We start from the raw sequence: 72089 nt of genomic DNA, 5'->3' as shown, positions 1-72089 counted from the left end.
GCTTCCAAAACCCCAGACTGATGATTTCTCTTGATCAACCTATCACCCCATATCCCTCCTCAACCTAGATATTAAACTGTTGGCTAAAATCCTAGCCACTAGACTTAACCATACCATTGGCTCCATAATACATACAGACCAAGAAGACTTCATCCCAATTCGGCATACAGGGGACAACATCTGCCGCTCTATTCTCTTGAATTTTTTAGCCCGCAAATGCAAAATTCCCTTATACCTCTTATCTTTAGATATTAAAAAGGCTTCTGACACGGTCTCCTGGCCTTACTTATGACTCATACTAAGGCGATGGGGATTTGTCTCTCAGTTTCTTTCCTGGATCTCTGCATTGTTTGCCAACCCCACAGCCTTTGTTTGTTATATTGGCCACAAGTCGGAGTCCTTTACGATCAAAAGAGGTGCACGGCAGGGTTGTCTGCTCTCATAGTAGGTGAGGTTGAAAAAAAGACACAAGTTCATCAAGTTCAACCTATGTGTGTGATTATATGTCAGTATTACATTGCATATCCCTGTATGTTCAGGGTTTTTTGAAACTATCGATGCCCCTGCTGAAACCACCACCTGTGGAAGGGAATTCCACATCCTTGCCACTCTTACAGTAAAGGACTCTCTATGTAGTTTAGGGTTAAACCTCTTTTCTTCTAATTTTAATGAGTGGCCAAGTGTCTTGTTAAACTCCCTTCTGCAAAAAAGTTTTATCCCTATTGTGGGGTCACCAGTATGGTATTTGTAAATTGAAATCATATCCCCTCTCAAGTGTCTCTTCTCCAGAGAGAATAAGTTCAGTGCTCGCAACCTTTCCTCACACAGTAACTAATAGCCTCCAAACCCTTTATTAGCTTTGTTGCCCTTCTTTGTACTCACTCAATTTCAAGTACATCCTTCCTGAGGACTGGTGCCCAGATCTGGATAGCATACGCTAGGTGCGGCCGGACCAGAGTCTTGTAGAGCAGGAGAATTATGATTTTATCTCTGGAGTTAAACCCCTTTTTAATGCATGCCAATATTCTGTTTGTTTTGTTAGCAACAGCTTGGCATTGCATGCCATTGCTGAGCCTATCATCTACTAGGACCCCCGGGTCCTGTTCCATTTTAGAATCCCCCAGGGGTTCTCCCCCCAGTGTATAGATTGCATTCATATTTTTGCCACCCAAATGCATTATTTTAAAATTTTCTACATTAAACCTCATTTGCCATGTAGTTGCCCATCCCATTAATTTGTTCAGATCTTTTTACAAGGTTTCTACATCCTGCAGAGAAGTTATTGCCCTGCTTAGCTTAGTATCGTCCGCAAATACAGAGATTGAACTGTTTACCCCATCGTTTATGAACAAATTAAATAGAATTGGTCCCAGCACAGAACCCTGCAGGACCCCACTACCCACCCCTGACCATTCTGAGTACTCTTCATTTATCAACACCCTCTGAACTCGCCCTTGTAGCCAGTTTTAAATCCATGTACTCATCCTATGGTCCATGCCAATGGACCTTATTTTGTACAGTAAACGTTTATGGGAAACTGTGTCAAATGATTTTGCAAAATCCAGATACACCACGTCGACGGGCCTTCTTTTATCTAGATGGCAACACATCTCCTCATAGAAGATTAATAGATTGGTTTGTCAAGAACGATTCTTCATGAATCCATGCTGATTACTGCTAATGATTCCATTCTCATTACTAAAATCTTGTATATAGTCCCCTATCATCCCCTCCAAGAGTTTACATACTATTGATGTTAGGCTAACTGGTCTGTATTTCCCAGGGATGTATTTTGGGCCCTTTTTAAATATTGGTTTTACATTGGCTTTTCTCCAGTTAGCTGGTACCATTCCAGTCAGTAGACTGTTAGTAAAAATTAGGAACAATGGTCTGGCAATTACTTCACTAAGTACCCTCGGATGCAAGCCATCTGGTCCCGATGATTTATTAATGTTAAGTTTCCCAAGTCTAATTTTAATTATGTCCTCTCTTAAGCATAGAGGTGCTTCCTGTGAGGTGTCATGAGGATAACTAATTCAGTTTTGGTTACTGAAGCCCCCCGATTCCCTTGTGAAGACTGAGGAGAAGAATAAATACCTTCACCATATCCACCATCCTTTGTAATCAGATGTCCTTCCTCATTCTTTATGGGGTCAATATGGTCTGTCCTCCCTTTTTTACATACTTAACCACTTCAGCTCCGGACCAATAAATACCTTAAGGACCAGAGGTGTTTTTGCAATTTCGCACTGCGCTGCTTTAACTGGTAATTGCGCGGTCATGCAATATTGCACCCAAACGAAATTTGCGTCCTTTTCTTCCCACAAATAGAGCTTTCTTTTTATGGTATTTGATTGCCTCTGCGATTTTTATTTTTTGCGATATAAATGGAAAAAGAGCGAAAATTTTGAAAAAAAATGATATTTTCTTCTTTTTGTTATAAGAAAAATCGAATAAACTAAATTTTAGTCATACATTGAGGGCAAAATTTATTCAGCCACATGTCTTTAGTAAAAAAAATGTCAATAAGCGTATATTTTTTGGTTTGCGCAAAAGTTATAGCGTCTACAAACTAGAGTACATTTTCTGGAATTTACACAGCTTTTAATTTATGACTGCCTATCTCATTTCTTGAGGTGCTAAAATGGCAGGGCAGTACAAACCCCCCCCAAATGACCCCATTTTGGAAAGTAGACACCCCAAGGAAACTGCTGATGGGTATGTTGAGCCCATTGAATATTTATTTTTTTTGTCCTAAGGGATTGAATAATGACAAAAAAAAAAAAAAAGTACAAAAAGTTGTCACTAAATGATATATTGCTCACACATGCCATGGTTATATGTGGAATTGCACCCCAAAATATATTCCGCTACTTCTCCCGAGTACGGGGATACCACATGTGTGGGACTTTTTGGGAGTCTAGTCGCGCACGGCATCCCGAAAACCAATCACCACCTTCAGGATTTCTAAGGGTGCAAATTTTTGATTTCACCCCTCACTACCTATCACAGTTTCGAAGGCCATAAAAAGCCAAAATAGCACAAAACCCCCCAAAATGACCCCATTTTGGAAAGTAGACACCCCAAGCTATTTACTGAGAGGCATGTTGAGTCCATGGAATATTTTATATTTTGCCACAAGTTGCGGGAATATTACAAACTTTTTTTTTTTTGCACAAAGTTGTCACTAAATGATATATTGCTCACACATGCTATGGGCATATGTGAAATGACACCCCAAAATAGATTCTGCTGCTTCTCCTGAGTACAGGGATACCACATGTGTGGGACTTTTTGGGAGCCTAGCCGCGTACGGGACCCCGAACTCCAAGCACCGCCTTCAGGATTTCTAAGGGCATAATTTTTTTATTTTACTCCTCACTACCTATCACTACCTATCACAGTTTTGACGGCCATAAAATGCCAAGATGGCACAAAACCCCCCCAAATGACCCCATTTTGGAAAGTAGACACCCCAAGGAAACTGCTGATGGGTATGTTGAGCCCATTGAATATTTATTTTTTTTGTCCTAAGGGATTGAATAATGACTAAAAAAAAAAGAAAAAAAAAATGTACAAAAAGTTGTCACTAAATGATATATTGCTCACACATGCCATGGTTATATGTGGAATTGCACCCCAAAATATATTCAGCTACTTCTCCCGAGTATGGGGATACCACATGTGTGGGACTTTTTGGGAGTCTAGTCGCGTACGGCACCCCGAAAACCAATCACCACCTTCAGGATTTCTAAGGGTGCAAAGGCCATAAAATGCCAAAATAGCACAAAACCCCCCCAAATTACCCCATTTTGGAAAGTAGACACCCCAAGCTATTTACTGAGAGTCATGTTGTCTGAACGAAAAAAAAGAGATTGATCGGTGGGTATGCCCACCATTAGATACCTCCCTTCATCCACCCACTTCTAATGATGGACATACATGCACCATTTATATATGCCGAAGCATGGGGGCATCCTCCCGCAAAAAAGTTATGCCGCGTACATACGTTCAAACTTTTCCATGGGCAAGCCCCCTGTCGGAATTTTGACCGTATGTACGCGGCATTAGGAGCAAAATCACTCCTCCACCCCTTATGCCCCCATGCTTCGGCATATATGCTCTTTTTTAACTGTGGTGGTGAAATCACCGCCTACAGCACTGGAGTCACAGCTTTATGTATCGTGGGAGCAAACGCTGTTGCTGTCAAGATAAATAAATCCGCGCTGCAGCTGAATGGCGTACCTGCTAAGCAAATTATGGTTAACGTTAAAACAAAGTAACATCCCAGTAAAACCTTACCATACCATACCTGCAAAGCAATTGCCAAAAAAAACAGTAAAAAAAAAAACATTTTTTAACACAACCTGTGCCTAAAATATATATATGCCGAAGCATGGGGGCATCCTCCCGCAAAAAGTTATGCTGCGTACATACGTTCAAACTTTTCCACGGGCAAGCCCTCCGTCGGAATTTTGACCGTATGTACGCGGCATTAGGAGCAAAATCGCTCCTCCACCCCTTATGCCCCCATGCTTCGGCATATATGCTCTTTTTTAACTGTGGTGGTGAAATCACCTCCTACAGCACTGGAGTCGCGGCTTTATGTATCGTGGGAGCAAACGCTGTTGCTGTCAAGATAAATAAATCCACGCTGCAGCTGAATGGCCTACCTGAAAACATGAAAAATGGTTAACAATAACACAGTAAACAGTAAAGTATAAAAAATTTGAGAGAAGAGAGAGAGAGAGAGAACAATAAAACGACAACTATTTTTGGTTTTTATATTTTATATTTTTTTTGGTTTTTTTATTTTACTTTTTTTTTTTTTATACACTTTTTTTTGAACTGTAAACTGTAACTGTAACGGTTCGGGTCTCTCAAAATGCGATGGCATCTTGGGAGACCCTGTGTAAGTGTGCCTAGCCTGTGAAATGCTGTACCCTACGCTAATACTTCACTAGTGTGTGGTAGCGTTCAAAACACTCACCCTGACAAAGACCAGGATTGCCAGGACAGCGTGGACAATAAGAACGGGTGTCACGCCTATATCCGCGCTTGCTACAGACACGACGTCTTTTTTGGGGGGCTCGTTGGGTAGGGGTACTCGGGAGGACATAAGAATAATGCCTCTCATGCAGCCGGCTTACTGCATTTGGTTGGGAATGGTGAGGTACAGAACCGTCTGGAAACAGAAGCTCTGTGACAACCTCTCTTTGGAAGAAAAGAAAGGTTAATGTTCCGCCTGAAGTTTTGTATAGCACAAAAGCATTCAGCAAAGCCAATTGAAATAAGTAAGCAGACACTTTTTTGTACCAGCGTCTGGTCTTACGGGAAGTTAGATACGGCGCCAACATCTGGTCATTGAGGTCCACCCCTCCCATATTTTTGTTATATTCGTGGACACAGAGGGGTTTCTCCACAATACCAGTCGCCGTAGAAATTTGGACCGTCGTGTCTGCATGAAGGGAGGTAAGAACGAAAACATTCTTATTATCCCTCCACTTCATAGCGAGCAAATTATTACACCGATAGCAGGCTCTCTCCCCCAGCCTAAGACGGGACTCTACAAGCCGCTGGGGAAAGCCCCAGCGATTAGGTCGCACGGTGCCACATGCTCCAATCTGATTATCAAATAAATGACTAAACAGTGGCACGCTGGTGTAATAGTTGTCCACGTACAAGTGGTACCCCTTTCCGAATAAGGGTGACACCAATTTCCACACTATCTTGCCAGCGCTTCCTATGTAATCAGGGCAGTTCTCCGGCTCTACGTAACTATCTTTACCCTCATAAACCATAAAGCTCCATGCATAGCCTGTGGCCCTGTCACAGCACTTATAGAGCTTGACCCCGTATCTGGTACGCTTGTTGGGAATGTACTGTTTGAATGACAAGCGACCAGTAAACTTAACCAGGGACTCATCAACGCAGACAACTTTTTGGGGAGTAAACAAGTCTGCAAAACGTTGGTTGAAGTGGTTTATGAGGGGCCGAATTTTGTAGAGCCGATCGTATTCAGGGTCTCCACGTGGACGACAAAGTTCATTGTCACTGAAGTGCAAGAACCGCAAGATCTGCTCGTATCGTTTCCTGGACATGGAGTTAGAGAACACGGGCATGTGGTCAGCCGGATGCGTGGACCAATAAGCCCGCATCCGCATAAATTTGTGTGTGCCCATGTTGAGGGAAAGGCCCAAAAACGTCTTAAATTCGGAAACCGTAACTGGTTTCCAATCTCTGGCAAGAGACGGCAACTGGGGATTAGCGGCGATGCGTTGACCAGCATATAAATTGGTTTGGTCCACAATAGATCTATAGAGATCTTCCGTGAGATACAGAGAATAAAAATCGAGTGGCGTAAAATCATCTGTATCCACCTGAATACCGGGTTGGGCAGTGAATGGGGGAAGTACGGGTTCTGCAGAAGTGGTGGGCACCCAATCAGGATTGGCGAATTCTGCAGGAAGGGCACTATGGGTACGACGGGCCTGTCTTTGTCTTCTTCTTGGTGGCAGCGGGACACTACTTGTGCTTGCCACCTCGCCAGCTTGAACTGCACTTATGGGACTCGCCACGTCACCACGTGATACTGCAGTGCTGAATGTACGTCCAGGGTGTACTAGGCCGCTGGTGCTTGCCAGTTCACCAAAAGGATGAGCGGCGCTAGTACTGGCTCTATACTCCATACGAGGGACTTGCGGTTCCTGCACCTCAACAACATCAGAAAATCGGGGTCGGGTACGCCTGACAATAGCAGGGACCTCTTCTTCGTCGTCAGAGCTATCTGACATGGAGGCGCTGTCCTCTACAGGTTCGTATTCTGAGCCTGAATCTGACAGATCAGTGTCTTCCTCTTCACTATCTGTCATGCTCAGAAACGTGTAGGCCTCTTCACTAGTGTACCTTCGCTTTGCCATTTTGGGCTCTAAATTTAGGGGTACAGTAGTGAGACTCACAGGTAAAAAAGCACCTAGCCTGTCAGCGACTGTATAAAACGCTACCAAAAAAAACTGTTAGCGATCGCAGGGATCAGGCCTGACTCTGCGAACGCTGCAGTTATGTGTGTTGTGTTTTGTAAGTGACAGTGATCGATCGATACTGCACTTGGGTGGGCTGGGCTGGGCTGGGCAGAGGGGCAAAACGCAGGTGCTAGCAGGTATCTGGGCTGATCCCGCTAACAATGCGTTTTTTTAGAACCCTAAATTGCTGGGCACGCTAGTATAGATCTGATCAGATCAGATATTGATCTGTTCGGATACTATACCACTAAGGGAGGTGTATGCTTTGCGCGTGTGTGTTAGCGGTGCTGGCACTAACCTAGCACTGCCTGGGGCGACGCAGACCCTTTCTGACCCTAAAACCAAATTTATATCACCCGCCGGGTGATCAGGGGTTAAAACCTTTATTGGGTATTTATATGGGGGTACCTGAAGCTTTATAAAAAGCTGACGGGGAACCTAAATAACTAAATAACTAACTGGCTAACCAGCGTCACCAGTGACACTTATGCAGCGATCGCTGGTGAAAGGGTTAACTCTAGGGGCAATCAAAGGGTTAAAACCTTTATTATGTTATATATCGGGGTACCTAACGGTATAAAAACCTGGCGTTGAACCTAAAAAAAAAACTAGCTTCCTAGCGGGACCAGTGACACTATTGCAGCGATCAGAAAAACGATCGCTTAGTGACACTGGTAAAAGAGGGTGAAAGGGTTAACTGGGAGGGCAATCAAGGGGTTAAACCTTTATTAGGGGGGGTAGGGGGCTACCCTGGACCTAAAGGGGCCTAACACTAGCTGCCCTGACACTTTTTACAGTCACAACTGACACTAAATGTAGTGATCAATAAATAAATGAACACTGCATTAGTGACACTGTGACTGGGGGGGCGGGGGGGCGATCGGGGGGGTGATCGGGGGGTGACTGGGGTGAAATGTGTGCCTGTGTGTACCTATGTGTCAGTGGACTGTTGGTGCACTTACTTGAAGGTCTTCACTCCTCGCTGTCCGGTTCAAAAAGACCGCCACGAGGAGTGTGACATCACTTCCTCCTCCTGTGTTTACATTTTCACAGGGGAGGAAGTTCGTCACTGGCCAGGAGCGATCGAGAGGGGATGGGCGGAAACCAACGGCCATCCCCTCATCGCCGATCGCTCCGGCACCGAAAGGGACCGCCGTATCTAGCGGGAGGGGGTCCGATCGGACCCCCCACCCGCTAGAAGGCAATCACGTACATTTACGTGATTGTGCCTGCCCGTGCCATTGTGTTGACGTACATTGGCAATACGGCGGTCCACAAGTGGTTAAAGAATTTCTTGGGATTTTTTTTTGCTCTCCTCCACTATGTGCCTTTCATGTTCTATCTTAGCTATCCTAATTGCACCCTTACATTTCTTGATGCATTCTTTATAAAGCCTGAATGCTGATGATGATCCCTCAACCTTGTATTTTTTGAAGGCCTTTTCCTTTGCATTTGCTATGCATTTTTAAATTGGAGTTAAGCCATCCTTTTGTTCACTCTTTTAAATGTATTATCCAATGGAATGCCCTTATTTTATATGCTCTTAAAGCAACCCAATCTCTCCTCCGTGTTCTTTGTTACTAAGATTTTATCCCAATTTATGCCTTCCACCAAGATTCATAGTTTAGGGAAGCTGGCTCTTTTGAAATTCAGTGTCTTTGTATTACACTTATGTTTCCTATTTGTGTGATTTATACTGAAGCCAATTGACCTGTGATCGCTGTTTCCTAAATTGCCCTGTATTTCCAAATCTGTGATCAGGTCTGTATTCTTGGTAATCAGTATATCCAGAAATGCTTTATTTCTAGTTGGTGCGTCTACCATATGAACCATGAAATTGTCCTGCAACCGTTGCTCCTTTTCATCCACAATAACCCTAATATCAAAGGGCTGGAAGTCAGTGGCCATCAACATAAATTGTGTCTTTTTGCAGAGGATGGTCTACTCTTTATGTCATCTCAACTAACCTCTGCACCCAACCTCCTAAAACTCCTAGAAGACTTTGGTCAAATTTCTGGCTTAAAAGTCAATCCCACTGAGTCCAGAGATCTAAATATCTCCATTCCTTCTGCTGACCTGACTACAAGCCCCCCTCCCTTTCCCCTGGTCCACTCATGATATCATGTACCTAGGAATTAAGCTCACCGCTAACCCATCAGACCTTTATTTGGCAAATTATCCCCTAATGCTTTCCCATCTCACCAACCTTCTTACCAAATGGTTTCCTCTCCCGCTAGCATGGATGAGTAGAATAACTGCAGTCAAAAAGACAATTCTCCCTAAAATATTATACCTATTCCAAGTTCTACTCATCCTGGTCCCAGGTTACTACTAGGGATGGGCCAAACACCCCCCAGTTCAGTTTGCACCAGAACATACCGAACAGGCAAAAAATACAGCAGAACACACAAACACCGTAAAAGTCTATGGGACATGAACATGAATAATCAAAAGTGCTGGGCCTGCAAACATCTGACCAGTTACTGGAACTCTGTTTTCCGCTCCATCTCAACCATCACGGGCATCCTGACCAAACCTAACCCAGGCCTTGCGATATTGAATCTAGGCATTGAATCCTTCCCTGCTGAATTTAGAACAGTGATTACTCATATACTTCTGGTTGCAAGAACCCTAATCGCCAGCCATTGGAAGGACGATAGAGCCCCAAATGAGGTCCTCACTAAAACCCAAGTTCACTAAGCCTATGAATCTCTATTGGCAGGTAGAAATGGTAATATTAAACAATTTGACAAGCACTGGAAATTTTAGGTACTGTGGCTTCACAGTAATTAATGAAGTAAATGTTTATCTGATATCACTGCTTTCTTTCTGTTCTAAATGACCCTAATCCAGGATGTTAGTCGGACCAAATCCCCACCTACCCCCCTACTCCACCTCCCCCCTTCCCTACTCCCCCCCCCCTTATTATAATGTTAAAATGCTTTCCTCTTTTACTTCTCTCAGAACTATTTAACAGTATTGTGAATTATCTAACACTGATAACATACTGTATACGTATCTTATGTTGTAGTGCAATTTCTTATGCATTCAGTATCTCTGTGTTTATGACTCATTGTACAAATGGAAAAAGGAATGCTGTTTTCTTTCTGTGACCTGTTTAACCCAATAAAAACGATTTAAACAAAAATAATCAAAAGTGCTAATTTTAAAGGCTTATATGCAAGTTATTGTCATAAAAGTGTGTGGGGACTACCCCAAAGCACCCTCCCCATGTTGATAGCATGTGCCCTGGTACAGTTCAGGAGGGGGGTGCTCTCTCAACCCCCCTCTTTTTCTGCGGCCTGCCAGGTTCCTGCTGGGATAAGGGTTTTTACATTTTGGCACGAAGTTCCCCTTAAAATTCATACAAGACTTCGGGTCTGGTATGGATTTTGAGGGGACCCTCATGCCACTTTTTTTAAAAATTTGATGTGGGGTTCCCCTTAATATCCATACCAGACCTGAAGGGCCTGATATGGAATTTGGGGGGACCCCCACACAATTTTTTATTTTAAAATGTTCTTTGGGGTCCCCCTTAATATTCATACCAGACCCAAAGGGCCTGGTAATGGACTGGGGGGATCCCATGCCATTTTTTAAAATTACTTCTTTTATCTGTATTGCTGGGACCGACAACAGATTTTCTGCTTATTTTTGTCTTCAAATTTACCAAAACCATGTAGTGCAAGGGCTTGCCTGATTGCATACACATTGAAACTCCTAAGGTTTGACCTCATATTATATGGTTTTGGTAAATCTGAAGGAAAAAATCTGCAGCAAATCTGATAGTGTGTATGGGGCTTTAAATTACTTTTTTTTTCTTTAGAAATGTCATTTTGTGCAGGGACTGTTCTAAACATGAGAAAAATGCACCACTTTACAGGCATACTATAGACACCCCCCAGGTACAAAATTTTAAGGAATATTTCACTTTTATTGTTTCACTTTAAGCATTATTAAAATCAATGCTCCCAAAAAACTTCAGTTTTTAAAACTGTTTTTGCACTGATACATGTCTCCTGAAGCAGGACCTGGGTTCCCAAACATTTTGGCTGACAGCTGATCATGTGGAAAGGGGCCGGAATCAGCCCCTTATTCCGATCTGTAATCACCCGAATTTCATTGACTCAGTGATCACAGAGCATGCTGAGCGTGCCCTGCAGGGGGTGTGCAGGGAGCGTGCAAAAGGGAGGATGTCTATTGACAGCACCCCAGCAATGTAGGTCCACACTGTAGCCATCATTCGGCTATATCGCGAGCGGGAAGAGGTTAAAATCTGGTGATCCAGCCATCATGGTCTTTTTTCTGGTACTTCCTGTTATAGGATGACAACACTCTGTCTCTCACTTGCTTTCCTGTGTTTCACCCTGCTACATGCGCTTTCAGTGGAGATTATGGTCTCATTGTGCAGCCATTGCCCATCATTGTCACCATGTAAAAGACGATAAAATTGAAAACAGTATTTACCAAAGAGAAAATGCAAATATTTATGATACGCAATCCTTTAACAAAATTGAATATCATGAAGTTAAGTTTACATTTATACAGTCTTATAAGGTGACCATTATCTAATATACCTTATATAAAATATGTAATTTGATTTTGTTTTATGTAACTTTTTTGAACCCTTAGGATCGGTATGGATGTTTATTGTAAACCACAATATAAACTATCCACCTAGGTTAGTGAAAAAAACGTAAGGTTATATACATTTTGAATATCTAATTGTGTGTAATTGTGATACATTCAGCATTTCAGTTCATATCAGGAGCAGTTGCTCAGCACTACAGTGATGCATTACAATATTGCAGCTTTGGAGTCTTGGGTTCACTTGTAACTCATTGTAACTTTTTCTCTATCAGTATGTAATTTTATATATTGTCTTCAGGCTTCCTCAGGTTTCTTTCCACAGTAAAAAACAAACAAAAAAAAAAACATACTGGCTGTATATCTATATGTTTCCACTCATTCCACTCCATTCATGCACAGTGGGCACCCAGTTGTGAAGTTGCAAGCTGTCACAGCCAGGTGCCCATAGTTAAAATGCCAGCATCAGGAACAGTGGATACAAGATAATAATGCTTGGGCTGAGCACATTACTGGATTGTGGGACAGGTAAGTGGCTATTTATTAAAAGTCAGTATCTACAACTTTTGCAGCTGCTGACTTTTCATTTTCACACAGGAGCCTGGAGCTCCTCTTTAATATAAAATAATGATACTGAGCTGAATCCCAATTACTATCACTGTTATATTCTGGGGCAGTCTTTTTCAACTTTTTTGAACTGAGGGAATCCTTCAAATATTGTCTATGTCCTGGGGAACCCCTGATAACAATAATTATACCTGCAGGCTATTGCACATTACTATGGTCAAAAAGTGGCAAAAAAAGCAAAGATTAAACAATGTAACCTACCTATCATATTTGACAAGGGAAGATCATTTTTATATACTCTTTGTTCTATTCATCAACATTATTTTTAGTAAAAATCCTAAAAATTTAATGAATAATAGTAATAAAAAAAAGCACTACAGTTACAAATGTGGTGTTCCCTAACATTAGTAGTTGGTGAAAAAAGTGCATCCTTTCATTGATGGTCAATGTAAAATGATTCTTTTTGCAATGGTGGTCAGTATAAGTGGGAAATAAATTCAAAATTTCTGAAAGCTTTATGAACCCCTAGCAATCTTAGCAGGAATCCTAGGGTGTCACAGAACCCTGGTAGAGAAAGGTTGTTCTAGAGCTGATCGTTAGCCCCATTCTGGTGCAGCTGGTAGGTTAATCTGCATCTACCAGGGCATGCACAAAAGTGTGTGAGTGGGATATTATACAGTAGGCTTTACTGGGACAAGAACTACTGGCAATGGTAAAATCTGCTTAGCAGACATGCATAATATGTGTTTTCTGTATAAATGAGGGTAATATAAAGAGGGAATTAGCTGAGCTTGTCTCTTCATCCATTTTTATACTCCCAGTGCTCAAAATTTGAATTGTAAATCATCAACTACTGTAAATGTTCTGTGGGAAATGTAATTTCAGCTAGTGTCAGTCTTTATAATAACAGCAGATGTCAGAACATGGATTACTGTTTATTGAAGCATTTTACAGTATACAATGTCACAAATATATACAGCAAACATTATATTTAGACTACACTAATAAGCAAGCCAGCACCCCTAATTCATATATAAACATAATATGAAAAGGAGATTTCTAGATTTCTTTGTAGGCTTTTATGCCATGCATCGATTGAGCAGCTTCATCATATCTCTGTATATAGGTCTTCACTTTAGCAGTGATGTCCATGGCTGGAGTGATGCTTGCTTATGGGGACATGGCTTCTGGAGCTGAACCCTCCTTTATGATGATGGTGGTGGTTGTGGTGGTGGTGGCCACTAGATTCATGGGACTTTCCTGAAGAATGGTGTTTTCCTCCAGTGCTGGAGTGCAGGACAGCTGTAACAAATGGATAGGTTATGTCAATATGGTAAACTTTGCCATTCCAGGCAATATGTAAATACATGTTCAGGCAATATAATTCAGAAGACAATAGGCTATTATGAATCCAGCAAGTCTACTCAAATTTTCTTCAAGGGCAAGTAAATTTTAATTAAAGATAAATTAACCCACCCTCCCTAGTCCTCCTATCTCTATATTTTAAGATAGGTATAGTTAGTTTCAGATGGATTGTATTTTCCTGAAATTAGAAACTGCACATCATGAACTGTGCACAGTATTATTAATCCCGAAAACATTAACACATAATTTGGAGTATAGTATCTGTGGTAAGAATAATTAATAGAAATGATAAATTATTCATTAGTAAATAAACTTTATTCAACATATTTCCACACTAAATGTGGGAGGCATATAATTCACATTAATTCTCTATGCAAATTTACACATAGGTTTTTATTATATATGAAACACATTGTATTACTTACAAATATTTACATGTCCCTCTCCACCTATCCTGAAAAAGAGAAAAATTAACAGAATTTTAGCATGAATTTAATTTTGTAAGATTTTTTTCTTACACCTATGAACATTAACTGGTAAATAACAAATTAACAGACTATCAGGCAGAAACCCAGATAACAAGCGCTTGTACTGCAAGTTTGACAATGACTTACTAAACTATTGCTAGACTTGCCAGGCTTCACCAGTTTGTTGCACAATTGTAGCAAGTCCGCATTGCAGGACTCCAGATCCACTTTCTTTGCAAAAATTCTGCAAGTCTTCTGAAAATTCTGGTTCAGTTATGTTGTGCAATAGTCATCCCACCATAGGGGTCACTGTGGCTGAATTTTCATGCCATTGATTTGCAGAGCTCTTGCTGTAGACTCACCAATGCAACTTTCCTCTTGCTAGAGACTTGCCACACAAATTTGCTACAAATTGTAAAAGTGTCAACTACAACTTGTGCTTCAAGTGCTCTGCAAGTGTTCAATTTGTCAGTGAAAATGTTCAGCAAGTTAACAGACTTAGAAACCAACACTGCCACAAATTTGTGGCAAGTTATATTTGCTATTCCTCGGTTCTGGCCCTTACATTCAGTACCCGCCCATTTGAATATTGCTGCCCAATTGTGACAGATTAGCAAAAATATTTATGTCTGTAGGAACATACAACTTTTACAGACCCCCCAGTCTAATAATACTCTTGATGTCCATACTGAAATTTACACTCTGGCTCTGCCACACAGCACAGTCATCCTGGTGACCTGATTTTTCTCTGATGTAGCTAAATAACACAGCTAGGCCACCTCCCTACCCCAAGCCTGGCAATGAATATTAAAAGAGCAGTAGAGACTGATGAGGTAATCTCTTTTTATATTCCGGTTAGCACGTTCCTTGCCTGACATCTGAAATATATACCTGTGCTCTTCTCCTTCCAGCAATTTCTTATAAGTGGCAATCTCAATATCCAGAGCCAATTTAACATTCATCAGTTCCTGGTATTCTCTTAGTTGGCGAGCCATGTCCTGTTTGGCATTCTGTAGGGCAGCCTCCAATTCTGACAGTTTTTGCTTGGCATCCCTGACAGCAGCTTCACCACTTTCCTCAGCTTCCCTGATGGCAGCTTCAAGTGCAGCACGCTAGAAATTATTAAATAACATGCATTCTTTTTTTATTCTGGTAAATTGAGTATCACCTGCTTTGTTTTATTTAAGTTCAATAAGCTTAACAAAATATACATGAGCAAAAAGGATCTCAAAGAAACAAGTGCTGAGAATGTTCTATTTATATCAACAAGAAAACAATAAATCACATATTACAAAGAAATTATACTTTTTTTATATATTCAATATAAAAATGTAAAAATGTAAAAATGGGAAGCAAAAAATATTTCTGGTCAGTTTAAATCTGGAAAAAGATAACATTAAACATTCATCTAAACAAGCGCTATGAAACTGTTAAAAACCTTAAATCAGAGGTGCTAACAATATTGTAAAGTTGGCCATAAAATTGTAAAAAAAACTCTGGATTTATACCTGCGATTTTGCACATTCAATTTCACCTTTAAGCTTCTGAATTGTTCGATTGAGATCCGCAATATCATTTTGGCTGTTCTGCAGATCATTTCCATTTCTTCCAGCTGCCATTCGCAGGTCTTCAAACTGTAGATAATGAAAAAAAAGAAGAAAATTCGCAATATTTGTGGAAACCAAATGTTTTAATTCCATTTGTTATTCCATGCACCATTTCATTTGAAGAAACTGCATATTGTTAATACATTAAGATGTAAAACTACAAATTTAAATGTAATTATCATAAGTAGAAGATATCACCAGTAAAAAAAAAATGCGTGCTGATCTTTCCAGAAATGCAGTGTCTTGGTTACTTCTAGTGAGTTCAACTGAGCGCACAAACAATGCTTTCTTCCTTCTGTAAACTACTAATCCCATCCACTAACATGCAATAGAGATGGGGAGGAACAACGACTCCCTCCATAGATACAGCAGAGTGGAGGGAAAGAATTGTGTTTTTTGCAGTATTGCCAAGTGAAAAAAAAGGTAAAAAGGCCAAAATGAAAACAAATGCAGGTACCACATCTAAGGAGCTGTAAAATACAGTAAAATGTATTTTTTTGGAAGGGAAGAGATGCTCTTATATTTAGCTTTTAAGCATTTTAACTTTGGTAAGAACTATATGTAGCTCTGGGGTTGTGAGAAAGTTATCATGCTACATAATGAGATGTTCTTTAAGTAAGTGTTTGGCTCCCTCTAGTGTCCTTTTAATGCTATTAAGACTTTTGTTTAGTTTCTGTGAACAGTTTCTGTGAAGCAGAGTTACAAAGCATTGTGGGAGATATAGTTTAATAAAGAAGTGACTCATGTACTAAAACTCAGTCTGTGAACTACTGACCCACAATGCCCAGTTCACCTACCCACAATGCCAAGTCCCAGAACAGCCTGCTGGGTAAGCAGATAAAAGGACAGGAGAGGCATGCTTTCGGTCTCTCCAGACACCATTCAACACAACAGAAGGTCTGTGTGGGTCCAGGGCTGGGCATGCCTGGGGCCTACAGCGTAGAGCGGATTGCCTACACCAGAGGGATCCTTGTGAATGGCCTTGCTGATTGAGCAGGAGAATTGGTCTGCACCTCAGATATCCGGAGAAGCTGATACAGCGTAGACAGAGCCATCTTTAATCAGACTGAGACACCAGGAGGAAAGTCTGGACAGAGCCTCACAACCTCTGGGTCTACTTGGTGAGAAGGGCATCTGCCCACTTCAGTAAAGTGTACTGTTGACTAAGTGAGTTGTCTGTAGACTGCTGGTGAGACTTGTTTTCCCACAGGAGTGATCTCACTTATCCATAGGCTGCATACAGTGGAACTTCGGGTTTTGCCTTCCCTGTGCTATAAAGTCAATGCTGAATCACATCCACTGCTAAGGAGAAAGTATTATAAGGGCCTTATATCTGCAAAGTACACAATTACCAGTGCATCATTTATCCTACAGTCTGCCGTTATTTCTACTGTTTCCCTTTTTGGACTTACAAATACTGCAGTCTAATACCATAAGCTAGCTGAAGACCAAGAAAACAAGGAACTTTGATCACCTTCCACAAACCATTACAGTTCACGTTGCATTTGGGACATTGCATTATAACCTAGGGGGAGCCCTTGAGTATAGGTTAAATACTGTATGGTGTCATTACATGTGAAAGATATTACTCTGCAATTTAATGTGTCTGTGTTGAGGCTTCAGTGGTAAGGTGGTTGATATAGATCTTTGAGGATATCAGACATTTGTCCTACTCTACCCCCATACTCTATACGTTGATTATTGAATTCACAGTTCTCACATCCTTGTTGATGGTCATTCGTTGCCATTTACTGTTTATATCTGAACACATTGTTCCATATTTTTATTTACCATTCCAGTAAACTTTCTAAATGGTGAATTGATATCCTGTGTGATTCTGTATCTATAATCACAGCTGGTGAAATGACGGGTCCCAAGGTTACGGTAAATATACCGTGTAGTGTATCATTACTGTGTTTCTCTTTACTGCTGGGTCTCCCACTCATATTACCATACAGGTGTGCCAAGGGGGTAGAGACTGTTCTTGGGGTTGATAGGCAGGGTACAGGATTATACATTCATCAGCAGCTCCTATGGGGGTGAGTGCTACATATAAATAGCATATTTTGTCTATTTTTAGGGTTGGCTGAAATCAAAATGTAAAATTAGGATCTATTATACAGATGGCCTCAAGCTAGCTGGGTGGCAGCACACTAATGGTGTTTTAGCACTGGGTACCTGTACTGACAGCGTTAGCCTCATTAAATTAATATATTGTTTTTAAATAAACCATGGCAGAATATCGGTTGTGGTGAACATATACCATTTTCCTCTCAATCAGTTATTCAAACTATTCAGCTATTCATAGCTGCTTATATCTATTCTGAATTCCAATGCATGATGATACCTGTTACCTTGTAGCTCCAATTATAACACACTCACCCTGGATTGGTACATGGCTTCAGCCTCTGCTCTGCTTCTGTTAGCAACCTCTTCATATTGAGCTCTGACATCAGCGATGATACCATTGATGTCTAGGTCTCGGCTGTTGTCCATGGACACAAGAACTGAAGTGTCGGAAATCTGAGCTTGGAGTTGATTGATTTCCTGCAAATTTAGAAAATATGTAATGCAGCTACTGTACAGCAGTATAAATGAATTAAGGAATGTACTTATGGCCCAAAAGGAGCATTATTATAAAGCATTATTTACCGCATCATACAGGGTCCTAAGGAAGCTGATCTCATCGCTCAGGGAGTCGGCCTTGGCCTGAAGTTCAGCTTTGTTCATGAAAGCAGCATCAACATCCTAAAGTTAGAAATACAGAGTTATTTGTGTTATTAGTGTTGCTTTAACAGACAATACAGAAAGGTGTAACTAATTTTAAAATGTTTACCCTCTTCAGAGAAACAAATTCATTCTCGGCACCTGTTCTTCTGTTAACTTCATCTTCATATCTGTAAAAAGACATGTTTTTATTTTCTCATATGTCCTTTACATGCTAAAAAATCTGTATATTATTAACTGTTTTTATCCAATTTTTGTAATATTTTTATTGCTAATCTTTATGCCTTGAACCCATGTTTAGCTTTTTTTTAACATTCTAAACCATTTGAGTCCCCATTGCCAAAATTAAATTGGTGTGAGTAGAGTGACTATTTGTCCCAGTGCTGTTTTGAAATGTCTCTGGGAATCTGTAGCTCCTGTGTGTCCCAGCAGGGGTTTTGGCTGAAACTGAAGGTTGTCAAATACAGTCAGCATTCTGTCCTGAGCCCTGGAGCTGAAATGATCATCTCTTGGGCTTCCGATGCTTCTACAGTTGATTCCATAAGAGCTCACCACAGAAACAAATGCAAACACTATGGGGTTGATTTACTCAAGACATACTTTCCAACCATTCTGGATTCTGCTGGATTTTTACGTGATTTGCGGTAAGTCCAGATCTGGGCTGGAGTCCCGGATCCCAGTGCCGGAACAATTTCCTACACTGGGCTCCACTCAGTGGGAGTGTCCTCACTGCAGCCAGCCCCCCCCCCCCCCCCCCCGGCATCCTGGCAACCGATGACAGCAGAGGGTGCACACTGCAGAGAAAAGTACCTTTGTGCAGAGCTGCTCTCCCTCCCAGCTCCACCCCCGACTCCTGCCTTCAAGTTGTTCCTGTAAGTAAGGTAAGAGCAGGGCCGGGACAAATGGTAGACAGGTTCCCTGGAGGCAGTGGTTTCGCTGTAGCGGGTGCAGCCAATCAACCCCACTTGTTCTCTTATGGCCACACTCTGACGGGGCACAGCTGTGGGCTGCATGTTCTACAGTAGTGATGGACGAACTTCCGACGGGACGTTTCGCGAACGCGAAACGCGAACGGGCACAAACGTTCGCGAAAACGACCGTTCGCCGCGGGCTCCATTGACTTCAATGGGAGGCGAATTTCGCAAACCTTTAGGTCGAATTTGCGGCCACGGGGTAATTATTAGGGGGTAGCACGTAGTCCCACCACCTGGACAATAGCATAATACATGTATGAGGTGAATTTGGGATCGATAACTACAAGCATTTTTTTTTTATTTGGGAAATTGTTCTGACAATTCAGGACTATGGAGCTAATGAAGGCAATGGAGGAGAGGGAAGGTCAGGGACCAGGGTAGGCAAACAAGAGGGTGCAGGAGATACAGAGCACTGACAGCAGCACCGTAATACAGAGCACTGACATCAGCACCGTGACATACAGCGCTGACAGCAGCTCCGTGACATACAGCGCTGACAGCAGCTCCGTGACATACAGCGCTGACAGCAGCTCCGTGACATACAGCGCTGACAGCAGCTCCGTGACATACAGCGCTGACAGCAGCTCCGTGACATACAGCGCTGACAGCAGCACCGTGACATACAGCGCTGACAGCAGCTCCGTGACATACAGCGCTGACAGCAGCTCCGTGACATACAGCGCTGACAGCAGCTCCGTGACATACAGCACTGACAGCAGCTCCGTGACATACAGCGCTGACAGCAGCTCCGTGACATACAGCGCTGACAGCAGCACCGTGACATACAGCGCTGACAGCAGCTCCGTGACATACAGCGCTGACAGCAGCTCCGTGACATACAGCGCTGACAGCAGCTCCGTGACATACAGCACTGACAGCAGCTCCGTGACATACAGCGCTGACAGCAGCTCCGTGACATACAGCGCTGACAGCAGCACCGTGACATACAGCGCTGACAGCAGCTCCGTGACATACAGCGCTGACAGCAGCTCCGTGACATACAGCGCTGACAGCAGCTCCGTGACATACAGCGCTGACAGCAGCTCCGTGACATACAGCGCTGACAGCAGCTCCGTGACATACAGCGCTGACAGCAGCTCCGTGACATACAGCGCTGACAGCAGCACCGTAAGCAGCCCCAGGAGGAAGTCAGCACAGCACAGGGATGGTGTGATCCCCTCATAATAAGAACCCCCAGGAGGAAGTCAGCACAGCACAGGGATGGTGGGAGCCCCTCATAATAAGAACCCCCAGGAGGAAGTCAGCACAGCACAGGGATGGTGGGAGCCCCTCATAATAAGAACACCCAGGAGGAAGTCAGCACAGCACAGGGATGGTGGGAACCCCTCATAATAAGCAGCCCCAGTAGAAATATGACACCGCTCAACCTCTTCAAAGAGGAGGGTAGGGGCATATAGTACGGTGTGCTTTTTTGGGTCAGGGAAGTGAGCCAAATGAATTAAGAAGGTCTGTGTGCTTGATTCCAAAAATTGTTTATAGACATATACATGGTCTACTGATCACATGTGTTGAATTCCTCCGAGATCCATGCCTCATTCATTTTTAGAAATGTGAGGTAGTTAACACTGTCGTGAGCTAGGCGAGTACGCTTATCGGTCACAATCCCCCCTGCTGCGCTGAACGTCCTTTCGGACAGGACACTGGATGAGGGGCAAGCCAACAGTTCGATTGCAAATTGGGCAAGCTCTGGCCAGAGGTCAAGCCTGCCCACCCAGTAGTCTAGGGGTTCATCACTCCTCAGAGCGTCCACATCGGCCGTTAACCCAATGTAGTCGGACACCTGACGGTCTAGGCGTTCCCTGATGCTGGATCCGGATGACACCTGTCGATGGGTCGGCTGAAAGAATGACCTCATATCCGAAGTCACCAACACATCTTCAAACCGGCCTCTTCTTGCAGGCGCTGTTGGATTGGTACCCGCAAATCCTTCTCTGGGAGTGGGAATTGCTCCTCTGCCAGCGCACGCAAAAGCAGAATGCAGCATTTCTCGAAGCAAGGCCTGGAAGTGCTGCATTCTGACAGCCCTCTGCGACGGCGGTAACATTTCCGCCATTTTGTGTTTGTACCGGGGATCTAAGTACGTTGCCACCCAGTACTGGTCCTTGACCCTCATGCTTTTTATACGGGGGTCCCTATTAAAACACTGGAGCATGAAGGCCCCCATTTGCACTCAAGCGGAAGGTATGTGGTGGTGGTGGTGTTGTTGGTGGTAGTGTCTTTGGGGGTGCACATAGCAGAGAGTGAAGAAGAGGGTGCAGATCGAGAGGATGAGGAGGGTGCAGAAGAATAAGGCTGAGTGAGCCACTCAACCAAGTCTGGTGCGTCCTTTAAAGTAATTGAACGCACCTTCTGCAACTTCCCACTTTGGCTCAAGGCTGTTGCTCCTGCCCTACCCCTACCACCCCTGCGGAAGGGCCTGCCTCTTCCTCTGCCTGTCATTTTTTAAATCACCCTGTGACAAAACTCTTAGTCCCTATACCGCTGAAGGACTGCTGCAGTATAGGGCAGCGGTCAGCAGTAGTGCACGGCAACCCTATGTATTGTGGACCGATAGCGGTCCTTACAGAACAGCAGACTGTAACGCACTCAGGCCTATGTACCGTAGCACCCTATACCAAGTTACCAGTCCTTATAAGAACTTTTGTGGACCAAGCAGGTTGTGTGTTAGTGATTAGCAGACTGTACGTCAGTCCCTATACCAATGAAGGACTGCTGCAGTATAGGGCAGCGGTCAGCAGTAGTGCACGGCAACCCTATGTATTGTGGACCGATAGCGGTCCTTACAGAACAGCAGACTGTAACGCACTCAGGCCTATGTACCGTAGCACCCTATACCAAGTTACCAGTCCTTATAAGAACTTTTGTGGACCAAGCAGGTTGTGTGTTAGTGTTTAGCAGACTGTGCGTCAGTCCCTATACCGCTGAAGGACTGCTGCAGTATAGGGCAGCGGTCAGCAGTAGTGCACGGCAACCCTATGTATTGTGGACCGATAGCGGTCCTTACAGAACAGCAGACTGTACTGCACTCAGGCCTATGTACCGTAGCACCCTATACCAAGTTACCAGTCCTTATAAGAACTTTTGTGGACCAAGCAGGTTGTGTGTTAGTGTTTAGCAGACTGTGCGTCAGTCCCTATACCGCTGAAGGACTGCTGCAGTATAGGGCAGCGGTCAGCAGTAGTGCACGGCAACCCTATGTATTGTGGACCGATAGCGGTCCTTACAGAACAGCAGACTGTAACGCACTCAGGCCTATGTACCGTAGCACCCTATACCAAGTTACCAGTCCTTATAAGAACTTTTGTGGACCAAGCAGGTTGTGTGTTAGTGATTAGCAGACTGTACGTCAGTCCCTATACCAATGAAGGACTGCTGCAGTATAGGGCAGCGGTCAGCAGTAGTGCACGGCAACCCTATGTATTGTGGACCGATAGCGGTCCTTACAGAACAGCAGACTGTAACGCACTCAGGCCTATGTACCGTAGCACCCTATACCAAGTTACCAGTCCTTATAAGAACTTTTGTGGACCAAGCAGGTTGTGTGTTAGTGATTAGCAGACTGTACGTCAGTCCCTATACCAATGAAGGACTGCTGCAGTATAGGGCAGCGGTCAGCAGTAGTGCACGGCAACCCTATGTATTGTGGACCGATAGCGGTCCTTACAGAACAGCAGACTGTACTGCACTCAGGCCTATGTACCGTAGCACCCTATACCAAGTTACCAGTCCTTATAAGAACTTTTGTGGACCAAGCAGGTTGTGTGTTAGTGTTTAGCAGACTGTGCGTCAGTCCCTATACCGCTGAAGGACTGCTGCAGTATAGGGCAGCGGTCAGCAGTAGTGCACGGCAACCCTATGTATTGTGGACCGATAGCGGTCCTTACAGAACAGCAGACTGTAACGCACTCAGGCCTATGTACCGTAGCACCCTATACCAAGTTACCAGTCCTTATAAGAACTTTTGTGGACCAAGCAGGTTGTGTGTTAGTGATTAGCAGACTGTACGTCAGTCCCTATACCAATGAAGGACTGCTGCAGTATAGGGCAGCGGTCAGCAGTAGTGCACGGCAACCCTATGTATTGTGGACCGATAGCGGTCCTTACAGAACAGCAGACTGTACTGCACTCAGGCCTATGTACCGTAGCACCCTATACCAAGTTACCAGTCCTTATAAGAACTTTTGTGGACCAAGCAGGTTGTGTGTTAGTGATTAGCAGACTGTACGTCAGTCCCTATACCAATGAAGGACTGCTGCAGTATAGGGCAGCGGTCAGCAGTAGTGCACGGCAACCCTATGTATTGTGGACCGATAGCGGTCCTTACAGAACAGCAGACTGTAACGCACTCAGGCCTATGTACCGTAGCACCCTATACCAAGTTACCAGTCCTTATAAGAACTTTTGTGGACCAAGCAGGTTGTGTGTTAGTGTTTAGCAGACTGTGCGTCAGTCCCTATACCGCTGAAGGACTGCTGCAGTATAGGGCAGCGGTCAGCAGTAGTGCACGGCAACCCTATGTATTGTGGACCGATAGCGGTCCTTACAGAACAGCAGACTGTACTGCACTCAGGCCTATGTACCGTAGCACCCTATACCAAGTTACCAGTCCTTATAAGAACTTTTGTGGACCAAGCAGGTTGTGTGTTAGTGTTTAGCAGACTGTGCGTCAGTCCCTATACCGCTGAAGGACTGCTGCAGTATAGGGCAGCGGTCAGCAGTAGTGCACGGCAACCCTATGTATTGTGGACCGATAGCGGTCCTTACAGAACAGCAGACTGTAACGCACTCAGGCCTATGTACCGTAGCACCCTATACCAAGTTACCAGTCCTTATAAGAACTTTTGTGGACCAAGCAGGTTGTGTGTTAGTGTTTAGCAGACTGTGCGTCAGTCCCTATACCGCTGAAGGACTGCTGCAGTATAGGGCAGCGGTCAGCAGTAGTGCACGGCAACCCTATGTATTGTGGACCGATAGCGGTCCTTACAGAACAGCAGACTGTACTGCACTCAGGCCTATGTACCGTAGCACCCTATACCAAGTTACCAGTCCTTATAAGAACTTTTGTGGACCAAGCAGGTTGTGTGTTAGTGTTTAGCAGACTGTGCGTCAGTCCCTATACCGCTGAAGGACTGCTGCAGTATAGGGCAGCGGTCAGCAGTAGTGCACGGCAACCCTATGTATTGTGGACCGATAGCGGTCCTTACAGAACAGCAGACTGTAACGCACTCAGGCCTATGTACCGTAGCACCCTATACCAAGTTACCAGTCCTTATAAGAACTTTTGTGGACCAAGCAGGTTGTGTGTTAGTGATTAGCAGACTGTACGTCAGTCCCTATACCAATGAAGGACTGCTGCAGTATAGGGCAGCGGTCAGCAGTAGTGCACGGCAACCCTATGTATTGTGGACCGATAGCGGTCCTTACAGAACAGCAGACTGTACTGCACTCAGGCCTATGTACCGTAGCACCCTATACCAAGTTACCAGTCCTTATAAGAACTTTTGTGGACCAAGCAGGTTGTGTGTTAGTGATTAGCAGACTGTACGTCAGTCCCTATACCAATGAAGGACTGCTGCAGTATAGGGCAGCGGTCAGCAGTAGTGCACGGCAACCCTATGTATTGTGGACCGATAGCGGTCCTTACAGAACAGCAGACTGTACTGCACTCAGGCCTATGTACCGTAGCACCCTATACCAAGTTACCAGTCCTTATAAGAACTTTTGTGGACCAAGCAGGTTGTGTGTTAGTGTTTAGCAGACTGTGCGTCAGTCCCTATACCGCTGAAGGACTGCTGCAGTATAGGGCAGCGGTCAGCAGTAGTGCACGGCAACCCTATGTATTGTGGACCGATAGCGGTCCTTACAGAACAGCAGACTGTAACGCACTCAGGCCTATGTACCGTAGCACCCTATACCAAGTTACCAGTCCTTATAAGAACTTTTGTGGACCAAGCAGGTTGTGTGTTAGTGATTAGCAGACTGTACGTCAGTCCCTATACCAATGAAGGACTGCTGCAGTATAGGGCAGCGGTCAGCAGTAGTGCACGGCAACCCTATGTATTGTGGACCGATAGCGGTCCTTACAGAACAGCAGACTGTAACGCACTCAGGCCTATGTACCGTAGCACCCTATACCAAGTTACCAGTCCTTATAAGAACTTTTGTGGACCAAGCAGGTTGTGTGTTAGTGATTAGCAGACTGTACGTCAGTCCCTATACCAATGAAGGACTGCTGCAGTATAGGGCAGCGGTCAGCAGTAGTGCACGGCAACCCTATGTATTGTGGACCGATAGCGGTCCTTACAGAACAGCAGACTGTAACGCACTCAGGCCTATGTACCGTAGCACCCTATACCAAGTTACCAGTCCTTATAAGAACTTTTGTGGACCAAGCAGGTTGTGTGTTAGTGATTAGCAGACTGTACGTCAGTCCCTATACCAATGAAGGACTGCTGCAGTATAGGGCAGCGGTCAGCAGTAGTGCACGGCAACCCTATGTATTGTGGACCGATAGCGGTCCTTACAGAACAGCAGACTGTAACGCACTCAGGCCTATGTACCGTAGCACCCTATACCAAGTTACCAGTCCTTATAAGAACTTTTGTGGACCAAGCAGGTTGTGTGTTAGTGATTAGCAGACTGTACGTCAGTCCCTATACCAATGAAGGACTGCTGCAGTATAGGGCAGCGGTCAGCAGTAGTGCACGGCAACCCTATGTATTGTGGACCGATAGCGGTCCTTACAGAACAGCAGACTGTACTGCACTCAGGCCTATGTACCGTAGCACCCTATACCAAGTTACCAGTCCTTATAAGAACTTTTGTGGACCAAGCAGGTTGTGTGTTAGTGATTAGCAGACTGTACGTCAGTCCCTATACCAATGAAGGACTGCTGCAGTATAGGGCAGCGGTCAGCAGTAGTGCACGGCAACCCTATGTATTGTGGACCGATAGCGGTCCTTACAGAACAGCAGACTGTAACGCACTCAGGCCTATGTACCGTAGCACCCTATACCAAGTTACCAGTCCTTATAAGAACTTTTGTGGACCAAGCAGGTTGTGTGTTAGTGATTAGCAGACTGTACGTCAGTCCCTATACCAATGAAGGACTGCTGCAGTATAGGGCAGCGGTCAGCAGTAGTGCACGGCAACCCTATGTATTGTGGACCGATAGCGGTCCTTACAGAACAGCAGACTGTAACGCACTCAGGCCTATGTACCGTAGCACCCTATACCAAGTTACCAGTCCTTATAAGAACTTTTGTGGACCAAGCAGGTTGTGTGTTAGTGTTTAGCAGACTGTGCGTCAGTCCCTATACCGCTGAAGGACTGCTGCAGTATAGGGCAGCGGTCAGCAGTAGTGCACGTCAACCCTATGTATTGTGGACCGATAGCGGTCCTTACAGAACAGCAGACTGTAACGCACTCAGGCCTATGTACCGTAGCACCCTATACCAAGTTACCAGTCCTTATAAGAACTTTTGTGGACCAAGCAGGTTGTGTATTAGTGTTTAGCAGACTGTGCGTCAGTCCCTATACCGCTGAAGGACTGCTGCAGTATAGGGCAGCGGTCAGCAGTAGTGCACGGCAACCCTATGTATTGTGGACCGATAGCGGTCCTTACAGAACAGCAGACTGTACCGCACCCAAGCCTATGTACCGTAGCACCCTAGACAGACCAAGTTACCAGTCCTGATAAAGAGCTTTGTGGAACAAGTGAGTTGTGAATGATTAGCAGACTGCAGCAGAAGGGCAGCAGTCAAGTATAATATTCTTTCTATATTTGGAAGAAAGAATATTATACGTGTACAAGCCTATTACCGTACCACTGATACCAGTCCTGAAAAGAACCTTTGTGGAACTAATAGTAACAGCAAGTCTTTAAAATTATCCTCACTGCCTGACACACTGCTTCCTGCCTGTCCCTATACAAATTGGCAAAAAAGAGTAGGCTGGAACGATTAGCTGGAACAGCTCTTTTGTGGACCTGATAGTAACAGCTAATGATGATGATGATGATGATGATGAAGAAAGACTAATCTGGCTGAGCTGTCCCTAAAATAGCAGCATACAGCGCTCTGTCCCTTTATCTAAACTGACAAAAGAAACTCAGGCTGCTGACCTAACACCTATACCAGTCCTGAAAAGAACTTTTGTGTACCAAATAGCTAGCGTTTTCTCTGTCCCTACTCCACACAGGATCCTTTCCCTACAGTGACAGAAGAAAGAATGTAAAATGGCCACCGGATCGGGTGTATTTATAGGTTAGGGGGAATGTCCAAGTGTCCATGAGCTGTCATGTCTCAATTGGTTGTCCTGTAACACATGATAAACGTGTCACGAAAGGTTAAAGTTCTTGTATACATTAAACACGTAAGTCCGCCGGGGCGAACGACGGAAAAAGGCGTTCGAACCCGCGGACGGCGAAAGTCGGAAATTCGCCGCGAAACGACCGCCGGGCGAACCGTTCGGCCATCACTATTCTACAGAGCCTGCTTCTCCATCTGTTAGGTCCGGAGCAGCTGTGAGTATATGATAGGGAATGAGGCAGAGCGGCATCTCTGTGATGACACCCTCCCACCTTCTCTGGTCAGCATTCACGGAGAGCGGGTTGTGTATGCATTCTTCTTCCTCAGCCTTCTATCAGCATCAGGGATGGAGATTAAAAAAGCAGCAGCGGGACTGAACAACTTGCAGAGGGGGACACGGAGGTGCAGGCAATCAGTGTGTAATAATCTCTAGTAACTGAATGGTAAGCAGTAATGTGCAGTAATCTCTAGTAATGTAATGGTGAGTGGTAATGTGCAGTAACCTCTAGTAACCTAATGGTGAGTGGTAATGTGTGGTAACCTCTAGCACACAATTGCTGAGTGGTAATCTGTAGTAACCTCTAGTAATGTGTAATAACCTCTAGCAACCAATCAATGAATGGCAATCAGTGAGCAGTAACCGCTAGCAACCAAATGGTGAGCCGTAATGTGTAGTAACCCGGCGTGCCAGCACCGATGGCATAATTTACAGAAACTGGCTTGGGGTGCACGCCGTGTTTTGTTGCCTCTTCACCACCTGCTTTAACCCCTCCAACCCCACATTAGCATGCTGCAACCATGGGCATTGCACAAAGTTGTGGGGTACTTGCAGAGCAGTGCCATTCACTTAAATGGGTGACATTCAACAGAGGGTATAATTAATGCCGCAACTGTGAAGCAAAGCATTGTGGATACAGTATGTATACACCCAGAGGTGCTGCCTCTGTAGCTAAAGCAGATAGTGGTAGAGGTACACAGGGGATACCAGATTATCCCTTCCAAGCCAGCATAATTTAAGCACAACCACATTTTGCCATGGCACGCTATGCTTGCTACAGGTCAGTCTCCCCCTAATTGTCTCTCATGCTCAACTTCAAAAGTTGTGAGGTATGCTAAAGGCAAAAAGACTGTGCACTTTGCAAAGTGCTGATTTACTCTGCAAGTGCAATTGCTCTGGAGCTTAAATGAAATGAAGCTCTACTGATCTCCATCATCCAATCAAGTGCAAGCAAAAATGCTTTTTTTTTCCTTGCACATGATTGGGTGCCCTTTGTAAAGTGAAGTCTTGCCTCATTTACTAAGCTCTGGTGCAACTGGACTTTGCAATGTGCACAGTCTATTTGCATCTAGTAAATCAACCCTTATGCTTCTGTTTAGTATTTACATCGGAAGTGTAATGTAGTCAAAAGTCACATCACTGCACTTACTCTTCGTATGTAAACCCAGCCAGAGCTGTTGCAGACAGCAATAGATCACTATTACAAATGATCTGCTGCTGCACAGCTGCATGAGGGTTTGGATCTGGTCTCTACTTAATAGATCTAGAAAACCCTCATGAAGAAAACAAAGTGTAAATAAAAATTTAACAAAAAATAAGGTTCCCTTTCAAAATCCTTACAACAATGATGGTTGGATGATTGGGATGATGTTTTCATCAATTGCTAATGTAAATAAATACAATGTCATCTTATTTTATAATATGGTGGCAAATATGAAAAAGTCACCACTGTAATCATTTGTGCCCACGTCAACAAGATATAATCTTACTGTAATATTGTGCAAATTATTTCTGAAAACGATTTTTTCCCCTGCATGCATTGTAGCATTAAAAATAGATAAAGATTTCCTAAATTGTATATGTTCACTTTGAGTTTTACCATATTGCTACATTAAATGAATGTTGCCCTGTGATATGAGACTAGAACATAGACTGAGAATATATTTTGTGGTAAATATCTGGGGGTTCCAAAATTCTGTAAATTTTTTTGTTGGGGAAAATTACAGGAAAGTGCTTTTTTTACTATTTATTATCAATTTCCCAAAAAATAATAATAATAAATAAATAAATAATAAATAAATGTAAAAAAAAAAAAAAAAAAAATATATATATATATATATATATATATATATATATATACACATACCCCACTTTTAAGTACACAATGGGGTTTATTTATTAAAGCTGGAAAGTGCAAAATCAGGCTCACTTCTGCATTTCACTTTCTAGATTTAGTAAATAAACCCCATTGTGTACCTAAAAGTGGGGTATGCTTGTACATATATATATATATATATATATATATATATATATATATATATATATATATATATATACATATTTAAATTAGCTACAAACTTAAAGCCCTACCTGTTCCTAAAAAAATGAAACACAGTAGCAAATGTATGCCTTTATATTCTTTTGTAGCTGAAGACAATCTTTGCCTTTATTTAGACCTGCAGTTGCCATGGGGCTACACAGCTATAACACCCACCATTGGAGTGAAAGTTCTGTTGAGAGCTGACATAAACACACTGGCAACTGTGACAGTTACCACCAGAGGCATGCCTTAAATGTAGCATATACTGTATGTCTTTGATTTAAGGATTTTTGATTAAGGATTTAATAACATAAAGAACATTTCTAACAAGCTTTATTTTGAAAAGCAGTTTAATTGTGAGCTTAGTTCTGCTTTAAGAACTAGATGCTAGGATTTAAAAAGGAAGTAAAGGCACTGAAAAAAAAAATGCAAAAATGAATGCGTAATAGTATTGGTACCTTCTCCTTAGTTCTTCTACAGTGCCCTCCATGCTGTTCCTCTCTGCATCCAAGGGAGCTCTCTCACATTCTAGATTCTCCAGCTGTCTCCTGAGGTTGCCAATAAAAGCCTCAAACAGAGGTTCAATATGACATCTTGCTGTCTTCTGCTCTTGTAGAAAAGACCATTTGGTCTCAAGCATCTTGTTCTGCTGTTCCAAAAATCTTACCTGTATTGAGAGTATAAAATAATTGCTTATGAGTATAGAAATGGGGTAACATACAATAATATACAGACTTTCACGTGAACCAAAGCCACATTAGTTTGGCAAAAGCATTTTATTAGAATACCCCTACCATTTCACAAAAAAGTGTCCAAATGGTAAAAAAGACAAGAGACAGCTTGGGACAAGTCCTCTATTAAAAAATAAAAAAATAAAACTGTCCTATGATGTAAAATGAAAATGAAAAAAAAAAGCCGCAACCGATCTGCCTCCATGGGAGGCTCCCGCCGAATGATGCGTCTTTGCTGTGACAGCTCTTATATAACTGAGGGCGGGCCACCTCTTAAGCTATTGGGGCTTCCCCATGGCTTCCCCATGGCTTCCCCATGGTGTCAGAGGGGGCAGGGTCACCCGTTTACATCACAGGGTGGACCCGCCCCCTCTGACACCATGGGGAAGCCATGGGGAAGCCCCCATGGCGTTAAAGTGGGGCTGGGTCACCCGGTTACATCACGGGTGGCTCCGCCCTCAGTTATATAAGAGCTGTCATGGTAAAGACGCATCATTTGGTGGGAGCCTCCCTTGGAGACTGATCGGTCGCGGCTTTTTTTTCTTTTTCGGTCCATCAATCAGCGTTAACTTTTAATAATGTACTTGCCCCAAGCTTGCTCTTGTCTTTTTTACCATTTTGACACTTTTTTTGTGAAATGGTAGGGGTACTTGTACCCCGTTACCAATTCACACAGGGGGAGGCCAGGATCCTGGGGTCCCCTTGTTAAAGAAGGCTTCCAGATTCTGATAAGCCACCCCACCCAAAGACCCCCACAGCCACCGGGCAAGGCTTGTGGGGATGAGGCCCTTGTCCCCATCAACATGGGGACAAGGTGCTTTGGGGGGCTACCCCAAAGCACCCTCCCCATGTTGAGGGCATGAGACCTGATATGGTTAAGGGAGGGCACTCTCTCATCCCCCTTTTCCTATGGCCTGCCAGCTTGCGTCCTCAGATAAGGGTCTGGTGTGGATTTTGGGGGGCCCCTACACCATTTTTTTAAATGTGACAAAGGGTTCCCCTTAATTTCCATATCAGACCCTATCAGACCCGAATGGCCTTGTATGGATTTTAGGGGGATCCCCACTCAATTTTGTTTTTTGAAATTTTGGTTTGGGGTTCCCCTTAATATTCATACCAGACCCAAAGGGCCTGGTAATGGACTGGTGGGATCCCATGCTGTTTTTTTTCAATGAGTTTTATCTATCTTGCCGAGACCCGACAATTCATTGTAGCCGCGATCAGTTTTAAATGACAATGTTTCCTTTAGAAATGTCATTTTGCTGTGGTACTGTTCTAAACATGGGAAAGATGTGCCACTTTACAGGCATACTATAGACATGCCCCCAGGCACAATATTTAAAGGACTATTTCATTTTTATTGTTTCACTTTAAGCATTAAAAAAATCACTGCTCCCACTTTTAAAACTTTTTTTTTGCATTGATACATGTCCCCTAGGGCAGGACCCTGGTCCCCAAACACTTTTTTATGACAATAACTTGCAAATAAGCCTTTAAAATTAGCACTTTTGATTTTTCACGTTAGTGTCTCATATACTTTAACGGTGTTCCGGCAGCTTTCGAATTTGCCGCGTACACCGCATATTGTTCGCTCTTTGGCAAACACCCGATGTTCGAGTCGAACTTAACTCGAATATCGGGCTCATCCCTACTGCTTACCAGCTTCAGTGGATAATAAAACAGTTAACTAGAATGATAAAAATAAATAAAATTGCATAAAGTGAATGTGTCCATATCTGTGTCCATCGTCCATCACCAAAAGCATCCAAGTAAATCCACCACCAGCTATAGAAATTGTTTAACAGCTTCAGTGGACCCCTTGTCACAGAGGGTCAGAAAATGCCTATGGCTTATAACCCAGCCGGGGCCTTTCTGCACGTCTCTATGTCACTCCACTCTCCTGATGATGTTCAATAGATGCGGTAGAGGTTGGACACCAGAAAGAAACTAAAGGCTCCACATAGTGTAAAAAAATCACTGGGTTTATTGTAAAAGTTCTCATTCACAACAATTAGTGGAGCCTTTGGTTTGGTTCCCGTATACAACCTCTACCGTATCTATTGAACATCATCCGTTGAGTGGAGTGACCTGGAAATGCAGAGTTTTCTGACCCCCTGTGACAAGGGGTCCACTGGAGCTGGTAAGCAGTTTCTACAGCTGGTGGTGGATTCCATTTGGAAGCCTTTGGCGATGATGGACACTGATATGGAAACATTCACTTCATCATATTAAGTGTGGACTTTCTATTTTCACATTAATATGATTCTATTTGGTTGTATATATGGACTTTACTTAATCAGATCGATTTTATTTATTTTTTGAAATTTTCAGTCTGTGACTGTGTTGCACATAAAATTGCTCGTTATTAGGGGCGTGGCTTGGCCGCTGACTGGAATGGCCGCATAATCCCGGAGCTCCGTTCATCCACTGAGCTACACGCAGCATACAGCCTCCTCGATTGCACCAATCGGTTCCGCGAACGGACACAGCTTCCCCCGCATCCCCGGGGACATGACCCGCGGTAGATCCGTCGCCCACGGAGCATGAAAACTGACGGAATTCCATATGAAGCCCGCCTGCATCCAGGCCCAAGATGGCGCCGAACGAGACGGACTCCCAGCGCCTCAGGCGAATCCCGCGGCCTTGGCGGCCCTCACGCACACGGAGGATCACCTCTCAGATATGGAGGAATCTGGGGCTCAGCAGCTTCCACCAAGTCTGTCACCGGCTGATAGGGGTAAGAGATCTGCCATGTCCCCAGCACATTCTCCCTCTAAGCCGCCCCCTGTGAAGAGACAGCATGGCGCTGACACTTTTAGTCCCACAGCAACATCAGGAGACCCCTGCTTCTCACTAGCAGCTTACAATACCTCTGACAGCCCTGCTTCTGAGCACACCCTGAAGGCCATGCTACTTTCTTTGCAAGCAGATATGCAAAAAGAACTTAGAGCATCCATTAATCATTTATTAGATAGAGTTGATGACATGGACGTACGCATTGATCACATTGAGCACCACCTGTCTGCAGCTACCAGTTCTCACAACACCATGGTGGACGTTCAAGATGAACACTCTGCTGCCATTCAACAGCTGCGTCTTAAAGTCGCAGACCTTGAAGACCGCTCGAGGCGGAACAATATTAAAATCCGCGGAGTGCCAGAAAATGTGTCACCTCCTGACATAACCCCATATCTGCATCAACTATTTCGTAAGCTTGTACCCACCTTAACACCACAGGATCTCCTCATCGATAGAGCACACAGAATACACAAACCGCAGCACCTGCCCGACTCCATTCGCAGAGATATCCTAGCTAGGATACATTTTTTCAATTCTAAGGAAATGATTATGAGAGCCGCAAGAACCATGCGTATCCTTCCTGATCCTTACACTAAAATTCAGCTCTATAATGACATCTCGGCCGCCACCTCACAGGCGCGCAAAGCATTTTCACAGATAACAGCGACGCTCATTGAGCACAAAATCGCATACAAATGGGGATTCCCCACTAAGCTCCTGGTAAGCTACCAGCAACAACAGGTCGCCTTCCTGACTCCCAAAGACGGGTTCAAACAGTTACATAACTGGGGCATTTCGCCTAACATCCCACAGGCGCCACCACTAAATGCTAGATCAACCAGGATCCCTACTAAATGGGCTACTAAAGCTAAAGCATAATTTTCCGCGGACACCGGTATACTCATCAGTTCACCTTCTTTATTGGCTGTTTTTGTTTTGTACACGAGTAAAGCGTGGATGACTGTCTCACCTTCATTGAACACTCCACGCCAACTTGCCATTGTGTTCTAGGCACACGGCATCATATTCTGTTTCTTTTTGGTGTTGTTTTTCTTTTTTTTTCTTTTTCCCTTATTTCTTTTTTACTGTTGGTACTATCTACAGGTACCTTTCATTAAGGTGCTACCACCTCTGTGTCATCCGGTCAGTGATACGGAGGAGAACATACAGTTTGTTGTTGTTCTACTTTCCTGTCATTTTTTTAGTAATAACTATTAGCATTTGTTAAGGTTTACGATTGCTTTCATGTTGACAGTCTAATTGACAACCACTTACCTTCTACTTAGGTTCGTTCATACTCAGTACCATATTGACAACTGCATCTGGTCTAACATGTCCCTTACTATCACCTCCCTTAATGTGAAGGGATTAAATAGTCCTTTTAAGCGTTCCCTCTTATGGAGGGAAGCAGCTGCTTCCCGCTCAGACATCTTATGTGTCCAGGAGACCCATCTGTCTTCCCAGAATCCCCCCCAATGTACCAATAAACGGTACCCGCCCATCTTCCATTCCTGCACGAACAAAAAAGTTAGAGGTGTGCTGATAGCAGTGCGATCTAATGTTGCACTCACAGTATCCAACGTAGAACAAGACCCTGATGGTAGATTTTTGATCCTAGCTGCTAGCTTCAATAATAAGCCCTTGGTAATTGTCAACATTTATGCTCCCAACTCACATCAAAAACCCTTTTTTAAATCCATTCTGGCCAAAATTCAACATTATCCGAGAGACCAAATTATTATATGTGGGGATTTCAACACAGTGATTGATCACACACTTGACTCCTCCACCCCTCGAAGGAGGCGATCTACTGCCCTCTCATCCTTGCTTCGTTTAGAGGACCTTTATGACCCCTGGAGGTGTCACCATGGTACTGAGAGGGATTACACATTTTATTCTAATGCCCAGAGAACATACTCCAGAATTGACCTGTTCCTGACATCTAAAGTGTTGCTTCAAGCGGTGTCTTCCACCGATATTGGAGTTATTTCGTGGTCTGACCACGCCCCTATCTCAATGGTTATCAACCTATCTTCATCCGCTTCCCCACTAACATTATGGCGCTTGAACGCTAACCTAATCAGCACTAAGGACATTAAGGAACAGGTCCAGTCTGCTATAGATGAATATTTTGCCTTGAATCAACATTCTATCTCCAATGATACTATCTATTGGAATGCCCATAAGGCGGTTATCCGCGGGGTTCTATTGAAACTAGGGGCCCAGGAGAAGAGAAAACGCACTGCGACCCTGAACGCCCTCCTTGACAAAATAAAGTCCCTAGAACGCAGAAACATGCTTGCCCCCTCTGATGCCATACACACTGAATTGGGCAAACTTAGGTCAGAATTGAGTGCCCACTTACAGAACAAACATGAGTTTTACCTCCGCAAACTCAAACTTACATGGTACTCACAGGGAAACAAGTCTGGGAAAACTCTAGCACAACAATATAAGCGTAAGACAGCCCAGAACACAATTGCATACTTGGAAGACCCTAGAGGGACCAGGCTCACTAATCCCAAAGATATTGCCAACTGTTTTGGTTCATTCTATAACCAATTATACAATTTAAAAGACTCCCCGACTGAAACACAGCCCACTCCTACCAATATCCAGACTTTTCTCTCTAACGTATCTCTCCCCTGCCTAACCCCTTCACAATCGACTGCCTTAGCTTTACCTTTTTCGCCCCAGGAAATTAGGAATGCCATTAAAGCCCTACCTCTACATAAAGCCCCGGGCCCGGACGGCTTTAGTAATGAATATTACAAAACATTTGCAGACACGTTAATTCCACATTTATGCAACTCATTTAACAGAATGCTTACCACAGGGGAGATCCCCACGGACTCCCTAGAGGCCACTATTACCACTATACATAAGCCGGGTAAAGCCCCGCACGACCCAGCAAACTATCGTCCGATCTCACTTCTCAACTCCGACCTAAAAATATTTGCCAAACTTTTGGCTACACGTCTGTCACAACATATGACTCACCTAATACACCCGGACCAGGTAGGTTTCATCCCCCGACGTCAAGCCTCAGATGGCACCCGTAGGTTTATTGATCTCATCCATTGGGTTGAACGGAATCGAACGCCTTCTCTGCTGATCTCTTTGGACGCAGAGAAGGCGTTCGATAGGGTTCACTGGGGATATCTTGAAGCAGTGTTAAGAAAATTTGGGTTGGAGGGTAATTTTTTACAGGCTGTTATGGGCCTGTACTCAACACCCACGGCAAGGATTCGTACTTCGGGCATCCTTTCCAACCCATTCAAAATTACTAATGGTACTAGGCAGGGATGCCCGCTTTCACCATTGATTTTTGCTCTAGTAATGGAACCGCTGGCCCAGACGATTCGCTTACACCCTAAGATTGCAGGTATAAATGTGGGAGATACATGTCATAAGATAGGATTATACGCAGATGACGTGATCATAGCTCTCACTGACCCGGATAAGTCGTTACCCGCTCTGACTGATGTCTTACGTGATTTTAGTGCAGTGTCCATGTACAGATTAAATCACACAAAATCTGCTATGCTCGGCTTTAATATCCCACCATCGCTGAAATTAGACATATCCAACATCTCTCCTTTCTCCTGGGCCCCCAGTGCTTCCATGATGTATTTAGGCATTCAACTGACTTCCCCCTCCTCTGTAATGCTTAGGAACAATTTAGCCTCTTTATTGGGGAAGCTGAACAGTCTGACTTCGACTTTGGCTCCCATAAAAGCTTCATGGGTTGGTAGGATTGCCCTTACTAAAATGTTTTTACTCCCGCATGTTCTTTATTTTTTTCGAACTCTTCCACTTCCCATTCTGACTGCAGATCTATCTAGAATCCAGCGTATCCTGGACTCATTCATTTGGGCCGGGCGTAAGCCCCGCTTAAAGTCATCTGTCTTATGTACACCCACTGTTCATGGTGGGATGGGAGCACCAGAGGTTAAAAAATATTATAAAGCAGTAATATTGGATCAAGGAAAGCAACTATGGTCGTCCAGCTCAGAAACGAGGTGGAAACAAATAGAATCGATAGCGTTTACAGATAGCCCTCAACTGTCTTTAGCAGCAATCTAGATGTCCCTGCCCTTCACACGACCTGTCTTCCCCACAGTACATGCTTTGTTAAAGCAATGGGTTGCAATCTGTCTTGCCTCACCGAGTATACATGGAGAATCATTAAGAAATCTACCCTTTATGGCGTTACAATTATTGTCCCCAGACCTCCCTATCCTACATTGGCATACAACTGGAATCAAAACAATTGGAGATCTCTATCTTTCTTCAGACCTAAAATGTTTTCAACAACTAGTCACGGAATTCGGGCTCTCACATAAGGACTTCTACATGTATCTCAGAATCAGACATATTCTCTCCAAAGTGTTGACTTCGACAGAAAACACCTCCAAGGAGCTTCTTAAATACTACAACCGTCCCCTCTGTGCTACTAAAGGAATATCCCTCATCTACTCTCTTCTCACCAAGCCTACCTTCTCGGCTAAACCTCCAAGCATGATCTACTGGGAATCGCAGTTAGGATACTCCTTTTCGATAGAAGATTGGCATCGAGTTCTACGCACCCCGCTAGTTTACTCCAGGAACATTTCCCATTGGGAAACACTCCTGAAAATCTTTCATAAGTGGTATTACACACCCAATAAATTAGCAGCTATCTTCCCCACTCACTCTCCACAATGTTGGAGGAACTGCAACTCAACAGGGGATATGTTCCACATCTGGTGGAGCTGCCCTGTTATAGCTATATTCTGGAACCAAGTATCCTCCCTTGTACAGTCATTGACCAACTCTTCCCAACAGTTGTCTCCACGTATGGCTCTATTTGGTCTGGACTCCCACCACTGGCCCATCGTCAGTCTACCTCTGATACACCATATACTAATTTCAGCACGCCTGCTCATTGCACGTGCGTGGAAAAACCCCCTTCCTCCATCTCTTTTTGAGCTCATAGCCATCCTCAATGAACATTGTCGCATGGAATTTCTTTTTTCAAAAATTCACATGAAAAACTCCAGATTTGACAAACACTGGTCCTCCTGGCTGGCCCACCCTGGCTGCATAACCCTCACATGACCTCTTTTAGCATTACGCCCAGACCAGATAGAGCCGGCAGTGAGAATCACCTGATTGTTGTTCTCTTGTTACTTGTATATTTGTTATAAGTTAGCTAGATTCCACGTGTAGCTCTTAGATATCTTCAGCAGTTACCCTTTAGATATAGAGGGACTACCTTTTACATATTGTCATACTTGTCTTGTCATTGATAGGTGGTGCTGCATCCCCCATGGGCACAGCCCATAGGGGTGTCTGGGGGGGATGGCTCACCTCCGGACTTACCGGACCTTTTCACCCACTGCTCACGGATCTTGGCTACAGGGCCCTAAGCCTATGATTCTAGGTACTAGTGACATACATTCTTTGCTGAAAACATATTATGTGACTGTATCTTGGGTCCTACCATTGTATGATTTTCATCATTTGGTGTACAATATGTTCTTTTCGCATGCTTGTTATTGTGATAACTCAATAAAATCTTTTTGAAAATAAAAATTGCTTGTTATTTTTGTTTGTAGGGATAAATGTTATATAGCGCAGTTTTTACTTTTTTACAAGTTCACAATAATAAACTACATATCACTCATGTGGAAATTGGTTAATTTAGGAGGCTCAAGAACTTATGTTTTCATACTTTCACTTAAAGTTAATGAAAATGTGTGTGGATATTTACTTCAATTATTCAATAACATGAAAAGCAAATTCCTGTTAATTATAAATATAAAATCATGTGCAGGTGCTTTTCAGTTATTTGGATAATTGAGGTGAATATTAACCACTTAAGGACCGGAAAGGTTTACCCCCTTAATGACAAGCCATTTTTTGCGATACGACACTGTGCTGCTTTAACAGACAATTGCGTGGTTGTGCGACGTTGTACCCAAACAAATTGTGTGTCCTCCCTACAAAGCTTTCGGTTGGTGGTATCTGATGACCTCTGCGGTTTTAATTTTTTGCGCTATAAACCAAAAAATAGGGACAATTTTGAAAAAATAAATTTTTTTTACTTTTGGCTATAATTAAATAAATAAAAAAAAATCTTCATCAGTTTAGGCCAATATGTATATGTAATATGTAAAATCACATTAAGCTTATATTAATTGGTTTGTGTAAAAGTTATAGTGTCTACAAAATAGGTAATACATTTATGGCATTTTAATTGTTTATTTTTTACTAGTAATGGTGGCGATCTGAGATTTTTAGTGGGACTGCGACATTGCGGCAGACAGATCGCAGAGTTTTTTGGGCCCAGTTAAATTTTTACAGCGATCAGAGCTAAAAATAGCCACTGATTACTGTATAAATGTCACTGCTATGGTTAACACTAGGGGGCGATCAAGGGGTTAAGTTCTCCCTAGGTAGGTGTTTCTAACTGTGGGGGAAGTGTACTGACTGGAGGAGGAGAGAAATAGCTGTTCCTGATGACTAGGAAAAACAGATCTCTCTCTACTCCCCTGTCAGAACGGGGCTCTGTCTGTTTGTTTACATACACAGAGCCCCATTCTAGCTCTCTCTGGAGTGATCGCGGGTCATGTGCATCGACTCCAGTGTCGCGTGTGCACCCCTATCACTCTTTAAGTGGCCAATGTACACCTATGGCGATTCGTGCAGCTGTGCCAGCCTGCGACAGTATAATGATGATGGCTGGTCAGCAAGTGATTAACACAACTTTTGAATTACAATTCTCTACTTTAGGACTTTAATCAAACACAACATAACACATAAACCTTGATGTGCCTTTCTTTTTTACCTTATACATTTTGTCAGCCACTTGATCATTTGTACATACATCTTTTCCTTTGATTATAAATTAACTTGACAATTCTCACCTTGTCAATAAAGGAGGCAAATTTATTATTCAGGCCCTTAATTTGGTTCTTTTCTTCTGTTCTAACTCTTTGGATGTTTGAATCAATTTCCAAATTGAGAGGAGCCAGAAGACCCTGGTTTACAGTAACTGCTGTGATCCCTCCAGAACCAGACATTCCTTTAAATCCATGACCATGTCCAACAATACCAAATCCAGATCCATATCCATGTCCACTTTTTCCTACATGGAAACTTCCCACTGAAATCTTATGTCCCTTTGACCCAGCAGAATGCTCACTCTTGCTGCTGAAACAATGCTGGGTCTGGTGAACATTTTTAGAAGAGTGTGATAAGAAGCTGTGTGACCTGGAAGGTTTGGGCAAACAAACAGAACTGGAACTGAAATGCTTGTGTCCAGATGAGGCCAGGATGGAGCGGTGAGACATGATTTCTCTTCTTAGAGTTGATACAAGGTGCTGTCTACTCTCCAGAGCAATGTTCAATGCACTGACACTTGCTAGGCTCTTTTTATACCAAACTGGGTGTAGTTAATAATTTTGACATTGTTATGTGACTGCCTATGATTTTAGTTTGATGATAATAGTTCATCCGTTTGTCACAGCAAATAAAACAGTAACCCACCTATATTTTCAAAGCTGTGACGCTTTTATTATATTATTAGCCACTAGTAAAACAATGGTATATCAGTATAAGCAATATGAGCTGTCGTTATTACAAGAAATAATTGCCATGGCCTGCATATGTACCAGTAATGCCTTACAAGTTGGTCCTACTTGGAATGGCCCAATATAATAAAAAAAATCAAGATATTGAATTTCAGGGATTTCACTGAATTCATGTTAAGGTTATGTATAGCACACCCCGTAGGGACTGCTGATGAACTTCCCAGATAGCAAGGATAACTTGCCACAAATTTGTGGCAGTGGAGAATTGTAAGTCTTGGTAACATGCTGCACATTTTCGCTGGCATGTTGTACACTTGCAGAGCACTTGAAGTACAAGTTCTAGTTGACACTTTTCCAATTTGCAGTAAACTTGCATGGTAAGTCTGTAGCAAGTGCAAAGTTACAGCGGTGAGTCTACACCAAGAGCTCTGCAAGTCTACAGTGAAGAACCCCTCAAGTCTATAGCAAGACCTCTGCAAGTCTATAGCAAAATCCCTGCAAGCCTATAGCAAGAGTCCCACAAGTGTATAGCAAGATCCCTGCAAGCCTTTAGCAAGAGCGCCGCAAGTCTATAGCAAGATCCCTTCAAGTCTATAGCAGGAGCCCCGCAAGTCTTTAACAAGAGCCCCGCAAGTTTATAGCAGGAGCCCCGCAAGTCTATAGCAAGAGTTATGCAAGTCTCAGTTTTAAGGGTTTATTCACTAAAAAGTGAAGAGAGGTAAATTGTCAGGAGAATTGCAAAATCTAAACCAAAGTGGCTGAAGTAGAAACAAAAATCTCCCATTCAAATATTTCTACTTCAACTTTTTTGGCCTATATTTTAGCATTTCCCTGAAAAACTTCAATTCACCGAATAGTGCATTGCATTAAAGCGTTTATTACCCTCAAGAAAATCCTGTTCCCTTAACGCATGTTATATATGTTTGGCCCCCTGTATCACCTGAAATACCTGGCTGATCCTGCCAGTTTCTGCCCTACTCTCTGTAAACTGCCCACGGTATATATCGTGGCTGCTGAGCCAACTCCTCTCTCCCCCCTCAAGCTGTTGAAATAACAAAAAAAGGTATAGAATCCTGCATGCTAATGTTGTGTGCTGTGAATTATTTAAATAAAAATGTAGTATATACTGTATTTCAGAGTGCCGTTCGGTGCTCAAGTGACCAGCCAGCTCCTCTCCTCTCTCTCTCCCGACTGATGTCAGCGAGGCAATCTCGGTCCCGCCAGAATGCTGAACAGCGCTCTGAAATACGGTATATACTGCATTTTTTTTATTATAAATCACAGAGACTGGAGCACACAGCAGTACCAAACACAAGGAATTCTATAAAGTTAAAGTGTTACTAAACCCACAACAGTAAAATCAGCCTGTATATGCAGCATAGCTTGCTTGTTATACTCACTGTAGAACCTAAGGGTTTAATCCTCTGCATTGAGTAAAATCGCAGTTTTATTCTGTATGTATAGATCCTCCCCTCCCCTCCCTGTAATGTCTATGTGGAGAAAGCCAGCTAATACACAGGTAATAGCCAACCTGCACATGTTCAGTTGTGTCTTTTATGCTGGAGAGGACAGTTTCTTGTTCTCAGAGATAGCCAGGTCACATGATATTGACATCACACATGTGGGCGTGTATACAGGCTGTAGTGTAAAACTCTGCCTTCCTGAACTCTCAGCACAGAAGGAACTGGGCAGTTTATGATGTAACCGTGGTATACAGATCATCCAAAAGAGATTATAGTGGCAGTATTTAAATGCACAAAGAAGATTTATAAGCTGTGGGCACTGTGGGGGGGGGGGGGGAGGTAACTATTTTCATATTACTGGGCTTAGTAACCCTTTAAATGAGTGTGTTAACAACCACTTTAAGATAAAACTTATCTAAAGAAAAACATTTCTTAAAACTATAGCATCCTCTAGTGTCCAACTTTCAATAACTGTTTTTTGAGCAGGTGATCTTCACATTGCATCACTTTTTGATGCACATCCACCTATTTGGGACTTATTTTATTGTTTTTTTATGTAAAATCAGATGAATACCTGCTTTGATTCCAGAACTTTTTTTTTTTTTTTTATTAATAACAATTTTTATTAAAGAATATAAGTCAGTACAAGCACGCAAAACAGCTTATAAACAACAACAATTGGTCAGGTTAAGAGATAACACTAGATTTCAGCGGACGCAGCCGCTGCCGAACATATAGTTATGTCAATGTACAGAAAGAATAAAACGGAAAAATCAGGGAACACAACTAAAGATCAGAAAAAACAAAGGCCGAACGGCCCTGTAAATTAAGACAAATCAAATTATAGCATATTATGACATTACAAAATATATCTTAAGACATCAGTGTGTGGGCTCCCTCTCCTCCCACATAATGGTTAGTAATCTATCACATTTCAGTTTCCGTATTAGCGTAAGTACAAATGCCCGTAGGTCTCCAGAACGTATGGGATCGTCTGTGTTGATCTGAGCTGTCAGGTGTGGGTAAGTCCCATTGTAGAGGTGCAGCATAAGCCTCTAGAGCTAGTTGAAGTATTAGTAAGGTTGTTTAATTCTATGATGAAAAATTGTCCAGTTAATATAAAAGTAGTGTAGGTGTGTACAGTAAAGCGCTTTTCACAGTACAGTAAAACAATGTCATGAAAATAGTTCGCACTAGTGTTCATGGAGGGCTGTTCCGAATAATACTTTTGTAGGGATCTGTGGTTTTGAAATGAATCCAACAGGCCCAACCGGTCGTGAATTTTGCAGGGGTATCATGTGCTTGGTGTATAAGGTCTTCCATTGTCATGATTGCGTCAATCCGATTAAACCAGTCAATTATTGATGGAGGGTCGGGTGTCCGCCATTTGCAGGGGATGCACAATCTGGCGGCGTTCACCATGTGCATAGCTAAGGATTGGAAATAGGAGCGTGAGGATTTGTTCGAATAATGTAGTAGGAATTGAGCTGGAGAATTGTCTAATCGGTAGGTAGAGATATCAGCTATCATCCTGTGGACCTCTGTCCAAAACGGTACAATGTGTGGGCATGTCCACCAGATGTGAATAAATGTACCTACTGCCGTCTTGCATCTCCAACACATCTGTGAGTTAGCATGGTTTATAATGTGTAATTTATAAGGAGTGTTGTACCACCTGGAAGCTATTTTAAAAGCATTTTCCTGAGTGTGCACGTTAACTGAACCCTTATGGACAAATCTGAAAATATCCTCCCAATCCGTCTCAGGAATGTGCATCTGAAGATCAGAGGCCCATTTCTGCCTTATTCGCATATCTGACTTATCACACTCCTTGAATAGGAGGGAATAAGTGAGCGCAATCAAATGGCGACGAGGTTCTGTGACAGAGCATAGATCTTCGAAGGGAGTCAACGCTCTGTACCATTGTGGTCTGGGATGATGACTAAGCAAAAAATGACGGATCTGCAGATAGGTCCAAAAGGGGAAGGTGCCGTGAGCTGTAAGAGGTGCTAAGTCACTTCTAGAGCAAATGGTGTCATTATGAATGAAGTGTATTGCTCTGACTGTGGTGTGAGGCCAACCTGGTTCTAGAAATGAAGGGTGTAACCCTGGGCTAAAATCTGGATTACCCCTAAGGGGGGTCATAGGCCCATTAGCTGATGAGATGCCGTAATGAACACTAGCCCATTGGAGGGCGTTCAGTGATGGGGCTATCAGAGGGTGAGTTTTGTGCATTTTAGACTGGTGTTTGTAGTTAATCCAAGGAAGGGAGGTTAGGGGAATGGAAGAGAAGGCTTGTTCAAGACTGACCCAATCCTTAAGTGGTGCGTGAATGTGCCAATCAATCAACCTGGTGAGATGGCAAGCCACCTGGTATTTGCGAATGTCGGGGAGGCCTACTCCACCCCTAAGCTTTGGTGAAGTCAGTTTTGAGAAACTAAGACGGGGACGACCCTTATTCCAAATAAAACATGTGCATAATGTGCGAAACGCGGAGAAGAAGGTAGGGGGAAGTCGTATCGGAATCGTCTGGAGTAGGTAGAGGATGCGTGGAAGAATGTTCATCTTGATTATGGCAATCCGACCGAACCAGGAAAAGCGCTCTGGGGACCACGTCCGAAAGTCAGCGGATATCTTCCTCAACAGGGGAGTGAAATTTAAAGTGTAAAGGTCAGCTAAGGAGGCAGGAAGTTGGATTCCTAGGTAAGTGATAGAGTTAGTTTGCCATTGAAAAGGAAAGTTAGCGCGACAGAGGGAACAGACCGATTTGGGTAAGGAGATATTCAGGGCACTGGATTTATTGAAGTTTATTTGCAAATTTGAGATGGTCTTGAAGTGGGCGAAGTCTTGTAGTAAGTTAGGAATGGTAGTAAGGGGGGCGGAGAGAAAGAGGAGAATATCGTCTGCAAATGCAGCTACCTTATACGTATGGCCTTTGACATCAATTCCTCGAATGTCAGGGTTAGCTCTAAGTCTTCTTAAGAGAGGTTCTAGGGTCAAAATGAAGATAAGCGGGGACAGTGGGCATCCCTGGCGTGTAGCGTTCGACACGGAGAAGGCATCCGACAGGTGACCGTTAACCCTAACCTTTGCCGTAGGGTTTGAATATAGGGCTTGTATTAGATTCAGCATACTTGGGGGTAGATGTATCGCCTTGAGAACTTCGGACATATAGTCCCATGCCACCCTGTCGAAAGCCTTCTCCGCGTCCAACGACAGCATAAAACCAGGCTTCTGGGAGGTTGTAATCCAATGGTTAATATTTATTGCTTTCAGGGTATTGTCCCTAGCTTCCCTACCAGGGACAAACCCCACTTGGTCAAGGCCGATAAGTTGAGGGAGAAGCGGCAATATTCTATTGGCCAAAGTTTTTGCGTACCATTTTAGGTCAACATTTAATAGGGAGATAGGTCTATAATTGGTCACAACAGATGGATCTTTGCCGGGTTTAGGGATTACCGTGATGTGGGCTTGTAATATGTCGGCTGGTGGGGATATGGGTTCAGAGAGGGATTGAAAAGCCGAGAGAAAATGAGGCTGAAGAATATCTGCAAAGGTCTTGTAGTACGCTACTGTGAGGCCATCGGGGCCTGGACTCCTGCCTGGTTTAAGTTGCTTTAGAGCCTTCGCTATTTCTTCTATCGTCAGGGGAGAGTCCAGGTCTCGAGCCGTATCATCTGAGATGGGAGCGGGGCTGTATTGGTGTAAGAAATCTTTAATGCGGTCAAGTTTCGATGGTAGGCCTGAGTGCGGGTCCGTTGTGGAGAGATTGTAGAGTTTAGTGTAGTATTGAACAAAATGATTGGCTATATCGGTAGATTTATGAAGCCGTCTTCCAGTAGGATCCGTTAGCGAGTGAATAGTAGTGGATGCCCGTTTGGCTTGGAGTGCCTTAGCTAATATTTTGCTAGTTTTGTTACCATATTCGTAAAATGTTTTTCTGGACAGAATGTATTTACGTTTGACTTGTTTATCTAGCATTTCCAGAAGTTGCGCACGTGCTTTCGAGAGGTCCTGGAGCGTCGCTAGAGCTTGGGTGCGTTTGTGTACTAACTCTAGTTTCTTAATATGGGCTAGGAGATCAATGTATAGTTTCTTTTTTTCCCTTCTCCGTTTGGCTGCCAAGGCTATAAGGGTTCCCCTTATCACACATTTATGGGCCGCCCAGTTATTTAGAGGGGAGGTGTCAGACTCATGATTTTCATCGAAGTAATTTTTTAAATGGGTGGTGATTTCTGTTAATAGGACAGGGTCTGTGAGCAGGGAAGAATCGAGTCTCCATATAGGAGCTGCTGATTTGGTCTCCGGGAACTGTAGCGTCATGGAGATCTGATGATGGTCCGAAAGAACCATTGGGTCAATAGAAGTGGTTTGTAACAGTGGGAGATCCTTCTGCGAGAGAAATAGGAAGTCAATACGGGAATATCTGTCGCGGGGGGCTGAATAGTACGTATAGTCTTTGCAGTCTGGATGTAGTGTTCGCCATGTATCGTGTAATAAAACGGTCGTCAGCGTGGAGTTGATGGATTTCAAGGCTCTGTATGGAATTGAAGATGTGCCTGAGGATGTGTCAAGGATGGGGTTGAGGGGAACATTGAAGTCCCCACCTAAGATCACTATCCCTTCTTGAAAAGAGATCAGAGATGATGTTATTTCTCTAAAAAAGTTAACTTGATGAGTATTTGGGGCATATAGATTGACCAGGGTGATAGTAGTGCCAGCATATTGACCTTTAAGAAAGATGAACCTACCATTGATGTCTATGAGCTGGTCAGTTAGTACGAAGGGGCAATTTTTGTGGAAGATGATAGATACTCCTTTTGATTTCGTTAACGGGGAAGTTGCATGGAAGGCAATGGTGTACCTATAATCACAAATTTTTGGGATTGAATTGGTCTTGAAGTGAGTTTCTTGTAGAAAAATGATATCCGGCAAATTTCTGTGCATTGTAAGGAGAAGCTTGGAACGTTTCTCTGGAACGTTCAGTCCTTTAACATTGAGCGAAACAATTTTTGCCCTAAGAGGCGTTGAGGTGTCCGTGCGAGTAGGCATTTTTGTTCTATGCGTTTAAAGGGAACTGAGAATCTGTGAGTAGCGTGTGTGTCGGAGAGGAGAGTAAGACCCAGCAACCGAGAGGTGGGTGGTCGTAATAAGATAAGGCTTGTACTAGTGTTTGAAGTCTTTAAGTGTCCAGAAATCTGAGCTCGGCTCGAACTATAAGTATTGTCGACTATTTGATGTCGAGGTACTATATAGTAAATGGCATGGAGTTCTCTAGGACCCCTGAGGGATCCAGGGAACTACAAATGTACAATTGCCAGGAATAGCCAGTGGCGTCAAAAAAGTGTGTGTGTAATGTGGTATCAAGGTGCCACTGTTGCGGGGTTGGTTTAGTATTAGACGAAGTCAAGGGTGCAGATGCGTACAATCAAATACTCTAGTTATAGATAAAGAGTAAGGTCAGTGGCCTCCACCTATTCACTATGGAGGTCCAAGGACCAACTTCAAATAAGTAAAGTGTCACAATAAATTACCGTCCGTCTGGCCCGTGGCCCAAACCATAATCATCAAAAGAGTAAGGAGTATGGTTAGGGGAGGGCTGTATCGTGTGAACAATTATTAAGTTTAGAGAGCAAGGCGTCTGGTTCAAATAAATTACTGCGTTAGCAATGTGCAGGGCAACTTCTGGTGCATAGGGGTTACCCCTATATGATGGTAGGACATCTGTGTTAAAACAGAGAACACGAGATGAATAAGAGATCATTTGTTTGATCTATCTACCATGCAGAAAGCCTAGCTACGGGACTGCTTCCGGAACTGTAAGCAGAGGTAACATAAAATCAAACATGTATTCGATTTCAAACATAAAACATAAAACAGGGTAAACCATCTAACTCACTCCCATGCTAACAGTAATTGTGCCTCTTACTTCCCACTGTAATGTGAAGCAGCCCGGTCTAAAAGCTTGAGCAGAGGAACAGTATGTAATCAATGCTCAGCGTCATACATGAATCTACGTAAAGGTAATTTCCCATCTGATAGAAGGAGTCGTCTGGAGGGTTAGCGCCAGGGGAGGCCCCACATGAGACGGGAGGAGTTTGCGGGCAGAGCGAGTCCCCCTGATCGCATCAGCCTCCAAAACCACACTCAAAAACAGAAAACACAACAGCCCCCCCCCCCTCCCATATGAAGTCCCTCCCCGCACCCCCCCCCCCCCTCCCGGGACGAGCTATTCGTCGCTTCTCATAGGATGTCAAATCAGGAATGGGTATACTGGAGCCCAATCCTCTACCAGTGCTACCCATAGTATTGTTAATTTAGCCAGTGAAAATCATCGAATATATTCGTATTGCATCTACGAGTCTACTTACATACCATCCACTTAGATTTAATGGATAGTTCACATTCAATGCTGCAAACAAAATTATTGATTGTGTAAAAGCCAAGTGGTTGTCCCTTAGCAGCTCGTCCAGGAGTCAGTGCCTGTGTTAGGACAAAGATCTGGGTATCAGATATGGATGCTCAGTATCAAAGATCTACGTTGACCACATATAAAGACATATGTGTCTCCTGAGCAGAGAGAAAGAACGGATGTTCAGCGCCGTGTGGTAATGGAGGGGCATCGATGTTCAGATCCCGTATTGGCGGGTCGTGTAAATCAGCTATGCAAAGTAAGAAAGTCGGGTAGTTATCCAAAGAGTCCAGCAGGAGCTAAAAATTCCTTTAGCATAGGCAAATCGGGAGGAACTATCACTCTGAAGAGGTAATCAACGGATCGTAGTTGTGAGTAAGACACCGCATAGAGTTCGGTGCAAGAGCTTCCATGTAGTTATCATTATGACCGGGCTGTTGCCGCCTGAGTTGCAGTGTACAAGTGAAGGGAAGACACAATTGGGAGCTGAGTCAATTAAATGAACAGAGAGTGATGTTTTCATTCCAGGTATAGTGTTCATGACAAAGAACAGTCATAAAAACCAAAATGTATACCTGGGAGACAGTGCTTTCCACTTTAGCGGTCTCTGCGTGCTCTCCGCGGTAATGGCGCCGCCGTCGGGCTTGCAGGGGGGAGTCTGGCTTGAGGTCCCCCGCCTGGTCTGCCTGTGGACGGTGATCTACGACGTCGATAGTGAGAGGTTTGGGTCTCCATTAGGTCAGAATCCAAGCCGGAATAGCTGCGGAGAGGGATGTGGAAATCGGCATACCAGTTCGGTAAGTCCACGTATGGTATGTCCAGCGTGCGGCAGAAGAGGTCTAGTTCTTCAGGAACTCTCAAGGTAGCTATGCGGCCCTGATGTGTGGCTTGGAGGGCAAATGGGAACCTCCAGCGGTATCGTATCTCTCTTCGTTTTAGAACCTCCAACAGTGGACGGAGGTCTCTTCTGTGTCTGAGCGTGATTGCCGACAGATCCTGGAAGATTTGAATCGGGTGTTCCTCGTGTAGTAATTGAGGTTGTTCTCGAGCTTTCTTAAGAATGTCCTCCTTTAGCGAGAAGTCATTTACAAAGCAAACGATATCCCTAGGCGGGTCTGCCTCTTTGCCCTTGGGGCGGAGAGCTCTATGAATGCGGTCCATAGCGATGGCAGTTTGCGGAGGTCTCTCAAGCAGGCGATTAAAGATGGTCACAACCGCCGGCACAAGCTGATCTTGGTCTACTGATTCTGGTAGGCCGCACACTCTTAGATTATGCCTGTGGCCCCGGTTATCGATATCCTCGACATGCCGCTGGATGTCACGGAGCTGCAAAGTGTGGGTGTCTACCCGCCGATCGGTTCTTTGAATCGCCTGTTGTTGTTGCATAGCCTGATTTTCCACCGCCTGTACTCGGCCGGAGATCACTTGTAGTTCACGGCGGAGGTCAGCTATGGCGGCTGTGAGTGTGTCCTTTATGTCAGTCGCCACTGCCTGCAGGTCTTGTAGGCTTGGGTGTTGATGGGGCGACTGGTGGTTGGCCCCCGGTGCTGGTGGTTGAACTGTGGGAGTCAGCGTGATTCCGATGTGGCCGCGGGCGGGAGAGTTTGCCGCCATATTAGGTCCCTGGCTTCTGAAGAGCTCCGGGATCGTAAGTGAAGCACGGGTATCTGCGTCCCTTGGAGAGCGGGAACGGGATGTCGAGCGGCTCCGGGATGAGGTGCCCATGTTCCGCTAATAAAACGAAGCAAATAATCCCCAATAGCGGGAGTTTAGGACACAGGCCAGACGGAGCTCGGGAGTTAAGCGGCCATCTTCGTCCAAGGCTAACCACGCCCCCCCAGAACTTTTATCACTGTTTCACATATTATCACATATTATTATGTTTTTTTGTTTTTTTTTTTTTGTTTTTTTATTAGGATAGTCATTTATGCATATTTGTCTTTTTTCTGTTTAGCTTCCTGTTTAGCTTCCTGAATTAGTGCACTTTATCACTGTTTGACATAGTATTTCATATTATCGCATATTATTGCATTTTTTTTGTTTTTGTTTTTTTTAGGGATACGCATTAATGCATTTTTGTCTATTTTTGTTGCTTAGCTTTTTGAATTAGTGCACTTCATCACTGTTTCGCATAGTATCGCAATGAAATGTTCTTTTACATGTTTTGTTAAATGTTCACCCTAATAAAATAAGTAACTAAGATGTTTTTATAAAGATCTGTTTTGTCTTAATGCTCTATTCAGTGAACTCAGGTAAATTTTTTAGGGAAATGGTAAAATATAGCCCAGAAACACTGAAATAAAAATATTTTAATGAGAGCTTTTTTTTTTTATCGACTTCAGCCACTTTGGCTTAGATTTTGCAATTTTTCTGGCAATTCACCTCGCTTCACTTATTAGTGAATAGACACAATAAAAAAGGACACTTGGACAAACAAAAAGAAAAACGAATGCCAAAGATGTTAATGGAAGATTGAGGGATTAAATAAGATTGCTGCCAAGTACCAGTGAATCACCAGCATAGGTGTGTGTAGCCAACTTTAACCACTTGCCGACCACTGCATGTGTATATACGTCAGCAGATGGCACGGCTGGGCAAATGGACGTACAGGTATATCCCTTTGAATTTGCTGCGCTGTGGTCACGTCCGCACAACCCCGCTGGGAGCTCTGTGAGTAGGATCGTGGGTCCCGCGGACTCGATCGCCACGGGGATACCCGCGATCATCTCACGGAGCTGAAGAACGGGGAGATGCTAATGTTAACAAGCATCTCTCCATTCTGCCTAATGACACTGTCACTGATCATAGCTCCCTGTGAAGTGTCATTCGTAGCCAAGCCCCCTAACAGTTAACAGTAACAGATAAAAATGCCATAAAACTATCCCCTATTTTGTAGACGCTATAACCTTTGCGCAAACCAATCAATACATGCTTACTGCAATTTTCTTTACCAAAAATATGTAGAAGAAAACATATATCGGCCTAAACTGAGGAAAACATTTTTTTTATATATATATATATATAATTTTGGGGGAATTTATTATAGCATTAAAGTAAAAATATTGCGTTTTTTTCAAAATTGTCGCTCTTTTTTTGTTTATAGAGCAAGAAATTAAAAACCGCAGAGGTGATCGAATACCACCAAAAGAAAGCTCTATTTGTGGGTAAAAAAAGGACATCAATTTTGTTTTTGCACAACATCAGTTAAAGCGATGCAGTGCCAAATAGCAAAAAGTGCTCTGGTCAGGAAGGGGGTAAAATCTTCCAGGGCTGAAGTGGTTAAAGCACCATGACACTTAGAACTGTGCCCTGGACCATTGCTGTGATTACCAAGTAGACACAAATCTGAAACTATCGCCATACTAGACCAAGTGATTTCTATAGGGCCCACTGACACAGTGTTGGATCTGATTTGTACAATCCTGTTTGGTCATCTCTTAATTGGTTGCTGCGTGATTCTGCTCTTTGAAGTATTATATTTATTTAAGGGGTTTCTACTTTAGCTATAGATTTATTTCAGCTCCTTGGACTCCTTTAATAGCTAAACCACAAGGGATTCAAATTTCATAAAAGCCTTCCCTTCAGTCTTGCACAGTTGTACAAGCTCCTCTCCTGTACTGAAATTCTTTACTCTAATTGTACTGTATACTGTGAGAAGCACAATGTGACCTGAAACTGCATAATTCCAAAAAATATTGCGCTGTGCCTTTTAAATCACAATCTACAATGTAAGTCTATTCATAATGTGCAAATCGTGCATATAAGCCATAAAGAAATACATAAAAGTCCACCACTGATATTCATAAATCCATCTGTGACCTCTTGTGAATTCCAGCACCACATAGAAAACACCAGCCTCTTACCGGAACACAAGACCCCAAATTATAGGAGGTGTGGTGTTAGAGATCAGCCAAATGCACTGTCATGTACAGACTAAATGATTCCCATTTGTCCCATTCCCCACAGGCCTCTCCAGCAGGGATGTATCACAATACTGGCAGAAGATAGAAATCAAAGAAACTCCATAGCATAAAACCACATATACTATTTATTATAGAGAAAAGGTACTCCCATTATGCAAAGTATTACAGAGCAGTATACAAACAGACCACCAGGGGTGTGACGGCATGATGAAGTCAGCACTAGCCCTGCCCTGACGTGTTTCATCATGGGAGACTTTCTCAAGGGGATCAGCTGCAACCTGTCAGACAGAGCGCACCTCATTTCCTGGCTGGAGAATATCCATCATCATTTAGCACTTTCCTCCCCAGTTCACCCTTTTCACTCATTGGGTTTTAGTTCTTCCAATCACGGAGGCTCAACGTCACATGTGAGTGTTACCTATGGTGGTCTGCATACAAATGCGGGCTCCAGAGGTAATCCCCCTCCTCCAGACGGACACTCGTCCCCCATGTGGCATTTCAATATTTGTATAACTTGTCCCAAAAGCCAGCCCTCTGCTTACATCAGGGCTGAGGGCTCCTGAGAAGAGTGCTGAGGCAGGGTGCTGTGATGTCTTCAGGAAGCTATGTATATGTAGCACTGACTCCCGAAGGAGCTTCTGAATTTTTATTGGGCTTACCGTTACCTCACCTGCTCGCTGTATCCATCTCAGGGGTCCCATTGTAGAGTAAATTAAAGAATGTTAGCTGCGACACTTAGTCGTTTTTCGAAAGATTTATTTGAGATAAACAAGGTTTTGCAATAGAGGGATAGAGGGTTAAGGGGAGTTCAGGTACCTTGTAATTGCGGCTTAGAGGTATCTGTTTGATCCATAGGACAAACAGCTTCCACAGACTGGATCTAGCAATCACCGGATAGGCCTCTCACTGGCCTAGCAGCCGGTGAGGTGCTCAAACAAAGTCTCTGCCACAGACTTGTCAATTTAAATGAAATCGTTGTACAATCCTCTGCCAAAGGAAAGCACAACCAGCAACTTGATAGGAGATTAAATAATTGTCACATAGTACCAGTTTCTTCAATACTGTGTGGTAGGTGACCCGGGATGCGTCCTTCAACTAAGTCTCCAGGCTCTTCCAGAGATACCAGCCTTGTTGCTCAGTCTTCTCCTGGAAAAGTCCTCCCCTGGATCCTCCAGTCACTTGGCTTCTCTCTGCAGGCAAGACAGCACAGGACCACCCCTGGATCGGTAGGCTCCAAGACTTTTGGGCCTACCCTTTCAGTTACAAAGCCTCGGGCCAGCCGGCCCCAAGACACAGGAACAGGCAGCACACCCCCAAGCCAGGAGGGCCATGAAGTTGGGATAACGAACCCCTGAAAAAGAGACTCCTCAAAATGGCATCCATACCTTAAGTACCCCCACCCAGAATGCACAGCGGGCGAACCACTCCCACTGGGCTATTTCCCAGTAAAAGTGGTATTCAATGCGTTCAGCCTGTTGCATTTCTAACACTTACCAGTGGTGACAGCGACACCTACAGCCAAGTGAGAACTAGCACAACCCAGCGTAACTGGCACAGAAACCAGAACTTTAAAATAATTAGCCTGAGCCAAACTGCAGCTTCAGACAACTTCAATTTGCAAAAACAATAGCGTTGGCTCATTAGGAGCAGGGCGCTACATATAGTACCCAGCTGGCCCCTCCCACCAGCCATGATCTGCCTGCATTCAATAGAGAAGCACAAAGACCCAGTGACGATATCAATTGGTCTGAAATAAGGAATGTTATTAAAACAGAAAGGTTTGATCTAAAAAATGCATTAGTATGTTGAAAAGGAGAGTAAAGAAAAAAAAAATCAAGTTTACTGCTTTGCGTTAACATACCTGAAATCTTCCCCAATACACGAGGCAGTGCTTTTCCTAACTACTTTTACAGTAGATAATCTTATCCAAATGTCACGTGTGCAATCTGCCATGAAACCAGGATCGCAAAACAGGACAGCATGTGGTGGTGATATATGGAAAAATAGGTAGCTGTGCTAACATACCCTCCCACCGAGCGTTGGCCAAATGAGCCCATGGCATGTTCGCAACAAAACACAACAAGGCAGAACCATAATGGTTTTAGTTTGTATAATGTGCAGAAGGATTAGATCCTCTGTCAAGTTTTTACAGCTGCCTGTGTCCCCTTAAGGGAGATTTCCCTTCACTTCCTGTCCCAGAAGTGAGTATAAATTTCCTCAAAGTTAAAAAGAAATTCCACCTTTGGCACTTGTCACTGTAATAGGTTTCCTAGTCAGAAGATCCCTCTTCTACATCTGTGCCATAGACAACCATACAGTTTGGAATTGTATATCACTTTTATGGCCACCAGAACAAAGGTTGGGGAAATATCCCCAATCACAACACAAGCAACAAACAAAAAAAGTGAATCAAACCCCTCCCTCTATCAACTGAAAAAAAAAAAGCTGTATCCGATGTTGTTTTTAAAAATATATATTAAAAGTGTTTTAGCTGCATTTAGTTTATGTGTATAGAAATGCCTGTCAAAGGGTAAGCAGAAACCACTTTTTATTTGGTAATTTTTTGGTAATTTAAAATTTCATCATGGAAAGTATTAAGGCTGACTCTGACCAATGGCGGCCGACCTGTTAGTATTTAGGCTCCAGCAAAATGGCGTCAGACCCACTTCCTGATGACACGTGCTAGAGCGTGAAATGCATAGGAGCGAGGCCTGACGCACATAACACTAGAAGCCCTCCACTTCCGCTCAGTAAGCTGAGACACATTGCACACGCCGCGAGTCACACAGCGACATATGACACTATTTCATGCCTTTTGTGGCTCTCTGTGGTGGAGCTATTTCACAGAATCACTTGATGCAAGTTGGTTGTATGCAGTAGAGGATATGTAAGGTGAAGACACTTATGTTTAAAATCTGCCTATTGGATTGGGATCCAGTTTCTTCTGCACATGAATGACTCATGAGATACCTGAAGGGGATATATCATTGATCGTGGATTTTCCTATAAAATTCATGCTTTATCCACTTGCTTACAGGGCACTTAAACACCTTCCTGCCCAGACCAATTTTCAGCTTTCGGTGCTCTCACAATTTGAATGACAATTACTCAGTCATGCAACACTGTACCCAAATGAATTTTTTGTCCTTTTTTTCCCACAAATAGAGCTTTCTTTTGGTGGTATTTGATCACCTCTGGGGTTTTTATTTTTTGCGCTATAAATGAAAAAAGACCGAAAATTTTGAAAAAAAACGCATATTTCTTTGTTTCTGTGACAGAATTATGCAAATTATTAATTTTTCTTCATAAATTTTGGTCACAATTTATACTGCTACATGTCTTTGGTAAAAATAACCCAAATTAGTGGATATTATTTGGTCTTTGTGAAAGTTAGAGAGTCTACAAGCTGTGGTGCGAATCGCACAAAATTGATCACATCTGATGTACTGGTGGCCTATCTCGCTTCTTGTGACCCGAACAAGTCAGGAAAGTACAAATACCCCCCAAATGACCCCTTTTTGGAAAGTAGACATTCCAAGGTATTTAGTAAGAGGCATGGTGAGCTTTTTGATGTTGTCATTTTTTTCCCACAATTCTTTGCAAAATTAAGATTTTTCATTTTTTTTTTTTTTCTCCACAAAATTGTCATTGTAATAGGTTATTTCTCTCACGTGGCATGTGTATACCACAAATGACACCCCCCAAAAAATTCTGCTACTCCTCCTGAGTATTACAATACCACATGTGTGGGACTTTTTCACAGCCTGGCCACATAGAGAGGCCCAACATGCAGGTAGCGCCATCATGTGTTCTAGGAACATAAGTTACACATCTAACTTGTTGACTATTTATTACACTTTTGAAGCACCAGGACAATGACACGTGACACTGATGACAGATGGCACTGATACGTGGCAATGATGACAGGTGGCACTGATGACAGATGGCACTAATATGTGGCACTGATGACAGATGGCACTAATATGTGGCACTGATGACGCGTGGCACTTATACGTGGCACTGATGACACGTGGCACTAATACGTGGCACTGATGACACGTGGCACTGAAACGTGGCACCGATGACAGATGGCACTAATATGTGCCACCGATGACAGATGGCACTAATACATGGCACCGATGACGCGTGACACTGATGACAGATGGCACTGATAAGTGGCATTGATGACACGTGACACTGACAACAGATGGCACGTGACACTGACAGGTGGCACTGATGACAAATGGCACTGATACGTGGCACTGATGACAGATGGCACTATGTGGCACTGACGGCAGGTGGCACTGACGGCAGGTGGCACTGACGGCAGGTGGCACTGGGGGCAGGTGGCACTGGGGGCAGGTGGCACTGACGGCAGGTGGCACTGGGGTGGATGGCACTGGGGGCAGGTAGCACTGGGGTGGATGGCACTGGGGGCAGGTAGCACTGGGGTGGATGGCACTGGGGGCAGGTAGCACTGGGGTGGATGGCACTGGGGGCAGGTAGCACTGGGGTGGATGGCACTAGGGGCAGGTAGCACTGGGGTGGATGGCACTGGGGGCAGGTAGCACTGGGGTGGATGGCACTGGGGGCAGGTAGCACTGGGGTGGATGGCACTGGGGCAGATAGCACTGCTGGGGGCGGATGGCACTGCTGGGGGCGGATGGCACTTTGTATTTCATTTTTTTAAATCTTTTTTTTTTCCAGAATCAGAACGGCTGCCGCTGCAGCCGTTCATCTCTCCCCTCTCGCACTGTCTGTGCGAGGAAGGAGAGCGGCGCTGCGAGATGATCTCATATGTTTACATATGAGATCATCTCCCATTGGACACGCCGATCACGCTGTAAACGGCCGCTGTGATTGGCCGTTTACAGCGATCTGTGTTTGCCTGTCCCCGGGGGACACGGCGAACACAGAACTTCCGCGATGCGCGCCCGCGGCGGCGCGCATTGCGGAAGTAAACATCAGGCCGTCCAGGGACGACCGCCCGAACGAAAGCGCCTGCTCTACGGCCGTAATTCGGCTATAGGGCGGGCGCGAGGAGGTTAAGGTCACTCTGTGGCCGAGGCTATCTGGTGAGCGGATTTCATTATCACTTTGGTGAAGCACTTTCATATGCAAGATTTTGAAGCACATTGCACTTTAATTTATGGTGTTGCAGCATACACAAGAAGATTTCATCACCTATGTTTATCATGGACATTTGTGATGTATCATTTATTTGTGCACTGTATTAATTGACTTACACTGTATACTCATTATTATTTGTCCACTGCGCCCTTCACAATTTTTTTATGAAAAAAAAAAGATTTACCTAGGGCAGTGTATTTTAACATTTTTCAGTCATAGGGTGCTTTAAAAACCTTGAGGCACCCCAGTCTGAAATGTAAAACACATACATGTTACTTATCTATGGCAAACCTGAGCCTGGGATGATCTACACAACCTCCTTTGTGAAATAAACCTCACATTAGAGGTCCCCCTTCACATCAGAGGTCCCTCCCTTCACATCAGAGGTCCCTCCCTTCACATCAGAGGTCCCTACCTTTACAATCAGAGGTCCTCCCTTCACACCAGAGGTTCCTTTATTACATCAGAAGTTCCTCATCACATGACAGGTTCCACCACCACATCAGCGGTCCTCCCATTACATCAGAAGCTCTATTTCACATCATAGGCCCTCCCATCACATCAGAGGGTCCTCCCATCACTACAGAGGTCTCGCCATCGCATCAAAGGTTCACCCATCACACCAGAGGCCCCATAACATCACAGTCAACCTTATACATGGCTAAACACGAGTCTTCCATTCACATCAGAGGTCCCCCATCAATCATAGTTTTCACCATCACATCAGAAGTTCCGCCATCAAGTTGGAGGTTACCCATCCCATCAGAGGTCCACCATTACATGGGCTGGTTATATATGATTCCTTCAATCATATAAGAGTCCTTCCATCACAGAGCTCCCCAATCAAAGAGCCCCTATCCCACAGCCCACAGCCTCCCCTCATCATAGAGCACCCCATTCACCCAGTCCCCTCTTCACATCAGAGCCCTAACTTTTGCCTCCAGTAGCATTTTGGGGGGAGAGAGAGGAGGAGATCTGGACGAGGCAGACTTCCATCATCCCCTGAATGCTAGGGGCAGCTGTGTATGTCGCCTGCCCTAAATCAGAATCATGCATTGTCATGGTGCAGGTGAGCCAGTCGCCATCACCATATAAACAAATTATGCCATGTTACATAGTAAGGTTGAATGAAGACACCAGTCCATCTAGTTCAACATGAGTGAGCGTGGGTGCATGTCTATGTAGCGGCGACACTTTGGCCAAGGTGTTTGCCATGTACAAATTTAGTTTTTTTCTCAGAACAGTAAAAGGGTTCTGAGGGCTGATTATGTAGGTTTTACTTTGGCATCAGTTTGGCTGGGCTGTGTTAAAGTTCTACCTGGTCATGTATACAGTTAGGTGCACATGACAGGCTCAGAACCAGGCCTGGTTGGACGCTTTGGGTATCAGCGTTCCCCGAAGCCAATTAGTGGGTGCATCTGGCCCCACTGAGGTGTCTGGGGAAGGGTAATTAAGTTGTTGAAGTCACGTGTTCAGGGTTGTTAGCTGCCTTTTCCTGGAGCTGGACCGGGGTAGCCCCACGAGGGGTCCTGGTCACGGGAGTCTGTGCCGGCCCCGCAACATGGTTGCTTTGATTAGCCCTATTAGACCCGCATGGCTTGGGGTAAGGATCCATCTGTTCCCGAGTCTGAGAACCGGCTGGTCCGAGGTGCAGTAACTGAAGGAAGATTCAAGGCGTCCGGGTGTGCTCTAAACTTGCAGGGGCACCGCAGCTCGTGTAAGCGATTGGGGGAGGACTCTTTGGAGGAGGGCCAACAAGCTGGCATCCTGAGAAGTGCCTGGTTGCTGGGTTGTCAAGGACACTAACGAATCCACGCTTTTCCAGTACTGTCAAGGAGACAGAGAACGTTCCAGGTACTGAGGAAAGGGTTCCTGTTTATTTTCGGTTGAAAGCTTTATTCAAGGTCAAAGACTTTGTAAATTCTGGATCAAAGTGCTGACTGCCATAATCACTGGCTAGAGATTTGTTCAGCCTTGAAGCGCCCAGCTGCGAGTGGCTACTCTCTGGGTTGTATTAGAGACTTTCTGGTGATTAGCAGTTCAAAGTGCCTGAGTTTGCCCTCTGTTCCCATACGAGACTGTGTTTGTTGGATGTTACCCCTGCAAATAAAAAACCTTTCTAAAGGACTTTTATGGTGTCAGCTTCCAAAGTTGTTTGGTACTAACCCTGAGAACCCCTAGACGTGGAAGAACAAGCCAAGCGGAGGTAACCGGTAAGCCCAAAAGTCAAGGCCGCCCTATCGAGGGTTATAGCCGCTACACCTACAATTGTCCCTATTCCTGTACATTGTGTCTCATTAAGATGCTCATCTATTATATTATTATTTACTTATTTATTTATTATGTACCCATATAGCGCTGTCAATTTATGCAGCGCTCTACACATATGTCACACACTCACATTGGTCCCTACCCTCAAGGAGCCCACATTCCAAGGTCCCCAACTCACATTCATATACTAGAGATGGTGATGGTGAAATGGACCCTTCCTGCCTCCCTCTTCCCATGGGTTCTGCTTCTATCTGAATGTAATTCCTTTTATATGTCATTTTGTTTCAATCTAAACATTTTTTTCTCTTTTACAGATTCATTGTGGCAGAAATATCGTGTGGCCTGGAGTTCTTCACAGTAATGGCATCTTCCGTAGGTAACTAATTCTATTCAATTGTATACCATATACCTATAATGAAATATATAAAAATACATATAGCAGCATGGCCATTTAAAGGACACACAGCAGCTTTATAAATACGTCCCTTAGCATGTGTGTTTGATGAATATACATTATAAAAGGGATTAGATATAAAAGACTAAGTTGGGGGGGCTTGTGCTTCCTATAAGATAATGGTGTCAGCCTATGCGGCCCCTTAAAAAATTCAGCTTTTTGGGCTTTTTTGATGTATTCTGTTTTTCTGTTCTGACCAATGTACTTATTGATGTCTTTTCTTTGGATTGGCAGGTTGTCAGCAATGACTTTTACCAGTTTGAACCTGACTGGTTTTCACTAGGAGTCATTACCTACATCTTGACTACAAATCATATGCCATTTAGGAGCATGACCTTTGATGAATACAGAAGAAAGGTGAACTTCAGCCATCCCTATTATCCCCCTGACATGGACCTGGCGGACTTCATAAAAGGAGTACCGTATATACTCGAGTATAAGCCGAGATTTTCAGCCTCTTTTTTGAGGCTGAAAGTGCCCCCCTCGGCTTATACTCGAGTCATCGCTGTCTGCCCGCTCGATCAGCGTGTCGAGCAGACAGACAGCGGCCATTCTGATTCAAAAGCCGCGCCTCCGGCTCCCCCTTCGCCTGTGATAGGCGGAACACTGAATTTCCCAGCAGCCTGTGTTCCGCCTATCACGGACTTCGTATCATCCTCGTACTACGGACGAGGATGATACGACGTCTGTGATAGGCGGAACACAGGCTGCTGGGAAATTCAGTGTTCCGCCTATCACAGGCGAAGGCGGCGGCGCAGCTTTTGAATTTTACAATGGCCGCCGACGAACGAAGAGGGCACGGGACGGAGGCAAGGCACAGGACGGCACGGCACGGGACGGGACGGGACGGGACCGGAGGCAAGGCATGGCGGCGAGGCACGGCGGCGAGGCACGGAGGCAAGGAGGCTCGGCACGGGACGGAGGCTCGGGACAAAGGCTCAGGACACAGGTAGGCTGGACACACACACACACACACACACACACACACACACACACACACACACACACACACACACACACAGGGATGGATGGATGGATGGAGACACACACACACAGGGATGGATGGACGGACACACAGGGATGGACGGACACACAGGGATGGACGGACACACAGGGATGGACGGACACACACACAGGGATGGACAGGCATGTCTTACCCTCGGCTTATACACGAGTCAATAAGTTTGCCAGTTTTTTTGGGGGTAAATTGGGGGCCTCGGCTTATATTCGGGTCGGCCTATACTCGAGTATATACGGTAAGTAGGAGAAGACCTTTTTTAACTCTAAATAGCAACAGGAAAGGCTTCTGGCTACTACTGGTGCTGCTCTAGGCGTTTAATGTAGATTTACTGACAGTCATTGACTGTTGGGTTGTTTGGCTTCTTTGTCCCCCCAGTAAAGGTTGAGTTATACAATCATGGAAACACTTTATCATGAGGCTGAGGGGGCAGAAGATGCCACATGGGGTAAATCACTGATATGCACATTTCATAATTCTATCAAATCAGAAAGACATTTATTTTTGCATCCAGCCCCTGTACTAGCCTATATGTGTGTCTTCACACGCTAAGATGCTGTATTGAGTTGAAAATAACCACCCAGAAGACGCACAGTAGTCAGAGTTCTTTCCTAATCTATACAGAGCCAAGTGATATAACTTTTATTAGTCATGTATACAAGTCCTCATTGATAACTGTTCATTATTTTATAGCTGCTTTGCAAATATCCAGAGGAGAGACTGGGGATCAGTGAAGACATCCAATCCCACATCTACATGGAATCCATCAACTGGGAAGAACTAGAGGAAGGGATGACGGGATGATGTTACTATATATCCGATAGATTGGAGCAATGCTGTGTCCTTACAGATAATGTAGGGAACACAAACTTAATCCAGCCTGCAGGAAAACCTTACAGACTAACCAATCATTTGTTCCCCTTTCCATGAGAGAAGATAAGAGCATAACTTTCTAGGCACCAGAAACAATGGTGCACAGTTGTGAGTGGAAGAGAGATGGTACAATGGCACATGATACAATCTCTAAGAGGTCTATGAAATGTAAGGTCACCCATCACTATGTGGTGAAAGTGATGGTCATAGACACATAGGGATTGATTTACTAAAACTGGAGAGTGCAAAATCTGGTGCAGCTCTGCATAGAAACTAATCAGCTTCCAGGTTTTATTGTCAAAGCTTAATTGGACAAGCTAAAGTTAGTAGCTGATTGGCTACCATGCACAGCTGCACCACATTTTGCACTCTCAATTTTAGTAAATCAACCCCATAGTCTGCTTCTAGATTTATGTCCTATCTGTTCTCTCACTACAGGGAAATGAGGAAGAAGAGATCGGCTCTAGTCTGTATTGGGAGAGCTGATAATTATTGAACAATAAGTCCAGAGAGCTATAAATATTGAATATGACACATTGTGTTTTCTTTTTACAGCGTATGGACATGGAAATAGATGACCGACTTTCTCCATCGACTATAATGCCAGAAACATAAAAGAATCCAGGAGAGGAGATATACTTACCCCAGTTCACATACATCAACAGCATGTGGGCATGCATGTGAATCTGCATTAGACAATCACATCGTTCTGCGAAGATTCAGAAATAACAATTCTACGCATATTTGACAACTTCTTAACATCACAGAATTTTTACCACTATTCTTTACACCACAGATGGCTGATCCAGGAAGTAATCATATCGCCTTTGGTGGTCAGGAGGGAATTTTTTCCCTGTTGGAGCAAATTATACCATGCTTCATAAGGGTTTTTTGTCTTCCTCTGGATCAACAGGTGAGTTCCATACTGTACCATCAGCTGTACTTACCTCCCAGGGTGATGAACTGTTATTGCCCACAGAGCCTGTGTAGTGGTCCGGGGATTTGAAATCCTTGCCCTTCTCCATCTGGATTTCAAAGCTACTACACAGGCAATGTGCCCATCGACAGCTCACCACAGATGGTTGATCCACAGAATAATCCGATCATCTGGGAGTTATGGAATTCACCTGAAAAACATGCCATCATCAATTCCTATACATACAGAAGAAACCACCAAGGACTTGTGTCCTGCACCTACAGCGTCTCTCTTTTGATAGAAACCATCAATCTTTGTGCCCTGTGTCAAAAGACAAGATGACACCACCAAGAATTTCTTCCCTGTAGCTGCAGTGTTTTTATACTGAAACCTCTACGCTTTGCTCTGTATGTATAGGAAAAAAAAAACTGGCCAGAGAGGGATTACTTTGACGCAGTTGGCCAGCTTAAACATGTATTGTGCACATGTGAACCAAAAATCCCTTTTTATGCAACGTTTATTTGAAATGGAAAGGGTGTATAGCAATGTGCAGAGCATTGATTTATAGATTATCTTCTCCCAACACAGCGCACCACAACGCAAAGTTGCTTGTTGCGGTGCACTGCACATTCTCTTGTGCAGATTTGGAAAAAATTCTGGAACAAGATGGATCAAGCAGAAGATTGTTTACTAGGAGCAATGCCATTTTATTCAGATTAAATGTGAGCCTCTCATTAAAGATAAATTCTTTAGCCCCCGTGCACACTGAGGACGCATTTGATATTGTGCGAATTCAGCTAAACTTGCACGATTTCAAACCTGCATTTCAGTGCGAGTTCTGGGGCGATTTGAAAGACATCTGTGGGAATTCATGCATGGATGTCTATTGAAATTGCCCCCAAAGTTGCCAAAAGTAGTGTAGAAACTACTTTTTGGAATCGGTGCTGCGCTGCAAGTTTTATCCCTATTGTGGGGTCACCAGTACGGTATTTGTACATTGAAATCATATCCCCTCTAGTGTCTCTTCTCAAGAGAGAATTAGTTCAGTGCTTGTAATCTTTCCTTATAACTAATATCCTCCCGTCCCTTTATTAGCTTTGTTGCCCTTCTCTAGACTCTCTCCATTTCCAGTAAATCCTTCCCGAGGACTGGTGCCCAGAAGTGGACAGCATACTCTTGTAGAGTGGGAGAATTATCGCTTTATCGTTGGAGTTTTACCCCTTCTTAATGCATGCCAACATTCTATTTGCTTTGGTAACAGCAGCTTGGCATTGCTGAGCCTACTCAGCTAATCATCTACTAGGACCCCCAGCTCCTTCTCCACCCTCGTGGGCGCATGCTAGCAGCTTATCATGCTTGCTACCGTCATATTGCTATATGGCGGGCGGGAAGTGGTTAAGAGGGAACCCTCAAAGGGTTTGAGAAAAAAATTAGCCGTGTGAAGTGTACTGTCAAGAGGGCATGGGGGTACATCATTGATGTCAGTGAGAATAAAATAAACCCCATCCTTGGTGTCAGTGGGATAAACTAACTCCTATCACTGGTGTTAGTATAACAAAATAAGTCCTATCATTGGTGTCAATGAGCACAAAACAAAGCCCATCATTGGTGTCATTGAGAATAAAATAGGTGCCATTGGTGTCAGTAATATTAAAATATATTCAATAATTGATGCCAGTGGGATAAAGTACATCCCATCCTTGCAGAATAATAAATACCGAAATTAGGGTCAGTTGAAATAAAATGAGTCTCACCATTGTTGCCATTGGGATAAGTCCCATTGTTGTGTCATTGGGAATAAAACAAGTCCCATCATTGGAGAGAGAGCAGAGAGGAAGAGTGAAAAGTGGAAGGTGATAAACAGAGGGGGGAGAGAACTAAAGAGATTGGTGGGAGGGGAGAGGAGGCCCCCAGAAGAAGACAAACTATGACTGGGGTAGGAATGGAAAGTTGAGCCCACAAATAACCTCTAATGCCATGACTTCTGGGGTGGGAGCCGCTGATCCAACTGGTCATCTGGTTGCATTCCTTTCCTGTCTGTCCCCGGATCTGTCCCCGGATTGGAGGGGGTGTGTGCCTGCGGGCCACGGGACCTCCCTGGGGCTAGCCACTGGCCGTGAGTAGTTCTCTTCCCAACTATCTACAGAGGAGAGGGGAGGAGCCACTAACCCGGCCAACTTACGGCAACAGTGTACAAGCAGAGCGACTCACTTATCCACTGAAGAGTCATGCCGTTACATGCCCGGGTCAGAGTTCCCTACCCTCCCCTCTCTCTGGGAAATGAATATACAGTTTCTGGATCCATACAGCAGAGCAGTGTCAGTCAGGAGGCAGCAGGTAGGAGGAGGAGGAAGAGGAGGGGGAAGCCGGGCAACCGAGGTAAACAGACTGGGTACAGGGCATATTCTTTAAAGTGACCAGGGCATGGCATGGGCAGAAGGGAGCGGGCTTCATCTTTATTGAGAAGGGAGCACTGATTTTTTCAGCATTCTCCTCCTCACTGAACGGGCAGACTGTCATCCTTCCTCGGTCTCATGGCACAATGTATTCCCCAACTCCTCTATTCCAGCAGCCCAATCTCTTCCTTATCTCTCCTACTTTTTGCAACTATTAATCACTTCCCTCCTCACTAAGCTCCACTCTGCTGTCAGCTTGCTCTCCTCTGTGTGAGTGACTCTCACTTTGTCCATCTCATTTCACCTCCACCCTCCCTGTATGCACTCCTCTCTCTGTCTTCCCTGCAAAACCCTAAACATGTAGTTAGTCAGCACAGATCCTTCTGTTTTATCTCTTAATTTTCTTTCTTCTCCATAAATCTGCATTACACATATTCTGCAGCCTCCTGTTTCAGCTCTGGGCATTCCACAACCCATCTGTATGACACCCTTTTCCATCCCAGTTTACTTCTATCTCTACTAACTGTCCTGTCAGCACATATCCTTCTGTTTTATCTCTTAATTTTCTGTCTTCTCCATAAATCTGCATTACACATATTCTGCAGCCTCCTGTTTCAGCCTTCTGCTCCCCTCCTGTCTCACTGCCCCCCTCCTGTCCCACTGCAACCCTCCTGTCCCGCTGCCACCCTCCTTTCCCGTTGCCACACTCCTTTCCCACTGCCATCAACCTTTCCCGCTGTCCCCCTCCTGTCCCGCTGCAACCCTACTGTCCCACTGCTCCCCTCCTGTCTCGCTTCCTCCTCCTGTCCCGCTGCTCCCCTCCTATCTCACTGCTCCCCACCTGTCCCACTGCCCCCCCTCCTGTCCCACTGCAACCCTCCTGTCTCGCTGCCCCCTCCTGTCCCACTGCTCTGCTTCTGTCTTGCTGCCCCCCTCCTGTCCCCCTGCTCCCCTCCTGTCTCACTGCCCCCTCCTGTCTCGCTGCACCCCTCCTGTCTCGCTGCCCCCTCCTGTCCTGCTACTTCCCTCCTGTCTCACTGCTCCCCTCCTGTCTCGCTGCTCCCCTCCTGTCCCACTGCAACCCTCCTGTCCGACTGCTCCCCTCCTGTCTCGCTGCCCCCCTCCTGTCTGGCTTTTCCCCTCCTGTCTCACTGCTCCCCTCCTGTCTTGCTGCCCCCTCCTGTCCCGCTGCTCCCCTTCTGTCTCACTGCCCCCTCCTGTCCCACTGCAACCCTCCTGAACCACTGCTCCCCTCCTGTCTCTCTGCCCCCTACTGTCCTGCTGCTCCCCTCCTGTCTTGCTGCCCCCTCCTGTCCCGCTGCTCCCCTTCTGTCCTGCTGCAACCCTCCTGTCCAGCCTCCCCCTCCTGTGACACTGCCCCCTCCTGTCCCACTGTTCCTCTTTTGTAACGCTGCCAACCTCCAGTTTCACTGCCCCCTCTTGTAACACTGTCCCCCTTCCCACCTCCTGTGATGCACTGTCATCCTGCCCCCAGTTAGTCCAGAGACCAATGAGCTGCAGTTTACTGGCAAGGCAGCCCCACCCCACATATGTCTTGTGTTTTCACCCTAGCAGTGGATAGTCTGCATGTGGAGTCCAGAAATGGGGGAGGATCCATCTGCATGAGGAATCCAGGGATCCGGTGAGTCCAATGATGGGGAGGATCTGTCTGTCTGCACACATTACAATCTACATAGGGTCACATGACTGCTGTCTATCACTCGCACTGTGACACTCACATATACATATACACTCATACACACGCACACATATTCTCACAAACATGTACACATGCATAAACGTTCCCGCATTTCTGGGGAGTATGCTTGAACTGGAGAAAAGTCTCGTACTCTGTCCATCAGTCAGTTAGTCAGGCATCCTGACCATTCCCTGTTACACCTGGATGCATGTAAGACGCAGCAAACTGGGGCCAAAACTGATGTCAGGTATTTCAGGGTCGAGGCAGTTTGGTGCCCGGTTTCGGTCTTGGATTTACTCTTGGCCCAGTTATCAGATAGACCCAGGAATAGTCCTCTTTTACCATTTAACAGGGCCCCTCTCACCTCAGCACTTTTCATTAAGCACTGCCGCACCCTCTTAGGAAATCTGGAGTTGGATCCTAAGTCTTACTCGGGTCATTCTTTCAGGATAGATGCAGCTTCCACAGCCTTGCACCAGGGGGTCCCTGTTCATGTCATCAAAAGGTTTGGCAGGTGGAAATCATCAAGCTACTCCAGGTACATCCCGGAGCCACTCTTGGAGATGTCTCAAGCATTCCTTTATTTGGCTGATTGGTTGATATTTTGTTTCAATAAACTTTCTTTACATATTCATCCTACTGGCTTTTGTTTTTGCCCCCTTTTAGGCATACTGACCTCGTGACCACGACACACCCAGGTCACCTTTTCAGCTTTCTTCTATTTCCCTTCCCCTAGTTACCACAAGAGTCTCTGTATACAAGTAGGAAGGCGGGGCATAGGCCCGCCTGTATTTGTAGGAGCAGCCTCGCAGATAAAAGCCAGCCCCGATCCTTCATGGCTGTCGGCTTTTCTTCTGTGTTGTCCCACCCATCCATTCCCTTTATTTCATCTCTTCTTATCTCTTATCACTACTTGGGTGTGCCCCCTTTTAGGCATACTGACCTCGTGACCACGGCCCACCCCAGGTCACCTTTTCAGCTTTCTTTTGTTTCCCTTCCCCTAGTTACCACAAGAGTCTCTGAGTACAAATATATATATATATATATATATATATATATATATATATATATATATATATATATATATATATATAGTGTGTGTGTAGACTGCATTCCTTTGTGGTATTCATAAAGCACAAACTATTGTGCGAAATGCGTCTACCCTTTTTTGTCTTCTCCCTGCCTATCAGTATTGGTTGCTTTTATGGATTTGTGACACAGGAATAAAGCTGTTTTTGCATGGTATGAGAGTGTAGCCATCAAAGTTTTTCATAACTGAAAGCTAGTTTGAAGATCTTCAAAGGTCCTAAAGGAACAGTTTGTAAAAATAACGTATGTCTCAAGTGAGTGACACCAAATTGTGTCCATCTCTATCTGCAGCTTATCTTTACCCATTCACTTGGGTACATAAAAATAGAAATCGTTGCAGTTTTCTTTTAGATAAAACTGGGAATAGTTACAGCTGGTATGAAATGTTTTTATATTTGTCTTCAATGAGGAGATTTTACCTTACTTCCAGATGTAATTGTAAATTACATTGTCATACTCCATTTGTGATGGTCATCAAACCACCACTTGAAATACTATTATATGAAAACACGTAATATTAAAATAGATCTAAACATAATAATTTAAATAAGTAATCAAAACGCTTGCCACTCTTTACGCGAGCGATGATACTTTTGATTGCACTTGTGCTGAATCCCTTCTCTCAACTACTACTTTGCTTTCTCTTTCGTCTCTATAATGCAAATATCTTGAGAAACCAATTAAAGCTGAGGAGGTTTTGCTAGCTATAAAATCTCTAAAAACCCATAAACACCAAGGCACTGATGGGTTCTCAGCTACATTTTGCTGACCTTCTAGCCCCTGTACGAGTTAGTAACTACATTTAACGCCATCCTTGCTGGCAGCACATTTCATTCTTAAACACTGACAGCTGCTATCTCTATGCTTCCAAAACCCCAGACTAATGACTCCTCAACCAAGACATAAACTGTTAGATAAAATCCTAGCCACTAGACTTAACCATACCATTGGCTCCCTAATACATAAAGACCAAGTGAGCTTCATTCAAATTCGGCAGGCAGGGGACATCCGCCGCGCTATTCTCTTGAATTATTTAGCCCGCAACTGAAAAATTCCCTTATACCTCTTGTTTTTAGATATTAAAAGGCTTTTGACACGGTCTCCTGGCCTTACTTATGATACATACTAAGGTGATGGGGATTTGGCTCTCAGTTTCTTTCATGGATCTCTGCATTGTATGCCGACCCACAGCCTTTGTTCGTTATATTGGCCACGAGTCCTTTACGATCAAAAGAGGTGCACGGCAGGGTTCTCATAGTAGGTAAAGTTGAAAAAAGACACAAGTCCATCAAGTCCAACCTATGTGTGTGATTATATGTAAGTATTACATTGTATATCCCTGTATGTAGTGGTCATTCAGGTTTTTGAAACTATCGATGCCCCCCCCCCCCCCCCCGTGGAAGGGAATTCTACATCTTAGCCGCTCTTACAGTAAAGAACCCTGTATGTAGTTTAAGGTTAAACCTATTTTCTTCTAATTTTAATGCGTGGCCATGTGTCTTGTTAAACTCCCATCTGCAAAAAGTTGTATCCCTGTAAATTTAAATCACATCCCCACTCAAGTGTCTCTTCTCCAGAGAGAATACGTTTAGTGCTCGCAACCTTTCCTCATAACTAATAGCCTCCAAATCTTTTATTAGCTTTGTTGCCCTTCTTTATACTCGCTCCATTTCTAGTACATCCTTCCTGAGGACTGGTGCCCAGAACTGGACAGCATACTCTAGGTGCAGCCAGACCAGAGTCTTGTAGAGTGGGAGAATTATCGTTTTATCGTTTTATCTCTGGAGTTGATCCCCTTTTTAATGCATGCCAATATTCTGTTTGCTTTGTTAGCATTGCGTGCAAATATTCTGTTTGCTTTGTTAGCATTGCCAAGCCTATCATCTACTAGGACCTCCGGGTCCTTTTCCATCCTGGTTCCCCCCAGAGGTTCTCCCCCCAGTGTATAGATTGCATTCTTATTTTTGCCACCCAAATGCATTATTTTTTACATTAAACCTGATTTGCCATGTAGTTGAACACCCCATTAATTTGAACAGATCTTTTTGCAAAGTTTCTACATCCTGGCAAGTTATTTCCCTGCTTAACTTAGTATCAGCCGCAAATACAGAGATTGAACTGTTTACCCCATCCTCCAGGTCATTTATGAACAAATTAAATAGGATTGTTCGCAGCACAGAGCCCTGGGGAACCCCACTACCCACCCTGACCATTCTGAGTACCATTTATCACCACCCTCTGAAGTCTCCCTTGTAGCCAGTTTTCAATCCATGTGCTCATCCTATGGTCCATGCCAACGGACCTTATATTGTACAGTAAACATTTATGGGAAACTGTGTCAAATGCTTTTGCAAAATCCAGATTCACCATATCGATGGGTCTTCCTTTCTAGATAGCAACTCACCTCCTCATAGAAGGGTAATAGATTGGTTTGACAAGAATGATTCTTCATTAATCCATGCTGATTATTGCTAATGATTCCATTCTCATTACTAAAATCTTGTATATAGTCCCTTGTCACCCCCTCCAAGAATTTTCATACTGTTGATGTTAGGCAAACTGATCTGTAATTCCCAGGGATGTATTTTGGGCATGTTAGGCTAAGGATATGCTATATCCTGCGGAGAAGTTATTGCCATGCTTAGCTTAGTATTGTCTGCAAATACAGAGATAGAACTGTTTACCCCATCCTCCTGGTAGTTTATGAACAAATTAAATAGGATTGGTCCCAGCACAGAACCCTGGGGGACCCTACTACCCACCCCTGACCATTCTAAGTACTCCCCATTTATCACCACCCTCTAAACTCACTCTTGTAGCTAGTTTTCAGTCCATGCACTCACCCTATGGTCCATGCCAATGGACCTTATTTTGTACAGTAAACGTTTATGTTGAAAAGTGTCAAATGGTTTTGCAAAATCCAGATACACCACGTCTATGGGCTTTCCTTTATTTAGATGGCAACTCCTCCTCCTCATAGATGGTTAATAGATTCTCTCTGGCCTGAAAGTCAATCAGACTGAGTCCAGAGCTCTAAATATCTCCATTCCTTCTGCTGACCTGACTCATCTACAAGCCTCCCTCCATTTCCCCTGGTCCACTTGTGATATCTTGTACCTGGGAATTAAGCTCACCGCTAATCCATCAGACTTTTATTCAGCAAATTATCCCTGATGCTTTCCCATCTCACCAGCTTCCTTACCAAATAGTTTCCCCTCCTGCTAGACTGGATGAGTAGAATAATTGCAGTCAAAAAGACAATTCTCCCTAAAATATTATATTTATTCCAAGTACTATCCATCCCGGTCCCAGGTTACTACAGAAATGAATATGTTCCTATATCTGCCACACTGTTTAACCCCAAATTGCACACT

At 44.1% G+C, this 72089-nt stretch overlaps 1 protein-coding gene across 1 annotated transcript; it reads right to left on the bottom strand.

Moving 5' to 3' along the window:
- Positions 1 to 13092: 13092 nt before the first annotated feature.
- On the bottom strand, positions 13093 to 40870 carry LOC143983826 (keratin, type II cytoskeletal cochleal-like). Its single transcript, XM_077483923.1, has 9 exons — positions 40406 to 40870; positions 30423 to 30631; positions 18452 to 18512; positions 18268 to 18363; positions 17998 to 18162; positions 15517 to 15642; positions 14900 to 15120; positions 13967 to 13995; positions 13093 to 13478 (listed from the first exon to the last, which is right to left on the bottom strand). The coding sequence occupies exons 1-9, from the start codon at positions 40829 to 40831 to the stop codon at positions 13312 to 13314; spliced, it is 1500 nt and encodes a 499-aa protein (XP_077340049.1). The 5' UTR covers positions 40832 to 40870; the 3' UTR covers positions 13093 to 13311.
- Positions 40871 to 72089: the final 31219 nt, after the last annotated feature.

This window comes from Lithobates pipiens, unplaced genomic scaffold (assembly GCF_037356315.1).
Source record: "Lithobates pipiens isolate NorthernLeopardFrog02 unplaced genomic scaffold, aLitPip1_a1.2 Scaffold_16, whole genome shotgun sequence".
In the NCBI taxonomy this organism is placed as follows: domain Eukaryota; kingdom Metazoa; phylum Chordata; class Amphibia; order Anura; family Ranidae; genus Lithobates; species Lithobates pipiens.
This window is presented reverse-complemented; position numbering and strand designations above follow the sequence as displayed.

What these genes read in the sequence shown, in the direction of transcription:
- LOC143983826 (XM_077483923.1), bottom strand. Translation starts at nt 40,831, where the DNA reads ATGTCTCACCGCTCCATCCTGGCCTCATCTGGACACAAGCATTTCAGT. An exon ending in TTGCCTCCTTTATTGACAAG is followed by an intron (nt 30,632 to 40,405) that starts GTGAGAATTGTC and finishes CTCTCAATACAG; the next exon opens with GTAAGATTTTTGGAACAGCA. An exon ending in TTAGGACCCTGTATGATGCG is followed by an intron (nt 18,163 to 18,267) that starts GTAAATAATGCT and finishes CTAAATTTGCAG; the next exon opens with GAAATCAATCAACTCCAAGC.